Source organism: Porites lutea, chromosome 4 (genome assembly GCF_958299795.1).
Source record: "Porites lutea chromosome 4, jaPorLute2.1, whole genome shotgun sequence".
NCBI classification, from domain to species: Eukaryota; Metazoa; Cnidaria; class Anthozoa; order Scleractinia; family Poritidae; genus Porites; species Porites lutea.
Window position 1 is genome coordinate 9,280,781 of NC_133204.1, and position 56,931 is coordinate 9,337,711.

The window sequence follows — 56,931 nt, forward strand, 5'->3', positions numbered from 1 at the left end:
TGGAACAGCCACTACATCAGAGAGTCGCGCCATGACACTGTAAAAGGAAGACCCAATGAGTTGTTTTACCTACCTGAACTGCGCAATACTGAGGACTTTCTTGCTCCTGTCAGTGCACAGCAGTGTGACTATATCACAGATAATTACCTTCCCCTTGCAGAGAGCTTCAATGAATACCAGGAGTATTTTCAGTATGCCTTTCAAGCTGCAGGTCTTTCCAACCCCCAAAACTGGCGGGAAGCCTTAGACTTGTACCATAATCTTTACAGCTATGCATCCAGTTGACTATTTCAGAGTCAGACACACCTGCCCTGACTCATATTTATTTGAATGGTAATGAAGATCGGCAAGACAAAATGATGTATACGTAATTTTCTCTTGAGATCAGATACCAAGTTTGGTTTCAGAAGATACACTCGTTTCAAATCTGTATTATTAAAATTGTTCTTGTATGTGGGGCAAACGTGTCTGATTGTCCAACTGGAAGCTACGACACCAGATTGGTTTTCCTTCACTGCCAGGCAACCAAACTTCTGTTAAGTTGTCTTGGGTTCTGTGACCGTGTAAGGTCGAGTAAAAACAGACTAGTACGTTTACAAACAGCAACAACATGGATTCTGTTTATTCTTATCTGTCACATGACTAGAGCATTCCAAATATGGGCAACATTACATGTAGGTACGAAATGTTTTCGTCATGGGTCATTTTTTGCCTCCATAACATAACGACAACGAAGCCCTTTGTAAATGTAAACATAAGACTTTCTTCAAAAGGTTGTCAAACTGTTCTTTCATTGTTTTTTATTGTTGGTAACAGAAAGATCTGAGTTCTTTAAATACAGTAAAAACCGGCGTGTAAGAACCTATTTCAGAATCTGTTTAGCCTAATGTCCTGGTAAGCACCATTTACATAAGAACCTGTTTAGGCTAACTTGCAAAAATCTAGGTTCTTATATGCGGATATTTACTGTAGGTAACATCTCCTTCGTCAACGTTTTATGTGAAACAATTATCTTGTAGTAACAGTAACAATAACATATATTACACACTAAAAGCACTTTCTGTTTGATTTACAAGAGTGTTTCATGCAGCATTCTTAGCCCTTTACAGTTTATGGAATATAATATCTTTTGCAGCCCTACTGACATTTCTCTACATCCAGAAATGTTTTCTCTCCCCTGGTAAACTAAACAACTGGACTTGGTCGTTAATGGTTAAGAAATCTCAAGAGCTTTGCAGCATTACCCGGGTAACACTTATCATAAAGTACTGTAACATTCAACTAATTTAGTAGTAAGCATTACTGCCTACCACACCAATGTCAACTTACTTACTGATACTAACAAACTGAAACTAGAGTGGTTTTACATAACCCGTGAAACACTGTGTGAAAATTACTGTGTAATACTACAAAGTAAGCAAAAGGAAACAATGCAGTTAGTGTCTAATAGTGCGTACTAGACTACTATTATTTTCACGAGTTAGGTAGAGTCACTCCAAAACATACAGCTTGTAAAAAGCCCCTCCCAAGCCCCAATGTTATATTAACAGGAACTAGTCACAATGAATTAACATGAACTAACTTATAAAAATTTGTACATACACTGAAAATTAAAACTTGTCCCAAGAATGCAAAAACAATACTTGTGAACAGTCAATAATTTTCTTGTTCTATCACTAACTTTTGTTACATGTGACCATTTTGTCACTTTTCAGTCAGTCGAAACCAACTGTGAGCAAGGCATGCCTTTTCTTTAAAATTCTTCAGGTAACAATGCAGGTAACTACAAAGAATATAGCTGCTTTATAAACATTTTAAACTCTTGTCAGTTCTGCTGGTAAATGGGAAATGTTTAAAACTCGTGATAAAAGTCCAGTCAGCCAACACAAGAAAAATTTGAAATTCTCTGAGTTAGTTATACAAAGCTGTCAATGCAATAAAACATATTTACTTTACTCTGTCCAAAGTCCTTGCATTTGTAAATTGCAAAATTAGAATACATTTTAAACTGCTTTGGGTCGGTCATGTGGCTGACTGGGTCTTCACTAAGGCTGTGTGGCCAATGAAATGCACTAACCCGACTACCACCCACAGCATCCTTTTTGCATCCAGCAACATTGTAAAAAAAAAAATACAATGAACTGCATCAGTGACATTCCTCAATGTTTAGACTGGTCACTCAAAAACTTAACAAACATGTCACTAAGCAGTTTCAATTCAGCGTAGTAAAACCAAAACAAATATACAATTACTGTCGCCAATCACGACAAATGCAAACCATGAAACAATGAACCAACCACAACTCGGCAAACACATACAAATGTTTTCAAGTTTTGGGTTCACTGCTGAGAAACTAACATGTTTTGCTAATCAATCGCAGAGTACTGTCAAAGAAAACCTGAAATTCATTTCGAGACTCGGGTGAAAACCATTCTATACCTTAACCTGTCACTTCACTCTGTCCAAAGTCTATGCATTTCCAAATGCATTTCCTTTGCACATGGCAAGTAGTAAGACATGTTTAAACTGTTCTGGGGTTTTCATGTGGGAGACTGGAAATGTGATTTCCTTGCTGCAGGCTGCCACACGGGGAAAGCAGATTGTGTGATTAGGATTTCTTGTGAAGCAATCATGGTCGAAGAGGGCAGTGACATTCAGCGGCTCTCCATTTAAGGGGCGGTGCTTTTGGCCTGTCAGCCACCCCAATACACCAGATGGTGTGGTGTCCATGGACTGAAATCGCTCCACTTCGCTACTTTCAGTGTTCGTGTCATTGAAGTCCTTCCATGCTACTGGCTCGGAATAGCCAGTTATTTGTTCATCTTCCAATGACATCAGAAAATCTTGTAGGTTGTCAATGACTGCCTCTTCAAGTGGTCGTTTTGACGAGCCCTGTTCCGAGTAGCTTGGATTGACAAGCGAAAAGACATAATTGGCATCTACCACCTGATTTGAACCTTTCACAAAAAGAGGCTTGCATAAAGAAGCATTGCCCCTAATGACATCATATGCACCATACAGCTTCAGACCTTCACAAAATTCTTTCATGTACAGCAAACGCTTGGTCATAATGCTTAGTTGCATTGTTCCAATGACATCCTCTTTGTGGTCATGATCAATGATGCCAGTGTATCCATGGTCAACAATTACATCACACAAAGCACCTTCAAATGTGTCACAAGCTCTTACTGCGTCGAATAGCTCTTTGTCCTTTGCAGTGAAATGCCTGTCAACATCTAGGTTGCCAATGTTCACATCAGGGTCCAACATCAACTGGTACACACTCTCATCCAAGAAAGATGGCGCTGGTCCTCCTTGAGCCAAAGACACTGCAATGATTTCCCCACAGGTTTTGAAACTTTTGTTATGAACATTGTACAGTGAATTTATGGGGGCTCCATCTGGAAACACTGCCAGCCCCATATCATTAATCAACTGTGCCAGAAATTCTTGCGATAATGCACCGCTGTCTACACCATTCTCTCCACTATAGCGCACTCTTAGCACTTTTTCAGGAGACGATCTGTTGGCTTCTCTTTGCCACAGGGACAAAACTCTAGGAAATGGGGACCCTCTTCTAGAAACAATAAAAAACTGACCATCTTGGTCAACCTTTTGAGACAGGGACTTAATTACACTTGAAATATCTTGATGGATAGTACCCATTGACATGTTGTCATCTTTCCCATCCTCCATGTTCTCGACAGCGTCAATCATGTCAATGGATAACTCATTGTCAAACTCCCTTTGTAACTCAATTGCAATTTTCTCATCACTAGCAAACACAGCAGATGCATCAGGCTCTTCATCAGTTGTCAAGCTTTTCAGTCGCTTCTTCTCTGGCTCCTCAACCAGCTCATCAGTATCTCTATCTGATTCACTATTTAGGTCAAAGTGAAAGTCACTAAGCTTGCATAGGTACAACACAATTTTGTTGTAGTCCTTTCCAGTTTCTTCTTTGTATCGTTTGAGGGAAAAAAACTCTTTACTGGCAGATGAACCTGGAAGAAACTGGGCTTCTTCACCATTTTCAAGTAGAAGAATGTAGTCTTCGTTCTCATCATAGAGGTCGCTGTTAAAGGCTCTCCACTTTTCCACAGCTTTCTGCAGGATGACTTTGTAGGTGGCTTTGTTGGACACTCTCAAAGCAAGACGCTTGCCTCTCTTTGGTTTGATACACACGTTCTTGTCACTCCATACCATGAGCCCAATGTTGATCTGCACTTCTATCTCTTTGTCACTTGCACTTCCAGCCTTTTTGCTTACAATGGATTTCCACTGTTGGCCTTTCAGTTTTTTGAACATATTGAAAGATTTCACGTGACAAGTTGAAGCGTGAGAAGTTGAAGCGCATGATGTGGATGAATGGCCTAAGAGTAAAGATGACAATACTCATTACTCCCTAAGTGATTAATTGGAGGTAGCAAATGTGATATAGTGACAAAGAGAGTAATAATATTCACAAAGTTATAACATAAAATCTCTGGTCCTCTAAAATTCAGACTTGTGACAATTTTATCCTGGTTACAGCATCTGATGATTCATACAGTAGCACTTGGCAACTGTTGTGTAGCATGAAGTGACAAGAAGCATCACCATAATTCAGCATTTTGTTAGGTTTACCACTCACCATTGCTCATTGGTCATTGGTCATTTAGAGCATTGTATATATGGTGTGACTGATTGTGTGACTGATAATAATTTGTGCATAACAAGGGATCATGAGTTGTGTTAATTGTATTTCAGTGTAAACAAATTACCGGTACTGGTAGTGTGTTTTTAACATTACCCATGGCTGGTTATTACAATCGGTATTATGAAAAAATTATGGCTAATTATACACAATATAAATAACTTACCCGTTGCACGCAGTTCATTAGATTGCTCTTGGGAAGAATGAGCTAATGGAAAAATAATTATTAAGAAAATATTAAGTCTAAAAGATCACTATAAAAGTTCCAGTATTCCTTCATTACAATAGAATGTGCATTTCCAGAAAATAACCATACTCCCCCCACGGAAGGTTTTTGTTTTGCACCCCCCCCCCCCCCCCAGGAAATTCCACTTTAGCATCATACTTTTCTTCTAAAATTTTGGGGCTTAAAACCCCCCTCCCCCTAGGAATATCCGAGACCTTCAATGGGGTGGTTATGGATTTTTCTGGAACTGTACAATATATTATTTTATAATTTGATCAATCATATACATCTAAGTCTACTGCATCTAACAGGAATTCAAATCAGCAAATCAATCAATTACAATAGCAATAATTACTATAAAAATGTTCAGTGCAATTGTACCTGAATTTCCTGGAGTTGTGGCAGTGCTGCACCGACCTAGAATAATTTTATGCAATAAACACATAGTTACAAACAAAGATAATGCAATAGCCCATTGATAGGATAGGACAAAGCTCTTAAAAGCTTGTGATTTATTGGTTTTTGCATTACACTGTTCACAGTCCTCTATTTTCCCGTAAGATTGTCGCGAATGTTACGAGCGGCCGTCTCCCACCCCCACCCCCACCCTTCCTGACGCCCGTCCCCTAAGTGTTTAGAGGACGCGTTCGCCTAAAAAACAAGATGGCGGCTACTCGTATAAACAATCGCAATCGCGACGATCTTACAGGAAAATAGAGGACTGTGAACAGTCTATGCCCTCATTGAAATGACCACTAATGTGTATCAAAATTGTGACTTGTGCAATCCTCTATTATAAAAATCGCATCTGCATGGTTGCGCTTTTAAACATAAGGATACATTTCATTTATATTTCATTCCCCGACTATCCCCTATCCAAAGTGAGTCAACACAGTGCTCGACTTTCAGAAAAAAATCTTGGGGCCAGCTGGCCCCCAAGTTTTCATTTTTTGTCGCCAGAACAAGTATTCTGGTTGCCAAAAATTATATTTAAGAATTAATGGATTTAGTTGTGTGAAGGATAACGGATTATCGTTAGTGTACGTTTTCCCAAAGAAGATAGTCACCTATCTTGGGGGCCAGGTTGGCGACCAGGGGTGAAAATTTGGTCGCCACTGAGTAAAAGCTGGGCGCATTGGCGACCCCACGGGTCGCAACGTCGAGCCCTGCAACAGACGAGGGAATCACCGCTGTATAGGTGTAGCTGCTTAAGTCTGTAAATTACGGTATGAAAGGCTTGTATACACTTACCTGCACCACACTTGGAACAAAAATTGTCCCCTTCTTCCAACGCACATCCACAGCTCGAGCAGAACATGGCGGGAGCGGGAAGAACTCCAGGGAAGAAGAATAATAAGAAGAGGATACCGGGATTGGTACCAGGATACCTTGCAGTCACTTGACTGCTCGTACCCAGGCGTCGCTCGTTACTTGAATTCGGTGTGAGTTTATTCGAATTCGGTGTGAGTTATTCGAATTCGGTGTGAGTTTATTCGAATTCGGTGTGAGTTTATTCGAATTCGGTGTGAGTTTATTCGAATTCGGTGTGAGTTATTTGAATTCGGTGTGAGTTATTTGAATTCGGTGTGAGTTATTTGAATTCGGTGTGACTTTCTGGAATTCGGTGTGCACTTGTGGGCCACCGTAATGTCCAGTGTTGTCTGTACTTCAAACAGGAATGGCAGTCCAGTAAGTGCAAAGGTGAACAAGGGCAAGAATTGTTTTGCGCTTGAACTTGTGCTAGTATCAAAGTGGGAGTAATATTGTAATGGTCATATGAAAAATTAATGCATTAAATCAGAATTATTAAATCACTTTTATGGTAGGGCAAGGAAAAGAATGCACATATGTGTATTTTCATATTTTATATTGATTTCAGTTATGTTTCAAGACATTATGTAAACATTTTAAGCATAACATTACAATTCTTTTAGGCGCCAATTTTGTATGTATAAACAAATCATCACTGAATAATTATCAGAATAAAATCATGGTCAAAATGGTGAGGGTTCTTGTCAGTGAATCTGAGAGCTTACAGTGCATGATTATTAAAACGCAAATTCATCAGTGTTTCCCCCCTTGGATGCAAAATCAAACATTCAAGAATGAAAGAGTGTTCCGAAACAATGCTCTTACAAATAAGTTTTGTTGGGATATACTTTTACATGTTAGCGAAAAATCTAAAAACAAGGTTGAAAAGGACAAGAAAAATTTGTCCATCTTTAACGAAGTTTTAGCAAATAATATTTCACAATCCACCGCCTCGATCTCTTAATCTCTGAGAATAAGTAATCGCCATAGAGCACCAATGTAAACCAGAAAAGCAAATTTTCGAAAATGGACGGAAACATCGGACTATGGCCTTACTTGTAAGAGTAGGAAATTTGCTTGTTGATTTCATGCCGCTAAATAGTATCAAAATACTCGAACTTCCCCCCTTTGAATTAACCATTAAAAGTGAAAATACGGAGTGATCGAAAGAGAAGTTTAACCTGTTTAGTCGCTAGTGTGGGATATATCACTGGATCTCGCTGTACGGTCAGGGTCAAATACTACAAAAATACCAGGGTCACATAAATTACATTGAATTCAGGCCGCTATAATTTTAACACATAACATTCGATGATGCTGCTCCACATTTCACAAAGTAAATCAAGGGGTATATCTTACCTAAATGTTAGGCAGCTCTGCAGATCGTGGACGATAACCCAGAAATCCGTGACCGCTTGAATGTCAACAAATCAACATATCACAACAAACGACCTCGTGAACGCTTTATCTGCTTCACCAGAGGAGCCAAATGGACGAAAATTAACCACCTAAATGGTCCTTCTCCCATACATGACACTTCAACATGGCTTAGCCAAAGTATCTAATCTATAAGACATGTCTGTTGTCGATTGGGTATCCAAAAATCTCCCTTGAAAGTGCTTCAGAACGGCTTTCGGCCATAATTGTTTACATTTAACCACAGACCACGAGTTTGGACACAAGGAGTTTATTGTCAATGAAACGAAACTGAGATACAAGAACTAAAGGACAATACAACTCCAACACCTGAAGGGTGGGAGGGATAGGGTAACGAAATTAAGCTTGACCGCGTTACAAGAGATTATGACTGACTGATTCATAATGTACAATGCTTGTATAATAGCTATGACGTAATAACACTTAACAATTAACCATCCTCACGAAGTGACGATTGACACAATTGTTTACATTTAACCACAGACCACGAGTTTGGACACAAGGAGTTTATTGTCAATGAAACGAAACTGATATATAAGAACTAAAGGACAATACAACTCCAACACCCAAACCCAAACGAGAAGATGGTCTGTGGGTAAAAGAAAGATGATAGGAAAAATACGAAATCGTGTGACATATATAGGGCAAGAAAGACGAAATTATGTGACTAAAACTAACATTACGATGAAGACAATTGATTAATTTTAGCAGCCATAGAATTAACCGCCCGGCGTTTCTGGGCTGGGGACATCTCTAAATAAACTAAATAAGCGTCACTGCTCCAATCGCCCTGAAACTTAATATGTTCTGCTGGAACATTGCATTCAAAAGCGAACGTGGCACCGCCTCGCCGAAAACTGTGGGGCGAATAAGCTCGTGGATCTAAACCTAACGCTGCAACCACCCGTGCTAAAAAACTGGAAAAATGACGAAAAGTAAGAGGGCGCGTAATGTGATCGGCACTTGAAAAAACGGAAAAAAGTGGATCGGATGAACGAACTGCGTTGAGGCGAAGATGATGTTGAAGAGCGGCAACGGGACAGAGCGGAGAACCTGGGATACTAGGGAGTGGGACGCATAAGGCCCGCTGAAAAAACTGAATGGTCTTAGTCGCGTGAATGTTGAGAAAAGCCCCGTGCTGTGACATGTGAAAGTCCGAACGCCGTGGGACTTTAGGGGAATTAACACGCGCCGATGGAACAACCAAATTAGACTTTCGTAAAAAAGAAAAGAATGCTACTAAAAACAAAGCCCGCATGGCTGCCTGAAACGGCTGAGTGACGTCAAACAGAAAAACCATACGCGAAAGTAGAATGGGTGTGATTGCTAGTTTGCGCGCTGGAGCCGCCCCAAAAAAACGCTTACAGCCGCGTAAGGCTAACTGAAAAGAATACAAATTTTCCCACCCAGGGGGAAAACCAAAAAAACGATGATAATGCTTGATTGTAGAGATATGGTTCTGGATAGTTCCGTAAGACCGACCCGTAGCCGAAAGAAAAGAAATATATCTTAAAATAGTTTCGGGTTGGACCGGCAACGGTCGCACGCCGAGATTGCTACAAAACTGTGTAAAAAGACGAAAATGTGACTACATATTTTTATGCGTCGACGCAGCATGAGCTAACCTTATTAGCCTATGCGAAAAATTATCTAAAAACTGGAGACCTTGTGTGCTACCTAAAACAAAACAAAAAACAAGGAGAAAAAAAAAAAAGAAAAATATATATGAGCACACAGCCTAAAACAAAGACCTAGGTAGCAATGGATAACTTGCAAACCCTACACGAGAGATGGAATTACTGAACTTGAAAATTAAAATAATCACTGGATACGGTTTGGAAAATGTACTGTCTGTCTAAGCGGGCGGCAGATTCGTAAAATAGTTCACGATAAGCAGAATCTGTGCGCCAACGGCTTAGCGCATTAGCTAAAACGTTATGGACACCTGGAATGTGACGAGCAGTCAACTCGCAATCATGGACTGCAGCTGTGAACCATAGTTCCCGTAAGCAACGCTGCATGAAAGGATCCTTCGAAGAACCAGAGTTGACAACGGTAACAGCTGCTTCGTTGTCGCATGACACAAGGAATTTGCGATGGGAAAGCTTGGAAGCCCAAAACTTAACAGCTACGACAATAGTATAGAGTTCTAAAGCGGTGATATGTTCTGCGCTGCGCACGATGTCCTCGGGAAACTCGCACGTGAAACATTCGTTAAGACAGGTCGCCCCGCCAGCATGCAACGATGCATCCGTGGTAAACTGAAGATCGTCAAATTCCCACTGTTGAGGTTTGATGAGTGAAGTGCCATTGAAAATTGGTAGGAAAGCCAGCCACCAAGCACGTAGACTGTTCAATAAACGCGACATGAAAATGCGGCCCGGTTTAACACAAGCGGTCACGAAAGAGAGTTTTCCAAGAAGAGACTGCAATTGCTTTAAGGTGTAAAATTCGCGGGAAGACCAAGAAGACAGTTCAAAGAGCAGATCCTTGACTCGGGTTTCCGGAACTGAGAGCGTAAAATGTTCTGAATCAACCTCCACACCAAGACAAACCATGTTGGTGGAAGGTGGACAATCTTTGTCAGGTGAAGTCTGCAGTCCGAGTTCGTGAAGTAGATCCTGTAAACTCTGAAAGGCACGTGGAGCCCGCTCTGGGGTGTCGGCGCCGTAAAAATCGTCGAGATAAACGTCAGCGAAGAAACCGAGTTCAGTAAAACAATGAACTACCGCTTTAGTTGTTCTCTGGCAAATCATAGCGGATGTCCTCAATCCGAAAGGACAGCGAGTGTCAAAGTAGAGCAGGTTCTTATGGCGGAAGCCAAGATAAAAATAATCCTTAGGGTCAATAGGTAACTGGCGGTACGCTCGCTGAAGATCGAGCTTGTACAGTAAACAACCCCTGCCGTGTTGTAAAATGAATTCGCAAAGCCGGTCGATGCCAGGAAGTCGTAGCTTGTAATGTTCGTGTAGATACGTGTTGTCAGGAATACCGCTGTTAACCGAGCAAGAAGGGGGAAAACTCAAATCCATGACCACGCGTCTTTTCGTTGAACCGCGCTTCGGTACAGTCTGCAGTGGAGAACAGATTAACGGCCGTAGCAGAGGATTATGATGAAATGGACCAGCAATAGCGCCATCCTCAAGTTCGGTAGCAATGTAAAAATCAACATGCTCCGAGAAGGAAATCGCGGAAGGATGATTAGAAGCCGATGATTTGGGTAACCTGTCAGCGGTGTAATTTATCGTCCATCCGTAGCGTAAAAATTTCACGACGTTTTCGTCGTGATAGTCCCATAATCTGGAATCCCAAGCCGCGATATTGAGGGGCGTATCCACGGGGACCTTTGCCCCAAACGCGTTAGGCAAGTCATGGTTTGAGGCTAAAATATGTTTCATGATCGGTGAAACCGAGGCCAAACTATCCGCGTGGAAAGTCGAGAAAGCGTCAGCCGTAAAACTGTCCGTGTCCAAAACGACCTGAGTTGATTGTTGTGCAATGTCATGTAGCCAAAGTGGATTTTGCGGAGGCGGAATAGGATTTCTCCTTTTCGGGCAGTGTAACATTGGATGCTCCTTGGTACAGACGCGACATTTGTGACGGGCATTGAAGACATCTTGGTTTGATTTGTCACAAGAACACGAGCCGTAGTAGTTCCATTGACGACAGGATTTTTCTGCTTCGGGTTTTGCTGGTGGACGCTGTTGATATGAAGACGCCTGAATGGAAGAAGATACCGGGTTGACGTTGGAACTGTACTGAGAAGAGCGAAGATCGGAATGCTTGAAAAAGGTAACTGCTTTGTCCCGAATCTCGCTAGAGCTCGTCCATTCCAGACGCCATAACTCAATCTGCTTTGCAATGTGCGAATGAAAAGAACGCACACTTGACCAGGAGTAACTTGAGGCCTTGAGCATCAACAACTCGAGATAGTCAAGCATGGCGCATTTCTTAGCAATATCATAAGTTTTGATCATCGCTAAAAAACCCGCTACAAACTGTGGTAAATCGATCTTATCAGAATCGATACTATTGCTAGTACCTGGGGCAAACTCGTGTGGCCAGTCGACAGCACGCTTCTTCCTAATCGCTCCAGCAGACACAGATGAACTTGTTTTCTCGCCAGGTTCGCCATCGGAAGAAGAACTGGGGGCGTGGCGCAGACGTAAAACTTGAAGCTCTAAAGCAAGCTGCTCTTTTTGTAGCTCCGCCAGACGAATCTCCTGTTGAAGGTCTCGCTCGGGAGAAGCTGATGGTTGTGAGAGCTGATGATGAGTGCTTGTAGACTGTGTAATCGTGCCTCGTTTCTGGTCTGTAGAAGTGAGAACGTCTTGACCTAGATCGTAAAGATTGAGGTCATGAAGCTTGCTTTGTAGCTCCGCAAACTGGCGACCAGGATCTGATACTTTTGTGGGTTGCTTTGAAGACGCGCGCTTCACTTTCCTTTTTGTTTCTTTTCTATCATGATCTTGTAAATCAGAAAATAGCGAAGGTGAGGGTAAAAGGTAGCGTTCGTCCACGTCTTCGAAATTATCTAGTTGGCGTTGGAGATCCTCGTATATGAAGTTAGGATCCCTGTATGCTGGCTTTGTCAGTCTAGATGAACGCCTAGGTTGTTGGGGATCAACATCAACAAGTGCTTCACAGCAAGCTTGACGCATGCGCAAACGTTACCACTTGCTTAAGCTGTTCCCGGACTCTGAATTTCATGGTCATTGAAAAACTGTGACATTACCTTCTATAAGCCCAAACTTGAGTAAACATTGAAGATATTTAGGGTTTTGTCTGAGTTTGTGCTTTGGGAGTTTTCTATTGTTTCTAGTCTGTCATTATACAGCATTCTTGTTCAGCACGCGTGCAATGACCACGCTTGGCTGACTTCCGAATACTCACCGAGATATGATAATTTGTATAAGAAAATAGAAGGGATTCCCGTCACGAGTTGGTTTAATTATTGGCTTGCATTAAACCTATGAAAAATAGATATTTTTTTAATAGTAAGTAGATTTAGTGTGTAGCACTTCTTGATTTTTTTGCCAAGGCACAAGAAGCACGAGAATTGATTAAAAATTGTGAGTTAAACCTCTACGTATCACGCGATGGCCTGTCTCACTGTACCAAAATTATCATATTCGGAAGTCAGCCAAGCGCGGTCATTGCACGCGTGCTGAACAAGAATGCTGTATCATGACAGACTAGAAACAATAGGCAACTCCCAAAGCACAAACTCAGCCAAAACGCTAAAAATCTTCAATGTTTACTTAAGTTTGGGCTTATAGAAGATAATGTCACAGTTTTTCAATGACCATGAAATTCAGAGTCCGGGTAGTTAGTTAATCAATTGTGGCCCTAAAAAAATTTGAAGGAAAAAAAACTACGAATTTTTAAGAAAATGCTTTTTTCGTGAGATTGACTCTTAAACGCTGACAAACGTCAACAAATAGCGAAAACTATAATTTCTATATGTTTGCTTTGCTTGAAATCGCGCGCATTTACAAGGCCCTAAATTGTTTTGCTGACTTGCAAGGACCCATCTGTTATAACGATGCCCAAAATAAAGAGATGAATCTCATAGTTTATTAGATATAATTCGTGTAAAGTTTGCTTATCATTTTCACATAAATTATGACCTAAATTTGGAAACCGCTGAATTTCTCGAATTGGGTCTTTGCGATTTTGGTGAAACTCTGTTCAGCGCAAGGCCCTAATGCGTACTATGTGTAGCCGAGAGATTTTAACGAAAAAATGCCAACAACAGCAGATTCTCGACTCAGACCTCAAAGGGGCGTGGCATTATAACCACGTGACATTTACTCCGATCGCCAAAAATTTTATGTTATATTGTAGATTGATCTATATGTTATCCATTCTATGTATTAGACTTACGATAAAAGTAAAGGTGGGGATACCAGAGAGCTTCAAAGTAGGATGGTACCCCCCCAAAAAAACTGGGTCGAGTCACCTTAATAGAGGTTTGTTTTCTGTTTTCACTAGCTTTCAATAAAGCCTGAATTTAACCAGCGACGCAAACACAAGGGTAAGCACGAGCGAAAGTACAGTTAAACCCCCATTAAATTGCCACCCTCTGAGTACCGGCAAGTGGCCACTTTATGGAGGTTGGCCATAAATTAACTTAATCTTTCGCGGAAACATCACTTTATTTTAATCAGTCTTCACCTATCTCGGACTTTATTTGCCTTCGTCATATTTTTAAAATTAAGCCAAACTTAGAGTATCATGCGCTTGATGGCCGCTTGATAGAGACCTGTGACGTCAATAGGAGACCTCCGGCATTGGGATGGCCAAAAGCTGGCTGCTTGATAGAAGTTTCATTTACATACTTCTCTCTGCAATTATTTCGGAGATTTGATCACTGGCCGGTTAATAGTTGTTCAACTGTGTAACAATCGATCCTTGTTTTACCGTGAAACGACCTTATAGACGCGAGCCGTAAGTTCAAGCACAAGGGTGAAACTTTTCTTTTCTCGTGCGTGCGCTTGTGATTGTGTCTGTGCTTATGCTGTTACACTTGCACTTGCGTCAACGCAAGATTTCACTTAACTCTAAGGCAAGAGTCTAAAACCTGTTGCAGGCGTTCAGATTGTGGAGACGGAGCAGAGAATTTACGCTATGTAATCAGCCTGTTATAGTCATAATTAAAATGTTTTTATCATTAATAATGAGATTAATAGTAATAAAATAATAATAAATGATAATTCGAAGGTCTTCCAGATTGCACAGACTAGTCATGGACTATTCACACTTTTGTTTGTACCTAAAAGAACATCTTTATTGTAAGCGTTACAATTATAATTTGTTATTATATACTAGGGTATCTAAAAGATAGTAGTGCTGCGGCAGATTCTGTTGATACTGGTATTAGTTAGGCAGTGAGACTTAAAAGAATCGAAAATGACATTGAATGTCCTATTTACATGTTGGAAAGTAATAATTAATATCAGTCTATAGAAAGAACTCGTGGGAACGTTGTTTAGAGAATGATCAAGTGGTAATCAACTTTGGTTTTCCCACAGTAAATTGTAGGAAATGATAGAAATTCAGATTGTTATCCATATATTTAATACACGGTGTACTATCTTTTTTCTGGAAACACGATACTTTTCTTGCTGTTTATTGCACTTTATTAAATGACAGTTATTTAGGTATATATTTATAGAAAACAACAACACAAAAAACGGAAAAAAAAGAAAGAAGTAAAAAAAGAGGCGAATAGGACTCAAACCCGGCGCCTTCGGCTCGACGCGACTACACCTAACCACTACACCACAGAGGATGAATACGTATCACTTGAGGAAAAGTCTTTAATTTAATACCTTTTCCATGAAACTTCCGCCGGCAAGATGATCGCCAGCCGCATTAACCGAGCTATTAACAGTAAAAAACGATGTAAACGCATATTCCATGGCAATGAATGAATGAATGAAAGAAGATAATTACGCTTTTCAAAACTCCGATACACGTCCTCGTCTGCAAAGTAGGACGCAAAACATATGTTTTGTTACCTCGATTTCCGCTGTTATTTTGAAGCTAATGGTCAAAAGCACATCCATTTTCGGCTCATACAGGTTCTTAAGAATAGCATGGCATGAAATTTTCTCAGTTTCACATCACTTTCTAGCAAGCTGAATCCCCCGTGTTGCTGAGTCAGAGAGCAAATGCTCATCTTCTCGTCAAGTTTAACGTATGGACAAGTCCAAGGCTCTTGAATTGAAATCCAATCCCCTAGTTAACCATCGTACTCATCTGAAAGACTGCCTCGCATCTTAAATTTGGTAAGACCTCTAACCTTGCTGCAGAAAATTTGCCACAAAGAAAACTCTGAGTCTGAGAAGCGAACGATGCACGCTCTTACCCACCGAACTTCCTCATGTTTTATTTGTGGCGCCATGCATTCTGGTAAAAAGGAGCGCAGTGCACTCTGGTTAAATGCAATGCATTCTGGTAAAAAGTGATCTCACCTTATATATTTCCCTTAAATCCTGATTATGTTGCTGCTCGCTCCCTACGGTCGCTCCGCAACAATAAAATGAAATATAACAACGAACAGCTTGTTCAGAGTTTATTGTTCTTCGTTGTACGATTGTAATTACTAACTATCGGCACGCGTACATGTTCTCAACATATACTGAAATGCAAAATTGACTGCAAGTTAGCTCTTTATATACCACGTTTAATAACTAGTTTTATCAAAAGTAAAGATATTATAGAAAGTAAACATTTTTTAGTGTTCTGAACACGGTAAGCAGTGGACGTAATGTTATTTGCAAGCTCATTCTTTGGCCTACACGATGCTAAAAAATGCACCAACATTCTCTGTAAATAAGTTCACTATTTCATATGCACTGTCACTAGTACCGCCATTACAGTTTAGTCCTTTTCTTCTACCGTGGGTCCATTCCGAGAAGAGCTGTTACACTGCTGTGCCTGCTTCTGTCCATGGAGCTTGGTCATTATAGGAGAACACACTCGTTGAAGATCATTCTGTTTTTTGTATTCTTCTTTATCTGCCTGCAGGGAATTTCTTTCCAACTAAGCCATCACCTCCCGACTCTTGTCCTTCACTGTCTCAAGATCAGCACTATTCAGCTTGTTCTCAACATCTGGATCTACTGCTGTCTGTTTTACGCTGTACACATAACTTTCCAAGCTGTTTCGTGCGGTAATCTTTTCTCTTTGTACCGCATCTTCTTTCTTGCATTTCTCGGCCTCAGCCACCATGCGATCGATGTCCGCTTTAGACAACCTTCCGGTGTCATTGGTGATGGTGATGGCACTGGTTCTTCCAGTGCTTTGGTCTTTGGCAGACACATTTAAGATTCCATTCGCATAGATATCGAGGGAAACCTCAATCTTGGGTACTCCTCGTGGGGCGGGAGGAATTCTTGTCAGCTCAAATCGCCCCAAAAGGTTACTGTCTTTGGTCATGGCTCGCTCGCCTTCATACACTTGAATGGTCACAGCTGGCTGGTTGTCTGAGTAAGTTGTGAACTCTTTTAAAGACTTGGTTGGGATGCGACTTTTGCGCGCTATCAGTGTAGTCATCACTACACCAGCGGTCTCGATTCCAAGGCGTGAGGGTGCAACATCGAGAAACGGAACATCTTTCATCTCAGAGCTTTGGTCCCCAGACAAGATAGCCGCCTGGATTGCAGCACCATATTCTACTGCCGCGTCAGGGTTTATGGTCTTGTTCAACTGTTTGTTATCAAAAAACGGCTGATCAGAAGAAGTTGCTGTACCCTTGGGATTCTCGTGGAACCTCCTACTAAAACCACCTCATGTATCTGATCAATTCTTGTCGAGGTTAGCATTTTGAGCGCTTTCTCCACCGGTTCCAAACACGAACGAAACAGATCATTACACAGTTCTTCAAACTTGGCACGGGTTATCTTGATGTAAAAATCAATTCCTTCTGCAAGTGAATCGATCTCTATCAGGGGCACCTAACGACTGTTTTCTGTGAATTATCTGTTCGGAGAAGCAAATATTGCCTAGAATTTTCTATTGCTTGAGGACGGCTAGAAATTTCTAGATGACCGTTCCATTCAGGTACAATTTTCGAAGCATATCCTCTACGATTTTCGGAAGTTTAATTTCTCACATTTTACTCCCCATGTTAGGCTAATCTTCGTAGAAAAAGGAAACCCAAAATTTTCGGATCCAAAAATATGATGGGAAGAGGAATAAGAAAAAACCTCACCGTTTCGCAAAACGTTAAATTGCAGCTAAAATTTTCGGGGAAATAATACTGAAGCCCTTGTAATTTCGAAAACACTAATGTTCCCCTAGTATGACCAAACAGATACATATTTTACAGCGCCGCTTAGAAGACTTAGAATGCATTTCTATACGTCTAAAATTACTTTGGATAAGCTGGAAAGTGTTTTCAATGTATTTAGGGGGAAACCATCGTTAGGTGCCCCTGTTCTATGCTTGCTTGTGCCAACGGTACTGCACGATACGGATCTCTTGGCTCGTTCACAGAGTCCTCAGTCGGCGCAAGGCTCTCGGGTGTTCTTTAAGATCTTTCTTGGATTTTGGCTTAAATTCCTTTGAAGAATAATCCACGACACGATTTTCGAAGTCTTCTCCACCCAGATGCGTGCAGTATTACCGGCTCTTCAAAGAGCTATCCTTTACCAACGTCAAAAGTGCCCCCTCCTAAATTAAAGATCAGAAAATTCTTTTCTCCGCGAAGGTTGTTGTCCAAGCCATAAGCGAGAGCGGCAGCCGTAGATTCACTGATGATCCTTTTAACGTTCAGCCCAGCTATCATTCCCACATCTTTAATGGCCTGTGCCTGAGAGCCGTTCAAATATGCAGGCACAGTAAGAATGCATCAGTGACTTTCTGTCCCAACAGGACAACTCGGATTAATATTAATCGGATTAATATTAATCCTAATGATTATTATAATCCAGTAATAGATTATTATAATCCATTACTGAGGTTTGAGCCGTGCCTTGATCAATTAGGATTACTATTAATCTTATGTAGGATTAATATTAATCAGATTAATATTAATCCTAATATTAGATCCAGTAATAGATTATTATAACCCATAACTAAGCTTTGAGCCGTACCTTGAAAGATTAGGATTAATATTAATCTGGTAAATATAATCCCACATAGCTCAAATTTGTACAAGTCTCTCAATAAAGAAAATATTCTATTCTAACGACGACGAATTTGCTACTTGTGCTAGTAGTTTGTGAACAAAACTCTTAATTACAGTCAGTCAATAACCGCACTCCTTATTATACGTTATTATATTTTAGTAGCAGAAGTCGGCAGTTGTCTCAGCTCTACTGGTAATACAGTTGCAACTGAATTTTTTGCAGGGCCATGAAGATTTTTAACGTAGAATAGAATAAAGATCTTAAGTAATAAAAAAAATAACAAAGTGAAAGGGATGTCAGTGCGCACATCATCAAAGGAAATCCTTGAATCTTTTCCAGTTATTTCTAAAAGACTCAGTCTTTCTGAGTTTGATCCATAGAGGCAGTTATTTCCCAGGGAGCATTTCATGATTTGCACCGTCTGCGTATATGCTGGACTTATAGTAGGAGTTTGTGTTAGCTGGTGGCATCCACGAAGGCGTATGATTGACTGAAGTGTTGGCACCAATTTCAGCTGGACGGAAGAACTCTAGAGTTATGTTGGCAAATGACCTTGCAGACAACATATCCTGTATGCGTTGATAACGATACTTTATACATGCCTTGTCATTCATTTTAACAAGAATGTCGCCATCTCTAATCTGGGAGAATGATGCCGACTGTTCGACAGCTTCAACAATCCAGCCTCCTCCAATTATTGTTTCCGGTGCTGCACTCACCCGGATTCCAGCCTGCAATCCAAGAGACGGGAGAAATTCATGTTCATAGTCGCCATCGTGATATGCCGGCTCCGAACCTCGAAACAGTTAGCGTATTTGGGATTGTCGCGATTCCTACGCAGCTGGTAGTTATTCCCTTTCTTAAGGTCCCCTTTCTTGTAAAAACACATGCCCACCGCACGGATTCGCTGGCCCAGAGGCGCTTGTTCCTTTTCATTTACTTCTAGGCTCAACATCGCTACCAGCTCTAACATATGCAAGTGATCGTGTGACTGATGTGATCAGTGTTATGTCCCGTCAGTCCCTTGTTCAGCGTGTAATGTCTGCAGTTTGTCTGTCATAGCTCTGATCTGGATTATAATAGAGATTAATATTAATCCGGATGATTATTATTAATAATAATCTAATTCTTCCAATTTTTGCCGTGCCTTTATCTATTACTGGATTATAATAATCTATTGCTGGATTATAATAATCTATTACTGGATTATAATAATCTATTACCGGATTATAATAACCATATTATAATCTATTATTATTATAATTCACGGATTAATATTAATCCGAGTTGTCCTGTCCCAAGTAAGCCTCTGCTGTTTTTTTCATCTTTTTGGGAACCATAAAACCATTTTCTCTGGGGTAAAAGAGAAAAGTTTTCAACCCTCCCTTACTCTGTACACCTATCTTCGGCCCATGGTACCAGACTCTTTGATGACTTGAAAAGGCGAATTCCAGTTTCGGTTCGATCGATTGCACTGTTGGGTTCGGTGTTGGGTCGTCAAATGTCAAATATAGTGTTGCTTGGGTTTAACGTTGCTTGGTTCTTTGCAGAATCTCCAATCAAGCGTTCAGTTTCCGTGAAGGCAACATAACTGGGAGTTGTGCGATTGCCTTGGTCGTTGGCAATTATCTCCACTTTACCATGCTGAAAAACTCCAACGCAGGAGTACGTTATTCCAAGGTCGATTCCAATCGCGGGTGCTAACTGGACTGGCATCTTCGTAGCTTTGGATAGGTTTCCTCGTATTACTCTTGGATATTTTCGTTCTCTCAGAATTCGATTTGCTTGTAACAAAGTTTTATTGTGGAATGAAAGTTGGGCGCTTTTATAGCTCTCTCAGGTCCGCCTTTGCATCATGTTTCTAAAAATATGAAAGTGCTGCATCATTTATTTTCGCGAATTAACCAATGATACTATTTTTATTCTGGGTAAATGAGGCCCTGAATTTTCTAGACTCGCTATTCTAGAACATTTTTTTGTTTCAGGCAATTTCTAGTTGTTGCAAGGACCTTCTCGATCGTACGACCAGAAAAATCGAAAGTCCTCTCGAGCTTTCGCGAATTTTCTCTCTATTCCAGTCTCCATCGGCCATAATCTGAGCCCACAAATAGTGGCAGTCCGCGGTTGTCCTTATCATTCAAAATGGCGGCTGCCAGATGGTCTCTGCTTGTGCTTGGAATATTGGTTCATATCATTTATCTAGCTTCCATATTTGATATTTATTTTACTTCTCCACTAGTTCATGGTATGACGCCTCACAAATCAACTCTTGAACCGCCAGCTAAGAGGCTAGTGTTATTTGTTGCTGACGGTTTGAGAGCGGACAAATTTTTTGAACTCGATCAACGCGGAAAAAGTCGTGCTCCATACCTTAGAGATTTGATAGAGAAGAAAGCAAGCTGGGGTGTGTCACACACAAGAGTTCCTACAGAGTCACGTCCTGGACATGTTGCCCTTATAGCTGGATTTTATGAGGATGTGAGCGCTGTCGCTAAAGGTTTGTGAAAATTTATTGGAATATTTGCGCGCGCGTCAACCCAAATTATAAATAAAACTAATTTTATCACAATTTAAGCTTACTTATGAGGGAACTCAGTGGTTAGTCCCCATATAAAGTTGGTTTCAACAGTTCCCGAGGGTAACGTAAGATCTGAGGCCAAAATGTGTTTTTTTTCTTTTTCTTTCTTTTTTTTTTTCAGCGGGAATGGGTGGGGGTTACTTGTCACTTTTTGGGCTGAGAGAATGGCTTTTGTGCTGGTTTGTCGTTTTGCAGAGCATCTGTGTCCATGGCATTTTTGTTTTGATTGGTCCTCATATTCTTTGATGGCCTTAGATCAAGGATAAATTGAGCCATAACATATATGCTACAAGTTAAAATTAAATTCAGGTTAAATTTTTTAACCTAGGTTGATTCTCAATTTCCTTTGTCTCATAACCCCAATTATTCATGAGTTCAGGCTAAGAGACAAAGGAAATTGAGAATCAACCAAGGTTAAAAAATTTTAACCAGAATTTAATTTTAACCTGTCTCATTTATAGATGTAGGGCCAGTTATTTCAATGGAGTTTAACCAGTGTTTAACAAAATCGTGTTCTAAGTCATTTTCAGTTTACCCAATGCTTTTATCTAAGCACCATTTGTTGTGAACAGTTTCATTAAAGCATATAGTGGAGACTAAAAAAACATTTATCTTCTTAACTTGACCCACTAAAGAAGATATCTGGAGATCCAAAGATTTCTTAAACCGTGGTCTAAGTTAGACCTCGTTTTAATAACCAACCTGTAATGGCCTAGCCTTGTTGATAAGGTGTGGTTAAAAATTTATTTGTTGTAGGGGTTTTCAAACCAGTTCAATTTTTTCCCTCCTTGTTCTAGTTTTGTATGAATTATGGCAGTTTTCATACTAAAGGACAAATCGTCTGGATGGACAAATCATCTAGTGTGAAAATTGGACAAAGAAAATTTTAGACACCAGTTTGCAGATTTTGTTTGCCATTTTGTCCATCCTTCTTCTTTTTCTTTGTCAATATTTTGCCTAGACAGACAAGTTGTCAAAAGACAGACCTAAATTCAGGCCAGATTAAAAAATGGCTGATGTCCTGTCTGTCCAGAAAAAAAATGGTCACTGTAAAATAGGCCCTTGTCTAAAAATGATTAAGTCCAATAGTGGCTTCATAGAGCAAGTGTGCACAGTTCACTCTTTCCAAGGCAGGCACTATTGGGATTAGATGGAATTGTCCAATCTAGACAGCCAAAGAAAATGACTGAAGTACATGGCAAGGGTCAACTGTAGGTATCTCTTTTAGAGAGGGTGTCTTTTAGAGGGGTCTATAAAGAGAGGGGGTACATAGATTTTTCAATTAATATTGTTAATTTCCTGTTTTATGTAATACTTGCTACAGGCTGGAAAGAAAACCCAGTAGAGTTTGATTCCACATTCAATGAAAGCCGCTACACATGGGCCTGGGGAAGCCCTGATATTTTACCAATGTTTGCCAAGGGAGCCTCTGGAGATCATGTGTTTACTTCCATGTACCCAGATGTTGCAGAGGATTTTGCAGATGAAGATGCTGCTAAACTTGACACCTGGGTGTTTGATGAGGTCAGGGGATTCTTTGATGGTGCAAGAACTAATGAAACACTGAAGAAGATGCTTTTTCAAGGACAAATTGTATTTTTTCTCCACCTCCTAGGTTGGTTGCTTGAAGAAGTTTCTATTTAAATTCATCAATAGCTTTGATTCTCACTTGTTCAACATATTGTTTAAGAATTTTTTTATTGTGTAGTTTTACTTGTATTTGACACTGAGCATTCCTTACATACACTGTTTACGGGTATACCCATTACAACTCCTGGAGGAAGATCATGAGGTTATCCCTATATTAAAATCTCCCCTCACAGATAACCCACCCAGTCCAGGAAAGGTTATCCACACCTCCAGGGTCCACATCTCCTATTCTTTTCAGTGGTGTGGGTCTTTTATGTTCCACAAGAACCAGATAGATGAAAGTAATGTGAGACGAGACCTATGGTTTTTCGTCCTTATCTGAGAAGACTAGAAACTCTAACTGTTTTCAGATGTCATTACAAAGGCAGGACTTTCTTCTTAGTTATTTAGAGACTCTGACCGATGACCGGTGCTCTCTCATCTGAGCTAACCAGACCGTGGGTCCTACTCATTTTGAGCTGAAACAAAAAATACTTTTAAATGTTGAGCACTTCAACGAAACCATACCTGACATTAGACCATAATGGGCAAAATCTATGCCTTTTTTCATACCAAAACTAAAACACTATACCCTTTGGGGTGGCACATACGCATATACCTTATATAGGGGAGTTTCCCTTCCCCCTGCCCTCCCCAGGGTCATGGGATGGCCATAAAATGATGCATGTGAGTCAGTCAAATTAGTGATAAATCAACGACATTGTCTATCAGTATAGTCAAATCTCCAGTAAGCAACCATCATCTAGTGTTTGGTGATGGAGTTTATGAGATTATTGCTTAAAAGTAGGTCCAACTATGGTGGTGCTTTGACTGGAAAAACTGATTTCTTTTATTTTGGATGGGTGGTCCTTCATCAGGGCAATCAGAAGTAGCCTGTTCCAGGCTCTCAGATAGTGGGGAAGACGCAAAAGTGTAGGGTGCAGTTTCCTCGCGTTTTTTTTTTGAGTTTGTGCTTTCTCAATTCCGCTGGCTTGACTATCTCGGAGCCTGGAACAGGCTAAATGAGAAGTGGTTGCACATGAAGGTTCAGCTGTCCATTTAAAATTTTAGTATTGTTTTTTTCATTTACTTAGTGCAGCATTAGTGTTGTGAGACTAGTTGTGCCCACTTATTACAGTCAATTCAGGGTGTCCATTTAATAATTTTACATACTTAAAATACTTCATGTAAGTGAATTAGAATTAAAAGATAAGTGTATCTTTGAAAAAAGAATGCTTAACAGGACTTTTTTGAATAGGAATAGACACTAACGGCCATGCCCACAGGCCAACCTCGCAAGAATACCTCAAGAATATTGCTGTAGTTGATGCAGGAATAAAAGAAATTGAAAAACTGATCGAAGATTTTTATGGCCATGATGGTCAGACAGCTTATGTAATGACAGCTGATCATGGTATGACCAACTGGGGATCTCATGGAGCAGGGCATCCTCACGAGACACTGACACCGTTACTAGCATGGGGGGCTGGAGTGCGTGTTGCCCAAGCTCCAGAAAACAACAGTCACATCCCAGATGTAATGTATGAGTGGAAGCTGGCTCATCTGTCTCGTAAAGATGTCAGTCAAGCAGATATTGCACCCCTGATGACTTCTCTGATTGGTAGGTTTTAGAGGAGTTGTGTGTTGATTGTGTGTTGTGTGTTGAAATGTAGAGGATATGGTAAATTTAAACATGCATTATGTACTGAAAAGCAGGGCTGACAAATAATAATAATAGTAATAATAATGATAATAATCTTTATTCAATCGATAAAATACATATCGAAGGTTACAAAAGTCATAAAAATTAAGTGACATTAAAAATTACAGTTAAAGTAGAATCATATTGCTAAGTTAAGCTAAGCTAAGTTATAATTAAAGCATAGCCTAATTACGAAACAGTTCTTAAAGCGCTCAGTGTTAACTAAACGCATAGTTGAAATGTCAGTCTTATGATTGATCCATGTTGTTAGTGTGTAGGATTTGTCTGAAAAAAATTATTGATAAGGTCCACTGTTATTTCATTCTATCATCAGGTGTCCCGTTTCCTCTGAACTCTGTGGGAGTTTTACCAGTGGAATATTTGAACAACACAGAACAGTACATTGCTGAAAACTTGTTCATGAATGCACAACAGATTCTTGCACAGTATGAAGTGAAGGAACTCTTCAGGAAAAAGACATCATTGTTGTTTCGGCCTTTCACCTCTTTGGCAGGTAAAGGAACAAGAGGTTTATATTAGTCAGTCGTTACGTTAAAAAGATGTTTAAACCACTTGACCCTTTTTTCCACATTTTTTTCCAACTTTCAATTCCATTTTAATTGTCTGGCTGATCCAACTGATACTTTCAGAATCTGTTAGAAGATGCAGAACTCCCTAACATTTTGTTTCCCTCTGAAATGGGGACATTTGACCTCTAAGGTGTTGCTAGTGCGTTATTTGCAGGGTATTTAATTTATTGTCTCAGCTAGGTCTATAATGTCAATACTTTTAATGCTTCTTATTCTCTATCTTTAATAGATATGGGCTTGCTGTGAAAGTAAGTTTGAAGATTCATGTACAGTGGCAGAAAAATGCTATTCATCGGGGATTGATTTCCTTTTTGGATACTCCCCCAGGCTTACAAAACTTTCCCTGGCAATTTTCGTAAACGGTATTGATTTAAATGCAAACAGAAAAGTCATGTGAACTAAAAGCTATTATCTGGCCACCTTGCATTCATGGTGCATTTGTTCGTCTTTTTTTTAGGTGCAAAGAAAACCGGAATGATCCGTAACATAAAGGAATTCTTGCGAAGCAAAAAGTATGAAGAAGTTATCAGCCTGAGTAGGGAACTTATCCAGCTTTCTTTAGATGGACTCAGTTATTATCAGAATTATGATCGTGTTTTCTTGAATTTGATGGTCACTCTTGGGTTTTTAGGCTGGATATTCTGCATAGTTCTACAGATTATCGAAGACCATAGTGATATCCTAAAAGAAGCTTCCAAGCTGCGAAACAAACAATATCATGCTTTGGTTAAATCTTTTACGGTGGACAGTACATCTCTTGGTTTAGGCATTGTTATAGTTCTGTTATTGCTTATTCAAAAAGCTCCGTGCATGTACCATAGTTATTGCTTATTGCCGTTAGTTTTTTGGAACCGCATTGCTAAAAGACTTCACATGGTGCATGCTGCTTTGGATTACATCCATGCGAAGAAACTGCAAAGTAGAGTTTTTTTTACATTGATGTTTGGTGCAGTCTCCTTAGAGATTCTTGTAATGAGTTTCTTTAGGCGTGAAATTCTGTCAGTTGGCTTGGTTTGCCTGGCTGTTTGGCCGTTCAGTAACACGCTGTTTACAAACTGTAAGCTGTCAGTAGCCTGTTGGATGGTACTTAGCCTCGCACTGTCTGTGTTCCCAATGCTTCCAGTAGTTGGTCGTGAAGCAAACTACATGTTAGTCTCCGTGGCGGGAGTAATAACTTTGGTTTTGTTCACGGTCATATTGCTTTATATCTCAAACAATTCAAGTCTCCTCAAGACAGAAATATCAAAATCTTGGAGAATTTTGCTTCCTCAAGTGACGCTTGTGATTCTGGCAGTGTACATCGTCAACAGCACAGCATCAAACCTGCAGCTGAAACTTGGCCTCCCAGTCATCAACCAGATTGGAAGCTGGACAATTTTCGTGTCTTCGTTTTTGCTGCCTCTTATCAATTCCAGTAATTTGGTCATCAGATTATCCAGTATAGCAGTTGCGTTTTCCTCAGTTTATTTGCTAATGAGCACTGCTTATGAAGGGCTGTTTTTGCTAGCCCTTTCCTTACTTATGGGAGCGTGGATTTTGTGTGAACACAAACTGTCTGGTAAAACGCTGAACTCACTCTTAGAGACCCAGCTGAATTATGAAAGCTCTACAACAACACATCAGCCAGCCTGGAAGGTTCTCACAGAAGGACTAAACTCTCCTGTCATTAGAAAACTCACCCTAGAAGATCTTCGTTGCGCTTATTTCTTTGTCTTCTTCATAATCGTAGCTTTCTTTGGAACTGGCAACATTGCAAGCATTAACAGTTTTGATCCTGCATCAGTGTATTGTTTCCTAACAGTATTTTCACCATTTGTTATGGGTAGTTTGCTCCTTTGTAAGGTTCTTATTCCGTTTGTGATTGTAGCATGTGCGTTTGATGCCATACACGTGGTTTTGTCAATTCCAGTCCAGAGTCTTGTGCTTGTTGTTCTAGTGATGACAGATCTTATGGGACTGCATTTCTTTTATCTTGTGAAGGATTTAGGAAGCTGGCTTGATATAGGAACAAGTATCAGTCATTATGTAATTATGATGGCCTTTATTATATTCCTGCTTCCAATATTTGGATTAGCAAGACTTTTTACTGGAGCGTCTCTCTCGCTGGGCATGAGCAAGAAAAAAGCATGACTTAGAGGCTTTTTGGGCGAGGGTTAAAATACCAACTTGTCAAAAAACATTGTGAAATTTTTGTTACCAAATAAGCTGGATAAACGTGAAGACGCCTCTAAACAACTGAGTCAGAATACTCCCAGAGTAATTTTATGATAAGGCACAGACTGATATGCGTAATCTGATACTCAGATCTCGTACTGACAAAGGCTGCTTTGTCAACAAGAGATCTGGGTACGAGATTATGGTGTGCGTAGATTGCGGGATAAGTGGGCGAGTGCTGTAATGGTTCTGGCGGTCTCGCTTCTTCGCCGCTAGCGAAAATCCCTCGCAGCTTGAGCGCTTGCTTCGCGTGGCAGCTCCGCCTCCTAGAAAATACCCTGGCAGGAGTGACCCTGCGCATAACAATTCCGCCAGCTACGCAGGCTAGGTACAGGCGTGTGGGCAGACTATACCTAAACGGAGTTCAAAAGAGAAGAAGCAAGGATATGGTGGGGAGGGGGGAGAAGCGGATAGGGCGAAATGTTCTTTTTCCCCTCTCCACCCGGCATTCTTTTGTTTGTTTCTCTCCGCAACGTAAGCTTTTGCCTCTGGTATCTCGTTAGTGGATGACAATAAAAAACAGGCTTATTCTAAGTAGTTGTGGAGTGGTTCTTCTTTTAAACATGTTTTCTTGATTCTGTTTTTCAGAATCAAGACATGACTAGTCCGGTTCCACGCAGCCGTTTTTAGTGTCGTCGCGCAACGCTCTTAAGACATGACAATTACAATTTTTTTCTGAAATTTAAACACGGGACCACACCCATACCTAATTTTTCCGTAAGATCGTCAAGCGCTTTGCGTTAAGGGCAGCCATCTTGGACGAGTGTTAAAACTACTCAGGGGGCGGAGGGCGGTTTGGGAGGAAGTGAGAAAATAGAGGGTCCTTCTATTTTGCTTGCTTCCTTCCAAATCGCCCCCCGCCCCTTAAGTTTTTTTTGACACTCATCCAAGATGGCTTCCCGTAACCCAAAGCGCTCGACGATCTTACGGAAAAATAGGGGACTGTGACCAGTCTACCAAGACAGCGGCTCCACAATGAATCCAATGATTTTCAGTGCACAAAGTAGAGGGGCTGTACACAGTTAACAGGAAAAAAAACAGCATTGTTTGTTACGTTCCTAGCCTCTTATTCTCCTCTCCTATTATCCGTAAACCTGGGTTCTTGTTTTCATTTCTTCGCGCCAAACAAAATAGCGAATTTAGACGGAGGAGAACCATAGGTTTATCAGTTTTCACTGTACCGTGCTACCCTCATAAAATATAGTTATGTTATTATTACACTAGTCTTAGTAGGGAGTGTATTCTACTTTGGGTTAATTATTTCAGATTCCTAAAAGAAAGGAAAAGAACCACTTGTTTTAGTTTATTTCGATTTTACTTCATACGTGCGCGTACAAAACACCGAAAGAATTAGAGAAATTTAGAATCACGTTCACGGCAACGGAAATTTTTACCACGTGACCAAGTTTTCCCCTTATTTGCTTTCAACTGTTCTTTATTACTTTCTCATCAATTTCGTTCATAAGGATTGTTTTGTACCGTTTTTATCAGCTTATTTTCTATTTTGAGATCAACATAAATCTGCCGTTCGCCGTAACCGTGAGTCTAAATCTAAACCCAAACGTGAAGATCACCGTCGTTACAGTTGCATCTTTTGTAGTTGCGAAAAGATAGACTGAAAAATTTAGGCTCATAAGGGATTCGAAGCCTAGACCACTGCGATTATCTTCTTCCCATTTAATTCTTCCTCCCGCAGTTATATTATATGCATATGATTCACTAAAGAGTGAAAACAAGGTCATCACAGTTTTTCGACCGTTTCCCACAGAAGTCAACTGTTTGCCATACCCAAAAATCATTAGTTGTTTTTTCAAAGTGGAACTTTTGTCGAGAAAGTGTTTGCAGATTGAAGCCTTTAATAAATTAACGCCAGGTGAATATATTCATGTAATGGGTATATAGTCTAACTCTGAACCTAATAAATGGAGAACATCGGTCGAACAAATGCCCGCGTTCAACAGAAAGGATAAAATCTCTACCTACTCCAAAGTTAAAATGGAAACGTGAGTAATCAAACGGGTAAGCTGAACGACGATAATACAAAACGTAACTTTCGGGTGTGGATATAAAGGGAAGAAGAAACATCTTTACAAAAATGCTCGTTCTCTCGCTAAAATAGCAAAATTTCGCTTTCTTTAGGATGTTACTAGCGAGCACGACAAAACTATAAGAGGGAGAACCAAAAAGGGCTGCTGGTCAAATCCTTCTGGACACTTAAAACCGCGGTAACGCTGGCTTCACTAATTTGTCGAACAGTTTTAGTATAGCTTGGCCTTTTGTTGTGCCCTATAACTCCGCGTTCGTGTTTTGGTAAGAAAAGTAGAAGGAAAAGCGGGGGTCGTTGAATTTAGGCCGCACTTTGAGGAACAGGTGACGAAACTTCCCACAAAAATGACTCGAAAGCGATACATAAATGTTTGTTTTAATTGACGGCTTCGGACAATTATTATTCTCAATCATTGTTGAAATAAATAAATAAATATCTTTTTCAGTCTCTTTGTCTTTTAATTTTTTTTTTGTCTATAAGACACCTGCCGGCAGGACGGACACGTTCCTAACACAGGCATATACTGAAGCGCTCGGTCCAGGCTATTCAGTCATTTCTTTTACTCTCTATAGCAGACACCTCCTTTAGAAAGACACTTGGTACTAGTGTTCTTCTTAGAGATAGCTGACAGTAAGTCAGTATCATTATCATCTGAAGAATTATGGAGATCGAGACCCTCTGAATTATCCGTGGGATTTTAGACAATGAGAAACGGAGAAATATTTTGAATGAATAATAATGTACAGCAACAATCATTTGAAAATATCATGATAAACAGTCAGTGTCGGCATTAGTGGAAAAATTTCTTTGTCCTGTACCAGTTGTGTATCAGAGTCCATTCTTTGAACTAGTATCTTAGTAATCTTTTATTGTAGTAAAAGAAAACGTCTTGGGCACAGTACATGTTTACAGCAGTTGGGGTGTATCAGACGTCAACTTAATTAACATCTTATTCTGTTTCATAGTTATAATTAAAATAACCAATGACCTTGTGTCCTACGTTGCAGTATGGAATAAGAGGTCCCTTTTCAATACCCAGAATAATAATACTAAAATAAATATATACGCATGATGATGACACTCTAATAAAAGGATGCGGTACTTGACGATCGTCAAAGTGATTTCGCCACAACAGGATGTACTGCTTTAATTTCCCTAACAGTCATTGGTAATAAATGATCGTGTTCATCAACGTGCTTGATAATTGGTGTGATGGCACAGTACGGCATGTGACAGTGAGGTCTGTTAAGAGCAGGATAGTACTGCCGATAACAAAGATAGGCAAGGAACAAGCCTGTATGGAAGAAATAAAGAACAGTCACGTAAATTTACGAGACAAGTAACTTTAACTTTCAACCCATTCGTCCCTGAGCCGCCCGTAACCGTCCGTGCGGATTCACGTCCCTTTTAACTTTATGCAGTATAGCCCATTCCACCCTGTCCCCCTTACCGCTGGAGGCTCTGTTATTGAAAGGGTTGTGACCTATAAGCTCTTGGTGTCTATTTCTCTGATGACCTTTCATGGAATGCCCACATAGAGCACATAGTCAAAAAGGCCAACAAGCGTTTGTACGCATTGCGCGCGCTTAAAAAAAGTGGCCTCACTATCACGCAGCTAGTGCAAGTGTACTGTAGCGTTGTAAGATCTGTACTTGAATATGCCTGCCCTGTTTGGGCAGCCCTGCCAAAGTATTTAGATCACGTAATAGAATCTGTACAAAAAAGGGCCCTACGCATCGTTTTGCCGAACTGTCACTATGACGACGCCCTAATTCAATCTGGCATCACTGCCCTTTCCCAGAGAAGGGAGGAACCTTGCATTAATTTTATCCAGCGTGACTGCCTGTCATCTCCGGTACTCAAGCCATTAATTCCTTGTGTGTCAATTGACAGGCCATACTGCCTCCGTTCAGGCGTGCGCCTTGTCCCCAAGACAAAGCGATTCGCAGATTTCTGCACCGTTAAGTTTCAAGACCAGTTGTAATCCTGTGCTTTGTTATTTTTTCTCTGTTACGTTATGCTTTTAATCATATTTACATAATTATCTATTTGATTGTTTTTGTATTGTATTGTCTTCTGTTAGTGTCACTGACCTTCCTTGTAATTCAGCCTTTAGACTGCGAGAGGGATATCAGTAAACTATTATTATTATTATTATTATTATTATTACTATTATTACCGCTTGTGACGTCATCAGTTTTGATGTTCAAGGACAACTTTGTCCCCTAACTTGTGCAGAGTGAAGAGATCTTTCAAACCATACCAAATTGAGCACAATTCAGTCAAGGACACCGGAGAAAAAGGCAAAAAACCATGATACATTGCCCTGAAAGTTTCCATGTCCCACTACCCACCTACCTTTTCTTTGATCAGCAAAATTTCCAGGGGTGAATGGGTTAAAATAAAAAAAATAAAAAATCATGATCGTTCAACAAGAAAGGGGATTCACAGGTATTTTACATGGCGTTCAGATGGTGGAGAGTGGAAAGAGATGGAGAGTGGAGTGACAAAAGTAGAAGACAGGAAGAGGGAGTAAGGAGGGAACCCCATCCCACCCCTCCCCCCTGTTTTTTCCTGCTCACTTTTCTGTGCACCATCCCCACTATCTGAATGCCTGGAACTGGCTAAAGCAAACACTCTTTTGGCCTCAAAATGATTATTGCACTTACCTAGAATTCCACCAATTGTAATATCTGAAACAGGACAAACAACAGAAAGGTTACGTTTTGATCATACGACTGAAGTGTATGCCTCAAAATATTTGCGAATAAATTTAAAAAAAGAATAGGAAATCTGTAAGGTCAATAAGAAAACCATGGGTTGGTTGTATCACCAGAAACCCATAAGGGGTTGAATTCAACCCCTTATGGGTTTCTGGTATCACTCAATACGTATGCAAAAAATGGCATCCATCAAAAGAGGCATTTTTCTTATTGACAAGCTGACCTGATATGAGAACCAGTTTAGTTACAGAAAGTGTCCTAAACTCTACAATAATGCATCAGTTAATTCCACCTGCACCCAGCCCCCCCCCCCCCCCCCCCCCCCCCCGCCTCCTGGCTGAGCCCCGGGCATTAGCATTTTTTTCGGCTTGGATGGCAAATTTCCGGGGGTGGGGACTCTTGAGCTGTCAAATCCCCCTGGGTGGGGACGAAAAAAGAGGGCAAATGCCCGTCCTCTGTCAGCACTGCAACATTTTTCATTGATTGCACAGTCAAATAGCAACCATTTTAAGCATTTTAATGTGCGGTTTTTTCTGGGCACAGGTGGAATTGACTGATGCATAAAGTGGGATACACCTGTACCTTGCCAGTGATGTCGATAATCTGAATATCTAGTAAGTGCAAGAGCCAGAGCACATGTCACTGGAACTAAAGCAACACACAGCTTCCATCCTTGTCCTCGGCCCTGCGCCTGAAAGCAATGAAGCTTTCCAGCACAGTAAAGGGAGAGAAAACCCAGGCCACTAAATGCAACTATGACAATAAACAAAAGAAATGAGCAAAAACTGTGAAATGATTAGTCCTGTCCGACCATTATTAGACCCAAAAATACATTGTGAAGAATACAAACTGTTACATTGTGTACCATTAGTCTTGGTAAAACACATTCAGAGGGCTACATCGCTGATGTATCAGCAACGAAGAGTTGAAAACGTGTTTTGTTATTTACCAGTATGGAATCAGTTTAAGATTTTGATCATAAATACAGTAGAAACTCTCCCAATGGACGCTCCCATACATGGACAGCTCTACTTAAGGTCCCTTCACAAAGTCCCCGTTTTACTCAACTGCCACACAAACTCTGTATTTTTACATTCTTGTATGAGGCCCGAGCTCCAGTTACAGACAACTTTTTTCGCGTCCTGAGGGTGTCCGCTTAGAAGAGCTTCCACTGTATTTTTAACGGTATTCTAATCAATGATCTCTGCACCACTAATTTCTACCCACTGATCATAATAAAGCCAAATTACTACTGAATAGAACTAACATGATGAATGCCCACTTGGAAAGCTTTTTCTGCCTTCTTGAATCTCATCTGGATCTCCATCGCACTGCTGGGTTGGAGGAATACTCCCATTGGGGTAACAACGCCAGAAGAAGTCGGGCCGAGGCCTGCAAGATAATCCCATAATAGATCTTATTTGAGTTGTTGGCAATGTAATTCATGTAGTTTGATTTACTCTGTCTGATAATTTTGAATCAACTGGAGAGTGAACTTCAGGGTAGAGACAGTCACAAATTCCATGAGGTTCCACTGTACTTATATTATAGCTACTGTATTTTATGATTGTGGAAATAGTGCAACACAATGCTGATAAAACCTCAAAATGGCTGATATAGGAAGTAACAATGTTCCCAGAACAGTCCCGTGTTGGACTAATATTAATTTGGCACAACACCAACCCACTCATTCAGCCATATACCTGACCAAAAAAATGGTTCAGCTGAGTAGTAATTTGATATTCATTATAATACATTGGTTAACGTTGCACAAGGCTCTTGAAAGCATTTTCTGAAAGCCTTGTGTCATTGCTCTAGATGACAATCTATTCATTCCTATTTCTATCTCTTACCTGCCTACAAGAATTTTAATAATATTAGTCACATCTCCATTCAGTCCAAGAGTTAGGGACAAAGCTGGAAAAGATGGGAACAAAAAATCACTGATAATGAGTCAAACATGATTTATAAGATGGGTAATTAGGGAAAGTAAAGGCCTGGGCTGTGTTTCTTGAAAGTCCTAATAACATTTGGGGCCCAGAAAGCTGTTAAGTTTGCCCTGTTTGCATTCAAGATCAAAGTTTCAATAATTTTAAACGTGATAAAATGAAACTATCAGTTAACAAACCACTATAGACAAGTTTGTAAGCTGGGAACTATGGTACAAGTTAATAAATTGATTTTAAAATTTGCCTTTGGGCCCAAAAAGTTACCAGGCCTTTTCAAGAAACAGGATGCTGGTCAAACAGTCACAAAATTGGAACAACAGTAGATTACAACTTTATTTTGCAGAAGGCAAATGTTTTTTACTGTTTGACATTGTGACATTGTATGTTGTGACAAGCTGTGGGGTGTTTAAAGCGTTTTTGTTTGTCACACTATTTTCTTTGCTTTTGAAACTTGAAGCAGTTTGACCTGCTAGGCTTCAAACCCTTTTGTATTTACACTGTCAATTTCAGTGTTCCTGAGAGTGGATTTATTTACAACATATACATGGTACATGTACATATAGCTATCACATTTGCATGCTGGAATTTTCTCATTGTTTTTAATTTCTTTTACGATAAAGGTGTCAGCTACATGGGTATGCTGAAAATAAATCCACCCTAAGTTTCCCAAGTGATATCTGATAACCATGATTATCTATTTATAAACTGTTAGGGTAATGTTGTTCAACTGTTTGACCTGGCATGGTCTAACATCTCATGAGATTACAGGTATTCTCTTAGCTCAACTAGTGTTTTTCAAATAATGCTTATGTTATTACTGATCGAATGGTGCTTTAAAGTAAGACTCAGTAAAAAAGCAAACACATTATAAATGCCTACCAAGGATTGCTTGTGTGCCATCAACCTTGTCCTTGCGTAAAAATGCCAGAATTAAGATAAGAGCACTTGGAATGATTGCAGAAATTACCTAGTAAGAAAAAGTAGTGTTTGTTAAATGGCTGTCTGATGAGTGATACATTCTAAGCATTCTATAACAGCTGGAACTCGTTCAAGTGGCCACCCCTTATTAAGTGGCCAGTAATCAAAGTCCAGAAAAACTTATCATAAATTCAACCTCTGTTAAGTAGCCAACTCTTCTAAACAACTGTAGCTACCTTTTGGCTATCCTTATGTGAATTCTCCTATTGTTGTCATTTCTATAGCAGCCATGGAGCTTTAATTTAATTACTTACACATAGTTTGGCTTTGTTTCAAAAATAATTACAATAGGGAAAATACAGTCTGAGATAGAAGGTGACGACATATTATGGACCAATAAATAATGTAACGTTTCAGTTACAGACATGTCTGTCTTTTCTGGTTGTAAAGTTAATGCCATAGTTTCTAGTATTGTTCATGTCAAGTTAGGAGAGCCTCATCAAAACATTTTGAGGAGAATTTGCGTCTTTGAAACAATACTGTAATTTTGTTGAGTATAATTATAATTGTCTCTTGTGCAAACATTGATGAAAGCCTGGACAAGTGTTTTCTTCACAATTCAGAGACGTTTTGCCAAAGGTTATCCTAATTTCTGACAAAACTTTACTGAGGAGCCAAACTCCTTTCTGCAACAACTTCCAGTAAATCTGTTATCCCAAAGGGAAGCACTTTATGGAGGTTCCACTATAGTATCATGTGTATCAAAACATCACAGAGAACAGAAATGTAGTTTATTATTTATTAATTTCATTTCAACTGCAAGAAAGTCAGTGAGTCATTTCACCCCCAGAATTATCAAAACTACACCTGTAAACCTATCTAACAGGACTTGCATGATCTTCACTCAGACATGACCACATTAATCTACAATCAATCCATCAAAAAGTAGTGAAGCTCCCAGAGAAACTTACAAATAATATTTCTGTAGAAATAGTGTTCTTTGACTTAGGATTTTTATATAACCACATTTCCTCTTGGTGAATGACACGAACAAATGGCGCTGTATATTCAAGTGCCCTGAAAAGAGAAAAAATACCATTAATCGATAATATTATTCCCACTAGTGTGCTTATTGGTGTTTAGCCTACTGTGAAACTCAGAAAACTGCAAATATCAGTAATGTTCAGGGAATGTTATTAAATGTATGTGGCAAGGAAAACGTCATGCAGACATATGAAAACTAAATTGCTGGAAACAGTAGTAATTAGTTTTTAGTCTCTATTGCATATGCACACTTGCTGCTATTGGTCAGAAAATCATCGAATTGAAATATCGTCGGTGGTTTTAGATGGGGAGGGGGCTGTGGACGCCCCCTTTATATGAAACGTGTTAAAATATAGCAATCTCAGGAAAATCTGTCTTCTTTAAGCGCATTAAATTTTGGAGATGAAAGTTTGAGATACTCTTTCAGTTCATTAAGCAATAAATTAACAGAACCTTCTGTACTGGTAAGCCTCCCAGTCCTTCTTCCTGAATTTTCTGGCTTCACCCCTTCATATAACAAACACAGTGTTACACGCTCAAAATGTTCACAGTTATCTGAGTTTGACAGTAACAGGTTTGTCCTTTATTGTGACAATGATTATTGATAAGATGTACATTTAATCAGTTAATTAATCAATGGACAGAAAACTCACCAACCCTACCAATAAACTAATGAAAATGGATCAGTTTCTTTGTGAGATTTCCTATCACCTTTGTCTCCTGAGCTGCGTCCAATAAACAGCAATATAATCTATTATTTTATCTCAAGACAACAAGGTCAATTGCCTGTGTTGCAGCCGGACTTGATACTCGAGAGCTGGATAGAAAATTCGATAAACTCGGCGATTTAGACTGTTTGCATTGCAAGCGACGTAGGCTACGAGCCAAGAGTTAGAAAACCTGACAGAAACAGCTGTCAACAGATGATTTTAGTTGAGATCAGTTTATTGAAAGACCTTATGCATGTCTTGTATCTTCAGTTTTCATACAAGTATATTCTGTTTCGGGTAATTTGATTGACTGAATGCATTTGTGTATCTATTCCTCATTTAATACATGCGTGGAGTTCACCGGGTCTTCACGAATAGTCTACACGTCAACTATTTACCTTAGAAGAATTCATATATAAAAACCCAATTTTACGAGGAAGCTTAACCTCTGACAGAAAAAAAAACATAAAGGAATACAACTTACACAAATATAGCGAACAAGAGTATTCGTGCCCCGATTTCGGCCAGTAAATGATACGATCCATTCCTTAATTTGGCCGCCATCTTTGACATATTCTTTGGCAATATTTCTTTGGGAGTCCGCTGACTAAAGGATTTATTGGTAAGTTGGGCTCAGCTTTGTGAAGCCCCGTATGATTGGCTAAGATTTGTCACGTGAAGGGAAGGCCTGTCCGCCATTTTGCATTTTGAAATCTGAACTTCATGATTGTCCAGAATCATTTATTTAGTATAAATATTTCTTGGATCTTGGACTATGGATCAATTTGACGTGATAGCAAATCAACCTATTGTTATCGACAATGTAAGGTTAATTTTTTTACACATTTGTGGCGCCCTCAAAACTGTTTTCAAACTGCCATTGGATCGAGTTTTTTATTTACAAATCGGGGGTGGCTATCTAACTTTGAGTACTAAAGTCGTGATTCATTTACTTAGCATTGACTTTTGTTGTTCATAGGGATCAGGAGTCATTAAAGCTGGATTTGCAGGAGATCAGATTCCAAAATACCATTTTCCAAACTTGTAGGTATTTCCAAAGACAAATATAAGACTTGTGCAAACCCATTTCTGTGAAAACAATATTAAACAAAATTTAATACGCTTATTAAATGAAACAGGAATTTTATTAGCGTAGTTAAGGATCATTATTTCAATTTTCGAGTGATTGTATAAACTCTTATAATTGTTTTGAAGTAATTTCAAGAAATCAGAAGTCTTATTTCTAAGCTAAGTTGAATCACAGAGAAATTTTAGCTCTGTCTTTTCTTTGGATATCACTCTTATTTCACTTTTGTCAAGATGTGCCAGCTATATTAGGCTATTGGGATGAAATATTTTATTTCTGAGTTTTATGTAGATTGCTTTCTTTGGTTTTAGTGTTGGTCGACCTAAACATGTGCGGGTTATGGCTGGTGCACTAGAGGGTGATATATTTATTGGACCAAAAGCTGAGGTATGTGGAATGCTTCAGATGAAAACTGTCAAATCGTACTCAGGGCTCGAAATTAAAAAAAATTCTCCATCGCAATTTGCGAGTAATTCCTAAATTTAGTCACAAGTTCGAAAATTTTAGTCGCAAAAGTAACCAACCCAAACAAAATATAATACAAGTAATTTTATTACTCCAACAGCTTCTGTGAATTACTATTGAAAGGAAGGTAAATATTTACTTGCTGAATAAACAAATAAAATCTTCTGAATCGTTCACAGTTCAACGGTACCGGAAACACTATTGTCTCTAAAATGTAACATCCACAAATGCCTTCCGCAGCTAAATAACATCATACAATCCAAACTACTAACTTTTGTAAAAAAAAAGATAAGAATATAATTCAGTAGTTAGAGAATCAGAACATTTTAAAACTACATGATGCTTTACCAAGGGATCACAACGCAATCGTGCAAAGCTAAGCTTATAAGCGTATTTTAATAATACCAACAAAGTCTCACGGTGCAAAAATGATGGACTTAGTCTTTCTTTGAGAATTTGGCCCTACAAAACTAATTATTTACAGCATGATGATATGTTGCGCAAATTTTGTACCAGTCAAAGTCAGGATATCCTACAACTTCGACTTAACGCTCTCGCAGCGCCATGTTTGTCTTCATTTCATACCATTAGAAGCATCATGGTCACAATACAACTGCGCATTGAAATATAATTCACCTGTAACTAAGAGGCGCAATAATATTGCAAGAGATTCATTCCCGTGTAGAAGAATTGAAGTGGAATTAAACAAGCAGTCTCCGTTTGCCGTAGCTTTGATCGCACAAAAACATTCACCTTTGACCTGGTTGACACAGACGTCTGCTGGGATCAAACTGACGTGAAGTCATCGTGAGGAAGATTTTGAAGAATAAGGTCACTTGCAGTTCTAATCTCTTTTCTGAATACGTCTAGCTATCTCGTGAATATTCTCTTTGCCTCTTCTAAATTGTCATTAATGAGAAGAACCTTAATAGCGGATAATTCCTGGTCACTTACATGCATTGTGAAGCAAAGTAGACATGGTATACCGGAACCGGAAATTAGAAACGAAGATTTCCTAGAAATTTCATGAGCGTTGCACAACGTAGTTTCTGAAAAAGTCCGCCCGCGATATGTTTCTCAGCAAGAGATCAACGATAAAAGTCACGCAACATTTATTGAATTTCGCTGGATTTTTCGGATAAAACTACAGCAGCCAGTAACAAGTAAGACACAAGGCTGTTAAATATAATTTATTTATGAGCTAGGCTGTAAAACGGTCGCAAAATTGCTACCAATGGAGAAATTTTAGTCGCAAAAGCGAAATCTTCATTCGCAAATGCGCCCGATACAGGCGCAATTTCGGGCCCTGGTACTGTGAAGTATAATGAACCCTGATTGTTGAAACGTAGTCAGGTGTCTGAAACAATAAAATATGACCTTATCCCACTAACAAGGCCACCCCACTAATATCAATATATTGCCAAATTCATGAAGCCTGTTAGTGACCATTTTATCCCAAGGAGGTACTTCTTAGTAACAGGCTAAAGGGGATGTGCAGCTGGATGGGATAGCATTTTCACCACTGGAGTGTCTACAGATGTATAATACAGGGCTCGAATTTAAATCTGATCCAGTTGTCTGGGACAAGTATATTTTCTTGCTGGGCAAGTAACTTTTACAGCTTACTTGCCCAATGGGTAAGGATCCAGGCAAGTCATCCTCTTACAAAGTTATTGACTAGGACATGCAAGAAGTGGCCTCAGGCAAGAAAAATGTGACAGGTGCTTGCTGAAAGTGTGACATTGAAGTCAAGTTGTAACAGGGTTCACCTGTCCTTTTCTTTGACCTGAAAGCTTCAAACTGTTTCAAATTTTTGTTTCTGTCCATCTTAAATTCATTATTATAGCCTTATAAGAAATCAGATGGCTTTTATAAAGTTATAATTTTTCTGTACATGTAGCTTAAATTGTTAGGATTTTATCTTGTCAATTCCCCAGCTCTAAAATTGTTGTTCGACAGGCCTGTATTAACATTGGTTTCCCTTGTATAGGAACACAGGGGCCTTCTTAATATCAGATATCCTATGGAAGTAAGTGAAAAATGTCCATCTTAATAAAATGTGTATCTTGTACAATGTTGTTTGAAAGGAAACTTTGGCTTGAATTGACCTCAAATCACAGGTGTTGCTTGATTTTTTATTTACTTTGTCTTGTACTTGCATTACAGGCATCATAAATCAGAAGCCAAAAACTGATGATCAAATTAGGCTGAAACCACCTGAATTTCATCCTAAACTATTATCCATGCTTCAAAATACATGTACTGAATCCCTAATTCGATACAAGCTACAATATTACTTAAGAGACAACACATCTCTATGGTTGCGGGGTTGATCTAGTGGATATTCAGTTGGTGCCCATGCACCACCTTCTTACTGTTCTTTTCACTAATTTACACATGAACTCTGAAGTTCAAAAGCCAGCTCAAGTTTTTGTTCCTCACTGCCATCAATCATCTAAGTTGACCTCTCAAGAAACAGAACTTTGCTTCTATGAGTTCAAAACAGCAGGGTTTGTGATTTGTGATTGGTGAATTTCAATCCATTTTATGTGTTTCTGTGTTTCAGGGTTTGTTGCATGTGATCGTAATAAAAAACAATTACCATTGCAGCAGCGAAAAATGCATTTTTATATTGTAAGCTGCCTATAAAAATTCCAGAGTTTGTCTGTTATTGGAAAGTGTAGTAACTACAATGCTGCTTTTGTCTCTGAGGTGAATAACCCCACTCAAGCTCTTCTCAATACCCACACATTGAGAGTCAACCAGCTTCTATAAAATGTTACTGAACTGAACGTGGGAATACATTGTTCTTACTGTATGCTCTGTATTAGTACATTGAGGATTAATAATATTCTTTGAGCTTTCAAAAGATATTATTATAGCCAATTACTGTACATGTACATGTAAGTACCGTTCACTTTGTTTGCCGTAAATGTCTTCATCCTTTTTGTTTTAGCATGGTGTTGTGCGAGATTGGAATGATATGGAAAGAATATGGCAGGTAAGTCCTGCAAATTGCCCAGTCCCTATAATTTCTGTGAAGTAGTCACTCAGTTTTAATTTTTATTAATTTTATTTCTCTTTTATTTCAAGTATATTTATTCCAAGGACCAGCTCCAGACCTTTTCTGAAGAGGTAAACATTGTGTGTTTGTGAATTTTTCCATACATGCTTTGTCAATCTTAGATTAACAAACAAGTTGTCCAGAATAGGTTCTTTTCAGTGCTTTGTTAGCATAAGGGGTATTTTACTGTAAATCTATTATAAATTAAACAATGAAATAAATACTATATACAATTTATAACATCAACAACAACAAGTTAAGTGAAATGTGTTGTGGGTTATAATGTATGCTGTACACAATTTTGAGTACTGCTCTTAGTAAGACATTTTTATTTTTCAGTGCCATAGGAATCTGCATGTTGATAATTTTTTGATACAACTAGACTTTGTTAAGTCTTTTTTAACGTTTCTTTTTTGCCCCTAGCATCCTGTTTTATTGACAGAAGCACCTTTAAATCCACGAAGAAACAGAGAGAAAGCTGCAGAGGTAAAATTCCTTTTTCAAGGTGGTAATTGGTTGTCAGTAGTAGTGGTAGCTACAGAAACAGTCATTTTCACTGAAACAAGTTTTACTGCATGATACAGTAATGAGCACTATATGTGTGCCTGGTACATGTACTTATCCCAGCTTGGTTTATGTCGTAGATATTTTTTGAGACATTTAATGTACCAGCCCTCTTCATCTCCATGCAAGCAGTGCTTAGTCTGTAAGTATTGAATGCTGCTAATTTTGTATTTAAAGGGGAGCATCAGAATTTTTTGCTTCTTATACCTTTTTTCTTCCAATTCGTGTATTAATCACCCATCCCCTCACGAGTCTTATCACGAGTTCACAAACAACAATTTTACTTTTCATAAGTAACAGAGCAAATATTTAGGTTTCCACAGGAAGCCAGCTGAAGGTGAGTCTGAGTGCACTGAAGTGTGCAGTTACATCAAAAGACTCAAAAGTGAACTTAAATCAAGCCACCAGACACTAGTTAAGGTCGTTTGGCCTTGAATTAATGATTTATTTTCTTCAATTGATCTTCAATGTGCGTGTTCACATCTAGGATTTTGGCAGTTCACGTTTAACAGAGTGCGCTTCAATCACGATTCACAGAACACTTTTTCAGTACATCACGATTCACGGACAAAATGGTCGATCATGGTGTCACGAAAACAAGCTTGCCCCCTTGCCCCCTCCCCCCACTCCGACCATGGCTCTCACAGGTTCAGAGCATTAGGCTCCCTAGTATTCTTCTTGGAGCATAGCCTTGAAAACTAATCATATATGTATACCTTGCAGTGAGATGCTTTGGGGAAGGACCTGGGGGCTTAAAGATTAAAAAAGAAAGTGTCTGGAGAGTGCCTTCCTCCTCAAGGTCTGGACTCACCACTGACATAAAATCCGTGTTGTGATATTTTGTCATTAAGTTATTGTGATATTGTTGTTTGTGTTCAGATATGCAACTGGTCGCACAACAGGAGTGGTTTTAGATGCCGGTGATGGAGTGTCACACTCAGTGCCAATCTATGAAGGCTTTGCTATGCCACATTCTATTATGAGAACAGATATTGCTGGCAGGTAAGTGACTGTGTTGGTTGTTTGTTTAAAGTAAAGCTTTTGTTTTCTTTTACCAAGGTGCTAAAAAAAATCCAGATTCAGTCTTGATATGTTTCATATTCAACCAGTCTAAATATAACTTCATCAGGGTATACAGTGTACATGTACCAGTAGTTATTGATTACTTTTGGTTTTCATTTTATTGGAATGGGGCAATTTTTGGTCAGTTATTGTCTGGAGTGACTGACTGTTACTTGCAGCCATGTGTTGTTTGCGCTAGAAAACCAGTATTTTCTGCACAGTGGTGAACACCTTTATGATTTTAGCTCTTTTATCAACAGAGATGTAACAGCCTTTTTAAGACTACTATTAAGAAAAGAAGGATTCAACTTCCATTCTTCTTCAGAAATGGAAATAGTAAGGACCATCAAAGAGGTAAATTATTAATTGTTCCGCTGTCACAGCTTTGACAATAAACTACAAACAATAATTTTTTTTAACGTAATGGCACTGTATGAAATTACCACAATTCCTGTACAATGTACATCATTGCTGTAATTTATACAACTTTGATTAAGGTTTTGTTGTCCTTTTATTCTTTTCTCAAACATACCTGATGCTCTCATTTTTTTATTTCAGCGTGTATGTTACCTAGCACTGAATCCACACAAGGAGGTGAGAAAACTTTTACCAGCTTTCATAATGCAGTGTGAACATGTAATAATCCAAATAAGCATGAACTGTTGTTAATAACTGATATGATCAATCTTTACCAGGAGTCACTAGAAAGTGAAAGAATGCAGTATGTTTTACCAGATGGAAGTATGTTGGAGGTGAGTTAACAAATAAGTTCTGATATAAAATTTTATATTTTTCTGAAAGTTTTTAAATGCTGTACATGTAGGTACATAGAGAACGAACGCTTTTGGCATGTTGATGAGCACTACATCTGTCAGTCTAGACCTTTTTTATCAAACCATTCTTGAAACACTTAGAATTAATTCTTTAGAAATTTGGTTTATTTTGTTTAATATTCACAGGTTGGCCCAGCTCGTTTCAGAGCACCTGAACTTCTATTCAAACCTGACCTTATTGGTGAGGAGTGTGAAGGAATCCATAAGGTAAAACTTCCTTTCCAGGCCTCGAAATTTACCCTGTACAGTATAGCTTATATGTTGTTCAAACTTGAGTGTTGTTAGAGTTAACATACTGTGTACCTTGTTTATTTAATTTTTTTTTTGTAAGTTTATGTACATGCTAATACATAAAATGCTGTATTATGTGGTTGAATCTGCAAGTAGATAAGAGGAACCGAATCCTGTGTTCTGATTGGATACCCGAGTAGCCAAGGTGGGCTCGCCTTGCCTGCTCAGGGAGCAGGGAACCTTTTCCCATTTGTTAGTTTAATGAGATATTATTACCTTGTGGTGTCACATTGAATCTTCGACAAAATCTCTTACACTTCTTGAGGCAATTTTGTAAGTTCTTTTTATCCTTGTTTAGGTTCTAGCCTTCGCAATTCAGAAATCCGATATGGATCTTAGACGAGTTCTTTATTCAAATATTGTGCTGTCTGGTGGATCAACACTTTTCAAAGGTGATGTTAGATACCTTGCAGTAAATTGTGTTTTTTTTGTGTAAGATATTTATGTATATGGTAATATCTAAGATATTTTATCCCTTTTTTCAGGCTTTGGAGATCGTCTTTTGAGTGAAGTGAAGAAATTAGCACCAAAAGACATCAAAATTAGGGTATAATGTCATTAATCTGTTTGACACAATAACTCAGATAGTGAGCTTTCTCCTAGAAACATTGTTCTTTTTTCAAGTTGTTCTTTAGCTACTGTATATTGTAAAGCGTAAAGCAATAATTCACATTTATTGTCTCCTAATTAGATTTCTGCTCCTCAAGAAAGACTTTACTCCACGTGGATTGGGTAAGTGGACGTTGCCCTGCCTTTTTATTCTAAACAGCCTTGCAGTTTTATTCTAATGGTTTTGTTGCCTAGGGCAGTAAGCCTTCTTGACACTGTCAACTGTGTTAACACCAAATGTTTAGGTACAGTATCAGGCTGGCAAAATTGAAAATGGCATAAATAGAATGTTCTTTTGTTAAACCAGAAGCATATAACTCTTCTTTCAGTCAAAGACATAAAAGTATAGGCGTTGCAAGCTCAAAGTTTTTAGCCTTGAATTCTCTGATTCCATATTTAGGCAAAATAAAAAAACCCAGCATGGTTCTAAACAGATAAGGGGAAGTTAGACACTTCGGGATTATATGCTTCTGGTTAAACACAGTCCAATGTTTTAGTAGTTGGTCCTTAACTTCAACGTAAACACGGAAAAACAAGCAAAACAAACAGCTTTCAAGGTGCAAACAGGTATACCCCGGGCTGTGGCTGCCAGCGATTTTTTGTCACATGCATTATACAAGCTGCTTTGAAGTCGTCCGCTACGAGACAAAAAACGGGTCACTAATAAGACTTTCCGAAACTGTGCATGAAAAGCCTGTGGCACCCGGGGTAAACAGGGTACCAGTTCTTGTTGATGATTATTTTCATTCCTGTCCTACTGAAATAGCTGTGCTCATCAAGCTTGCGTGGTCAGTTAGATGCTAATATTTACTCTCTTGTCCGTCTTTCAGTGGCTCCATTTTAGCGTCTTTGGACACATTTAAGAAGATGTGGGTTTCTAAAAAAGAATATGATGACGAAGGTGCTAGAGCCATACATCGGAAGACATTCTAAAGTTATCTGATCCGAGTTTTTTTAGTTAAATTATGTAGATCAGATATGATAGGGAAATTTTGTTTAAAGGTGAACTGAGATTGTATATAAATATAATTATATATGGGCGGCTGCCATTACTCGTGTCTGCTTCAGGATTTCGCTGAAATTCTGTATACATGACACAGACAGTCAAGTATGTCCTAAGTGTCAAGCAGAGATGAACAATCTCCTAGATCGTCTTTAGTTAACTGTAACAAATTGTAATGTTGAAAATGAAAGTGGCTATCGTTTTTAGTAAGAAAGGTGTCTGCTTAGAGCAAGCTTAGAGCCAAAAGTCCACAGTAAATTCTGTTCAACTTCGTTCCCAGGATCTCTCTTTATTTAGGAATTGAAAGGAGAGAGACCTGGTGAGGAGGTTGGACACTGTTGGGTCATTGACCGCTAAATGTCCATCTATGAGAAGAGCCTGCATGAAAGAAAGTCGAACAATGACTTAAATATGGCAGCGACCAATTCTAGGCGTCCATTTTAGGGAGATAGGAAAGAGTTGACTGTAGTGGGAGTTATTTATTTGCAATAATTCTTAGTTTTCTTGTATCGGCTCCTGCTCGTAAGGTTATGGTCAAGTCGCCCGAAGAAATGTCGCCCGGATTCATTTAAAACTGTAGCCCTTCTCGGCTCCGCGAGAACTCTCACACGCGCTAAAACAATTCCGCCAGCTACGCAGGCAATGCCTTTCCAAGCTTATTCGTTTTCATTTTCTTTTTACGATAAATCATCAAGAAATCATTTCTCGCCTTGCTGGTATTTCTAATGTGCGACACATTTTAAGCACCTACCTGTCGCTTAAGTTGAAATTTCGACTGGGGGCCTGTTCAAACGGAGAAGGGGGACCCCAGGTAGGTGAGCTAGCCTAACCCGCTTTGGTGGGGTAACCCGCCTTTCTATATAATCTCTCATTTTAAAATGATCACGTTTACATAATAGGTGGGGTGACCCGTCGCATTTTATTTCATCTATCTGGGGTCCCTCACCTCCAGGTAAACAGGCCCTAATTGTATTCTCGGTTTCGGGCGAGATAACCTCGGGCGAAATGACCGTCAGAGTAAGATTCAGACTCATACCCCAAAGCCGGAGGGCATCTCATCAGCGGGACAGCCCCTCGGGAATTGGAAGTTTTACCACAGAATACGGGGTTGAACAAAAGCCGCCTTGTCATGAATAAACTTAACATAAACATTATGTAAATGTGGTTCATTTGGTTTGTTCGCCTCAACAACGTAAAATATAGCCAATGTGGGGTTTTGTAAAGTACCATGACCATTGATCACAATGTCTGCGTCCATACGGCTGGAGTCAGCGCAATACGGTTTCTTGTAGCAAAAAATATGGGAATAAAAGTATTAAGACTTGCCGAGGCTAGTGTATTTATAGGTTTCTCCTAAAAAAGTTAGAAATGCCAGGAAGGTGTCTGGAAGACTTAAAAGGTTTAGAGAGACTTCAAGCGACTAACTATCTCTTTTAACCGCCCTGTCCCATCTCTTCCCCAGCATGCTAATTTCAACTTAAGCTTGCATCTTTCTGTTTCCAAGGCGTCCTTCCTGACGATTAACCGGCCCGCGAGGTGTCTTGGAAAGGATGCGTGGCGCTTCTTTCCCAGATTTGCATCCATCCATTTCGAAGCTGCGCTCGAAATTGTGGCGGTATTGTTTAGAATTGCGTAGTACTGTGACACTCTTTTGGGGAAGGAATTTTGTTCTAGTTTCCTGTGCAGCTCCGTAATGGTCGCTAAATAGCCTGCGCGGCTTGCGCGGCAGGCGCGTTTTTTCCCTTTCTCCCAATCCTCTAGCCTGCGTGCAGACGATTACTAAACTCTGATTAGTACCGTCTGCGAAGCAGCGCAGAGATCCTTGTTCTGGACCCCCCCCCCCCAACCGACTCAACGAATTACCGTAAGTGCGTTTCGAATTTCCCTTCAACCTGATTGGCTGTTATCAGTCTTGCGACAAACAAAACAAAGGTCTTTTTTAACTGGCCAATCGTGGCGCGTACTCAAATCTGGGTACACAGCTGGAAGTCCAGAACAAGGATTTCGGCGCTGTTTCGCAGACGGAGTTAACCAGAGTTTAATTTCGTCTGCGCGCAGGCTACCAATCCCCTTACCCTTCCCCTTTCGATGACTGCTACGCAGGCTATCCGAATAAAGGTCGTAAAGTAAGCAAAAGCGTCCCCAAAGAAGTCCCATGTTGCAATTCGGCGCAACACCCACTCAGTATCACGCGAAATCTTAAAATGACGAATGACGCTCCATTGCTCCATACTTTCTGTTGTTCGCGTGCTGTCAATGCAGAGTACGGAGAGTTTTGTTACGTTTTGTTTATGAGCATGCGAAGGTAAAGCAGACAAATAAATGTCAAGGATAAAACCTTTATTAACATACGTATTAAAGGGCTGACAAAAATAACTGCAATAAATTTCCTTTGGCTTTCAACTTGAAAACTTTTCTCATACTCTAACACAGATTCACTGACTGGAGCTGACAGCTTTTCAGAGTCCTTTACTTTGTTCCTGTTGAAAATAACAAGAGCGTATGTCTCTCAAAAAGTACTCAATGACTTTTTAGTGATGTAGATAACAGTTACAAAGCTATACGCTTGCATGGAAAAAACAGTCTTGTTTGGCGGCCCTGTTGATCTAGAGCAAGCCTAAAGGTCCTTTTTAAGGCGTCATCATTATTAGCCTAAGAAAACAGCCGACATTTCACGACGCCACCACTGGTTTCCCCACGAAATGACGTCGAAGCCAGTGGTACAGTGGCGTCGTGGAATGTCAGCTGTTTTCTAAGGCTACATCATTATTATATAATACCCTTACTGAGCGGGTTTTATCTGTTCTGAGAGTTTTGGAAATTTGATGTTGAAAAACTACGTTTTAAGTGGTCAGTTCTTGCAAGTAGCTTTGGTGGGATGAGGTTCAAGGAGACAGACACTCCGTGATCTTGTCGCTAATTGAACATGCATGCTGCTATTATCTTACCGCTGTCTTACCTGGAAAAGGCTACACTTGAGGGGGATAACTTTAGATCCAGATTACAACACGTCGATGACCCTGAATAACCAAAAAAATTAATTTTAAGACAAAAGTTGCTGAGGACAGTGGACAGTACTTTATGGTCTTTGTATGACATCGTCCATAGGTGCTTAGTCCTTGCGTTTGGTAAATAAAATAGATTTATAAAATTACCTGGAGTAAGAAGTTTCTGGATTCTGATAGGCCGTTTGCGGGCCTGCTCGAGCTCACAGCACACCATATATGGATAGTGAATTTCCACGATCATCTCCAAAGCCCAGACCGTGGCCTGGCAGCCATTATACCATCCATGGCTAAACTTTTCCCCCTTTGTTAAAACACCTAAAACAATTCAATCAAAATAGGACTCTTAATTAACACAGCTTTTCTTTCAAGATTCCCTAAAGACGCTGCCACCAAAGTTAAAAAAATTATTTTTTCTCTTCTTTTGTCTTTTTGAGGACCAAAGCGGTTGTGGACACTAGACATTGTCATAGGATGACATCGCCCATAGGTTTTTAGTCCGGCCTTGCAATTGCGATCGGTAAATAAAACAGATTTATGAAATTACCTCGAGAAAGATGTTTCGGACGGTTCCTAAACGCCTTATACGGAGGAAGCTTTTCCACTAGAATCATCTCCAAAGCCCAGACAGTGGCCTGGCATTCATCGCAGCATCCACATCTAAAGTCTTTCGGCGTCGTATAAACTCTGGTACCTGAAACACCTAAAACCATTCAATCAAAGCAGGACTCTTAATTAACACAGCTTTTCTTTCAAGATCCCCTAAATGCTCCCCCAAGGTTAAACTGAATCAATTATTCCCTTCCATTTGTCTTGAAACTTTTTAAAGACCAAAGTTCCTTTGGACACGAGACAGTGTCTTAGGATGACATCGCCCATAGGTTGTTAGTCCTTGCGATGAGTTAACTTAAGTAGTTTCAGTCGTAAATGAATAACATGTATAGGTAGCATCAAACTCTCTACGAGAATAGCTTTTCATTTGTAACGGACTTGTGGCTGCAGATTTGTGGCTGTCGTTTGTGTTTCACTTAATTCCCCAGCTAACCCCTACTTAGTCTTTGAAACCACAACAATTAAATAGGCAAGGTTTGATACGAATAAAATAGACTACGAAATTACCTGGAGAAAGATGTCCCGGACGGTTCCTAAACGCCTTATACGTAGAAAACTCTTCCACTAGAATCATCTCCAAAGCCCAGACAGTAGCCTGGCAGCAATCATACCATTCAAATCTAAAATCTGTCGGCGTCATATAAACTCTGGTACACGGAATGCCTAAAATCATTAGATCAAAATTAACAGAGCTTCTCTTTCAAATTCCTTAAGGGAGCCGCCACCAAAGAAATCTTAATTTTCTTATTCTATTCCAACGAATAGTCCATTCACTTTTGTCAATGAAATAAAAATGCCAACTCATTATTTTCAATGCTCAGTACGAAAAACTTATTGACTCGACATTGTTAATGGACGGCATCCTATGAGCTCAGGAGACTTTCTTCCTTTGTTACTGGTGTTGTTCTGCGAGCAGGCTTTTTTGTGGCGACCAGCAGGTAGCCGACTCTGAACGACGGAAGTTTGCTTCCGTTGCTTGCAGGAAGACATGTTGTTTAGAGTGTTTAGGATCTAAGGAAGTAGAGGACCCTTAGAAAGCTGATGTGAAGCTTGCTTCCAGCAAACTTGTTTTCAATTCCACGCTTTTCGTATCCGGCTTAGAAGACCCTTAAAACGAAACAAAAATACTGAAAAACACTTACTATACGAACAATCTTTGGCGATCAATTCTGCTAGGTCAGTTTCCTCCTCTTTTGTAAGAGTAAGTGAACTCAAACAATCTGAAATCACCAAGGGGAGGCCATGTACTTCATCGCAGGATTTGTCCTTGCTAAAGATCAGGAAACAAATCGTATTTTAATAGTGGCAAGCAGCATGTTTCTTAAGGCTGCATTTTAAAAAATAGGTCGCCGTCTTAACTAAATCTAACAGAAAATGACTCAAATGATGCGCGGGCTTAAAAGAGCGTACGACGAATGACTACTTTTATTCTCCTTTACAAGGGCTAGTTGAGGACTTCCGTTTGATCTTTCCTGTTAGGACGTAAGCTCTTAGTGTTAAGATTGAACGTTTTTCGGATACAGCCACTAAGTACATGATAAATATGTTTAGCATAAAACTTACTCAAACGAATTGGAGGAAGAGTATTCTACGGGACCTGAGAGAAAAAAAAGAGACTTTTCATAAGTTAAAATCTCAAGGAAAACATCAAATCATAACACGTTAATCGACGTGGCAACGAAAGGCGCAAAGCCTTTTGAAATCTTTGGAAGTAATTTTACAGATCGCTGGGACCCTGTCCTTTTTGTGTTTCTTTCATGCTCTCCACAAAAACGACAAAAAGATTCCTTATTTTAATTGATCATGATACAAAATATACTATTATAACTATTATTAACAAAGCTCACTTCAAATCTGTTAATAGACTGCACTGTGCAGCCCATGAAAAATCAACGTCAGATTGAGGCCGAATTACGATAGTGTGATTGTGAATTACATTTTTATTAGTTATATCAGTACCTGAATCCTGGCAGTTCAGTGACCGTTCCATTGCGTGATGACGCTGAACTTTGTCTGGCAGGAAGACCTGGCCTGAAATTTGGAATGTAGATCGATGTATAATGACTTTGAGATGTTCCAAATCGATAAAAGTTCAGTGTTTTGCAGAGACTACGCTCTTAGTCGACTTTTCTAATTTTTCATATTACATTTCTGTCGTATAGTATTCCATACTACACTACTGAGCCCCCAAAAAGGGCGAATTTCCTTTTCGACCGTGGTGCAATAAATTTCTTATTTACGGGGTGACCTTTGCGGAGATTTTGTAATCGCTCCTGGTTGGTAAAGGTTGGTATCTAAAATATTTAACAATTATTCCTCGAGCCCGAATGAGCTCTGAGTCAATAGCTCATGAGGCCGAATAATTGTTTTAGTAAAATCCAACTAGTTGGTCAAAAATATCCAGAATAACAAAAAATTTAAGCTAGTTAAAGCTAGACTTTAATCCTTTTTTGCCGCCAAAAAGCCCGCGGTTGTCGCTACTAGTGGGCTATAACATATAGCCTAGTAGTAGCTCAACCAATCAGAACGCAGCATTGATGATAGACCACTAGTTGGATTTTACTAACTATTAATATTACCTGGTGAAAGAAGTCGCGGGATTCTTGTGGACAGTTTATGAGCCAGCTCGGGCTTACTAAACACCATGTATGGAAATGTCATGTCCAATACGATCATTACCAAAGCCCAAACAGTGGCCTGGTAGCCACAATACCACATCATGCATAACACAGTCAAGGGTTGAAAAATGTTGCAATCAGTTCCTTGAATATTCTCTTTCATGGCAGTTAACTTGCTTGTGTTTCGTATATCCACAAACGATTGAGACTCTGCTTCAGAGGATGTAAGCGCCGATGAATTTGACGACTTAAAAGAGCGGCTTCTAATAGAATCTCTGAAAACAACGAAGACATACCTTTCTCGTAAAAGGTGCATTTTCTTTCTTGTTTTATTTTGCTTGAAATCCTTCCTTATTAATTCGTTCAATGATTAATTTAATGCATTTATTCATTGATTTACTTATTAATCCTGATTTCTATATTTGCTGGACAGAAGTCTAATCGATGAAGCAGACTTTTCATTCTCCCGGAATCCTCTCTTACTCAGCGTTCGGCTGAGATTTTATGGTCGGGTATCAGTTAAACGCTGACGTACGGGTGGGGGCCGGGGTTTGTTTGTTCTTTCGTCCCTTTTTCATTTTCGATTATTGGTTAGGGAAAAAAGAGCAGGAAACGAAACAAAAGAACAATGGAACAAGACTCCGAGTCGGCGTTTTTTCTTAGATTCAGATTAGGACTGAGGTTTTGACACGGAAAGGCATCAATATGATCGTGTTTAAAGCTTCAGTTCAGATAGTCAGTACACTTGCTTGTTAAAAAACTACAAAAACACACGTTTTCATGTTTTCAAAAATTGTTTTAATTTGGTGCTCGATTTATTAATTAAGGAGAAGCGATTATTTCGCTTTCCACTGACCTTGAAGAGTTGGTACTGAAGGATGTGGAGCAATCAGTCGAACTAGAACCTGACACAGATGAACCTGAATAACAACAAAGAAAGGTTTGGGCAGGAAAACTACAAGCGGTGTTAGCTCTTTTTTGTTTGAGAGATTGTTTGAAAATGACAGCAGATGAACTGGTAAGATTGTTTGTTGAGAAATTTCTTTCTGATACGTTCTCTGAACTTGACAGCTTGAAGATGGGTGATGTCATCAACGTCAACCTTCTGAACATCGGCAAATATCGACTGAAGGTTTTTGTCTACTCGACTTCAACGACTGTATATTATTGATCGAATAATTAACCTCCTGATTACCTGATTATCAAATTAACATTTATATATAGTTGCACGCTCACAAATGAGTATCGAACAGAGATAAATGAAAAAAAAAAGGTTTTCTGTTCTGGCGGAATTTTTTTGAAGAAGACTTCGCTGATCATGATGCACGCAGAGTGCTTTTAAACTTAGTCAGCGTTGATGGGAGCAGCCCAGCCTTTTTTTATGTTTCGTCTAGAATTTCATCATCTTGAGATAAGAACGAAAAAAGGAAATGAAAGGCACTTACCAAGCAAGCAAGGTTTGGCAATCAATTCAACTCGGTCGGTTTCATCCTGTTTTGTCAGAGAACAACTCCGCCGACCGCACAAAGTCACCGAAGAAAGTTCATCTGCTCCATCACGGTATTTGTCCTTGCTAAAAATCAGAAAACAAATCATTGTAATTAGTGGAAAGCGACATGCATTCAGAACAAAAAACGCTGAAAAAAGCCTGCTTCTAATAGTAAGGAAATTAGAGGCAACATAAATTGGTTGAACTGATGGACTGGGCTTGTAAGAATGTAGGATACTTGGCCGATAGCCAGTCATCCCAGTCTACTTGTGCCGCTCGCAGTAGCTAGAGATTTCTTTGTTATGACGAAAGGGTTTTTCTTGGGATCCAGCTGAGTCACCAACTAAGCACACGATATGTGTTTAACATACAAACTTACGCAAGGAAGTTTGAAGAAACGCTTTCTGTTAAACCTAAAAAAAAAAAAAATACAACAGCCTCGTGAGAAGTTTATATCCTTACAAAGATATCAATCATAACTGAAAACGTCAAGCGACAATGTCTATTCTTGGAACGAATTCTGTTTTGCAGGAACGCCGAGCAATGCTTTGTGCGGGCTTCACGCTTCTAGAGAGAGTAAAAAATTTTACAGGCACCGCCCAGGGGAAAGGAGACAAAGCCCTCACAATCGTGCAAGTCAAAAGCAGTGTGCAGTACTAGCTTGGTATTGTTTACCCACCTTGCATATTAAACCAAGGATGGTTTAAAATTTGTCGCAGTGTCGGTCGATTCATTGGTACAACATTCAGCAATGAGCTGATCAAGTTCTTGGCCTCTGTTGAAATGAAATTAAGTAATAAAAGTTGATATGTAACAGTAAGACTTTAAAATATATCAAATGTAGCAGAACTTCTGAGCTAGTCTAGGTTTTTTCGATATGCAATAGGGAGCTCAAAATAATTACAAACGTGGACGTTTTCGTTGAGACTATTTGTGTCCATTTTATATTTGGGGCAGATAAATTTAACAAGGCTATACATAAGTCTTATTTGAAGGCCAGATACTTTTTAAGTAACAGACTGGATTCCCTTGTTTTTCCTTTTTATTGTCGCAGTATAGTTCTCTTACTTATAAACGAAATTTGCTATGGACAACGTATTGGGTTATCATCAGCCCTAGAATTTTGTTCTACAAGCTTAGTAAATAAAACGTATTTATTCATAATATTACCTGGTGATAGATGATGTGGGATTCTGGGAGGCCTGCTATAGGCCTGTTCGGGCTTACTGAACGCCATATATGGAGAGAGCATGTCCACTAAGATCATCCCCAAAGCCCAGACAGTAGCCTGGCAGCCATCATACCATCCAAGTCTAAAATATTCCGGCGCCATATAAACCCTGGTACCTGAAACATTTAAACCAATAGCTATTTAAGTCAAAAACGGTTTGCTCAACGCTTTTAGTTTTTTTTAAAAAAGAGCTACTATTAAAAGTACGTTACTTCTTTTTCACTGAAACATACTAAAAAAAACAAACCAAAAAATAAAAAACAAATAAACAAAAAATTAAAACTGACTAACTAACTAATACATAGCCTACCTCTAAACAAATTATAAGGTTCATATTGTATCTCAGACGCCAGACCAAAGTCGATTAGTTTGACTTCATCAGCATCCAAATCAACCAGGATATTTTCTGGCTTAAGATCCCGGTGAATAAATCCATTTTCTTCGCATTTGATGTTTGCTTCAATGATCTGTGTGAAATACCGCAGAGCTTCTTTCTCTGTCATTGTTCTATCGAATAAAAGACTGCCCAAATCCTGACAGTTTCGAGGCCTTTCCATGACATAAGAGTAATAGTTTCCAGTTGTAAAGAAATCGTAAATCTTAATCACGTGACGATGTTGAACCTTGATCATCCAATAAACCTCAGCTGGAATTTTCTTACCATTCACCTAAAAGGAAAAATTAGAATACAACGACTCTAAACATTTATTACACTATGGTTATTTTGAACGAGTTCATGAGTATAAATATATTTTTGCTATAAAATAGACGAACTACCCTACGAAAAGAGTCAACCTCGTTCCCAGGGTTCTCTCCTACCCGCCCTACGGAGCGAGAGAGAGAGAAAGACCCTGGATCTCTCTCTCTTTCTCTAGCTCCGTAGGGCGGGTAGGAGAGAACCCTGGAAACGAGGTTGCGAACAGAGTCTCTTTCGATCTTCCTAGATAAGGAAAGATCGAAGCGACTCTGCTAGCAGGGAATAGACGAACGTGATCAAGAGAGAATAAGGATAGTGAGGGAAACGCCCAGTCTCGCCGGCCCTGGGATATGTGAACTTCAACTAAGTTATTTTTAGATTAATTAAACTTTTGAAATTAATCGGCAGTTGGTTTCTGGAAGGATCCACAAAATTTCCTTCAGTGTTGACCACAAAAGAGAGTTACTTTGAGGTCGCGTGTGCCGACGTCCCAGGAATTAGACTTCCGTTTTTTTACATCCTCTTAAAATAACTTATGTGAAATTCACATATTCCGGCCCCACGTGTCCTAAGATTCCCTCTTCTGTTCCATTTTTCTCTGTTGACAAGATTTAATCAAGCCTGAAAAGTGATGTTACCACATGAATAACAGAAATTAGTAAAATCCAAGTAGTGGTCTGTTATCAATGCTGCGTTCTGATTGGTTGAGCTACTACTAGGCTATATGTTATGGTCCAGAAGTAGCGAAAAGCGCCTGCTTCGAAAACCAAAACAACGGCGGTTGAATCGCGTTTTGCTAAAGTTGCTTTGTCTCGATATTTTTTACCAATTAGTTGGATTTTACTAAAACAATTATTCCTCTTGCCCTCATGGCCTCTTAGTCAACAGCCCATTCTGCCTTCGGCCTCATGGGCTATTGACTCAGAGCCCATTCGCCCATTCGGGCTCGAGGAATAATTGTTAATGATATGTTCTACTTTTGCTGTTTCGGACTAACCTCTTTAAGGTCCTTAACGGAGCGTTTATCAACAAATTTAATGGCTACCTGAAATTAAACAAAAAATCAAATATAAGAATTTCTTGAAATTTGGATGATTTTGTACCTTTTCACCTCTTTTGTTTCATTTCTTTTTTTGTTTTTTTCATATCATATCCACCTATTTTTGTCTTTTTCTTACCGGCACATTATCAGCCTTTCTTGTGGCAGCAATGACTCGGCCAAATCCACCTTCGCCGAGCTCATATTCCATATGGTACTGATCAAGATTATCTGCAGATTACAAAAATTAGATACGAGAATCTACAGCTAAGTAATGCAAAAACTTTTATACCAGAGAAGCAATTATTTATTCGTTTATTTATTTATTTTATTTATTTCATGGATAGCGCTATTTTTATATTAAACACTCCTACAAAAGAGACCCACTGGACCAGAGATAAAGTCGATTTCGGTTGTTATAAACCGCTTGATATTACTGTTGAGTGGGATGCTCGTCTTTTGCAGATTCCTCCCCTCCCGAAATTTTATGATACAAATTGTCTGAGAAAATATCGCTGTATTACGGTGAGTTGGTCAGAATCCCGGAAAGGTGTGAGGTCCAACGCCTGTAAACGTAGTCTTTTCGATCACGACCCCCTTTCATTTTTGACTTAATACCTTCCAAGTTGCTGTTTACTATAATTTCCGGTTTGACCTCTTCTTGTTCTTGGATGGAAGAATTCGGCGAATTCGACATCGATATCGGGAAAAGGTCAGCTTGGTCCTTGCTGCTTTTGTTAATACTATTCATTTCCTAATAAGATTAAAATAAAAAATAAAAAATAAAAAACACGTCTTCTCTGAATATCAGTCCCGCTAACCGTAGACAAGGGCCTGGGGAGAACATAATT

General features: G+C 39.4%; 6 protein-coding genes across 6 annotated transcripts; 2 read left to right on the top strand and 4 right to left on the bottom strand.

Moving 5' to 3' along the window:
• Positions 1-2,382: 2,382 nt before the first annotated feature.
• On the bottom strand, positions 2,383-5,411 carry LOC140935708 (uncharacterized). Its single transcript, XM_073385280.1, has 3 exons — positions 5,301-5,411; positions 4,860-4,901; positions 2,383-4,370 (listed from the first exon to the last, which is right to left on the bottom strand). The coding sequence occupies exons 1-3, from the start codon at positions 5,362-5,364 to the stop codon at positions 2,470-2,472; spliced, it is 2,007 nt and encodes a 668-aa protein (XP_073241381.1). The 5' UTR covers positions 5,365-5,411; the 3' UTR covers positions 2,383-2,469.
• Positions 5,412-15,873: 10,462 nt separating this feature from the next.
• On the bottom strand, positions 15,874-20,142 carry LOC140934153 (heat shock 70 kDa protein 1A-like). Its single transcript, XM_073383829.1, is given in 6 exon segments — positions 15,874-16,907; positions 16,910-17,131; positions 17,596-17,639; positions 17,829-18,026; positions 18,726-19,038; positions 19,808-20,142. Coding segments are annotated over 6 exon segments (1,845 nt in total). The 5' UTR covers positions 20,024-20,142; the 3' UTR covers positions 15,874-16,055.
• Positions 20,143-20,443: 301 nt separating this feature from the next.
• LOC140935712 (GPI ethanolamine phosphate transferase 1-like) lies at positions 20,444-27,544 on the top strand. Its single transcript, XM_073385285.1, has 5 exons — positions 20,444-20,804; positions 22,210-22,500; positions 23,773-24,135; positions 24,551-24,730; positions 25,264-27,544. The coding sequence occupies exons 1-5, from the start codon at positions 20,450-20,452 to the stop codon at positions 26,934-26,936; spliced, it is 2,862 nt and encodes a 953-aa protein (XP_073241386.1). The 5' UTR covers positions 20,444-20,449; the 3' UTR covers positions 26,937-27,544.
• A 1,892-nt stretch (positions 27,545-29,436) lies between these two features.
• Positions 29,437-36,992, bottom strand: LOC140935718 (phospholipid phosphatase 4-like). The gene is made up of 8 exons (XM_073385290.1): positions 36,896-36,992; positions 35,629-35,734; positions 34,619-34,706; positions 33,644-33,707; positions 33,058-33,182; positions 32,373-32,543; positions 31,737-31,760; positions 29,437-30,361 (listed from the first exon to the last, which is right to left on the bottom strand). Exons 1-8 carry the CDS (start codon positions 36,982-36,984, stop codon positions 30,180-30,182), a joined length of 849 nt encoding a protein of 282 aa, XP_073241391.1. The 5' UTR covers positions 36,985-36,992; the 3' UTR covers positions 29,437-30,179.
• Positions 36,993-37,092: 100 nt separating this feature from the next.
• On the top strand, positions 37,093-46,541 carry LOC140935717 (alpha-centractin). The gene is made up of 17 exons (XM_073385289.1): positions 37,093-37,234; positions 37,391-37,455; positions 37,810-37,885; positions 39,954-39,992; positions 40,920-40,964; positions 41,057-41,098; positions 41,451-41,513; positions 41,672-41,733; positions 42,471-42,593; positions 42,914-43,007; positions 43,212-43,247; positions 43,349-43,405; positions 43,613-43,693; positions 44,076-44,169; positions 44,263-44,324; positions 44,469-44,509; positions 45,217-46,541. Exons 1-17 carry the CDS (start codon positions 37,187-37,189, stop codon positions 45,317-45,319), a joined length of 1,131 nt encoding a protein of 376 aa, XP_073241390.1. The 5' UTR covers positions 37,093-37,186; the 3' UTR covers positions 45,320-46,541.
• A 1,083-nt stretch (positions 46,542-47,624) lies between these two features.
• LOC140934154 (uncharacterized) lies at positions 47,625-49,107 on the bottom strand. Its single transcript, XM_073383830.1, has 4 exons — positions 48,942-49,107; positions 48,545-48,712; positions 48,349-48,409; positions 47,625-47,869 (listed from the first exon to the last, which is right to left on the bottom strand). Exons 1-4 carry the CDS (start codon positions 49,105-49,107, stop codon positions 47,668-47,670), a joined length of 597 nt encoding a protein of 198 aa, XP_073239931.1. The 3' UTR covers positions 47,625-47,667.
• Positions 49,108-56,931: the final 7,824 nt, after the last annotated feature.

What these genes read in the sequence shown, in the direction of transcription:
- LOC140935712 (XM_073385285.1), top strand. Translation starts at nt 20,450, where the DNA reads ATGGCGGCTGCCAGATGGTCTCTGCTTGTGCTTGGAATATTGGTTCAT. An exon ending in ATTTTTTCTCCACCTCCTAG is followed by an intron (nt 22,501 to 23,772) that starts GTTGGTTGCTTG and finishes TTTTTTGAATAG; the next exon opens with GAATAGACACTAACGGCCAT. An exon ending in CCTGATGACTTCTCTGATTG is followed by an intron (nt 24,136 to 24,550) that starts GTAGGTTTTAGA and finishes TTCTATCATCAG; the next exon opens with GTGTCCCGTTTCCTCTGAAC.
- LOC140935708 (XM_073385280.1), bottom strand. Translation starts at nt 5,364, where the DNA reads ATGTGTTTATTGCATAAAATTATTCTAGGTCGGTGCAGCACTGCCACA. An exon ending in CACAACTCCAGGAAATTCAG is followed by an intron (nt 4,902 to 5,300) that starts GTACAATTGCAC and finishes TTTTTCCATTAG; the next exon opens with CTCATTCTTCCCAAGAGCAA. An exon ending in TAATGAACTGCGTGCAACGG is followed by an intron (nt 4,371 to 4,859) that starts GTAAGTTATTTA and finishes CTTTACTCTTAG; the next exon opens with GCCATTCATCCACATCATGC.
- LOC140935717 (XM_073385289.1), top strand. Translation starts at nt 37,187, where the DNA reads ATGGATCAATTTGACGTGATAGCAAATCAACCTATTGTTATCGACAAT. An exon ending in ATATCAGATATCCTATGGAA is followed by an intron (nt 39,993 to 40,919) that starts GTAAGTGAAAAA and finishes TTTTTGTTTTAG; the next exon opens with CATGGTGTTGTGCGAGATTG. An exon ending in ACAGAGAGAAAGCTGCAGAG is followed by an intron (nt 41,514 to 41,671) that starts GTAAAATTCCTT and finishes TTTATGTCGTAG; the next exon opens with ATATTTTTTGAGACATTTAA.
- LOC140934154 (XM_073383830.1), bottom strand. Translation starts at nt 49,107, where the DNA reads ATGGTTTTAGGTGTTTCAGGTACCAGAGTTTATACGACGCCGAAAGAC. An exon ending in TCCGAAACATCTTTCTCGAG is followed by an intron (nt 48,713 to 48,941) that starts GTAATTTCATAA and finishes GAATTGTTTTAG; the next exon opens with GTGTTTTAACAAAGGGGGAA. An exon ending in CCAGAAACTTCTTACTCCAG is followed by an intron (nt 48,410 to 48,544) that starts GTAATTTTATAA and finishes TTGGTTATTCAG; the next exon opens with GGTCATCGACGTGTTGTAAT.
- LOC140935718 (XM_073385290.1), bottom strand. Translation starts at nt 36,984, where the DNA reads ATGTCAAAGATGGCGGCCAAATTAAGGAATGGATCGTATCATTTACTG. An exon ending in TTTCTACAGAAATATTATTT is followed by an intron (nt 34,707 to 35,628) that starts GTAAGTTTCTCT and finishes TTTTCTTACTAG; the next exon opens with GTAATTTCTGCAATCATTCC. An exon ending in TTATCGACATCACTGGCAAG is followed by an intron (nt 31,761 to 32,372) that starts GTACAGGTGTAT and finishes GTCCTGTTTCAG; the next exon opens with ATATTACAATTGGTGGAATT.